The 71,017-nt window shown below is 47.8% G+C and overlaps 3 protein-coding genes across 3 annotated transcripts; 2 read left to right on the top strand and 1 right to left on the bottom strand.

Annotated features, from left to right (window-relative positions):
* Positions 1 to 9,972: 9,972 nt before the first annotated feature.
* On the top strand, positions 9,973 to 30,994 carry MVD (mevalonate diphosphate decarboxylase). The gene is made up of 10 exons (XM_038753925.1): positions 9,973 to 10,044; positions 14,496 to 14,566; positions 15,991 to 16,105; positions 17,455 to 17,601; positions 19,649 to 19,848; positions 21,188 to 21,262; positions 22,228 to 22,446; positions 26,058 to 26,173; positions 26,798 to 26,906; positions 30,318 to 30,994. Exons 1-10 carry the CDS (start codon positions 9,975 to 9,977, stop codon positions 30,396 to 30,398), a joined length of 1,203 nt encoding a protein of 400 aa, XP_038609853.1. The 5' UTR covers positions 9,973 to 9,974; the 3' UTR covers positions 30,399 to 30,994.
* A 5,365-nt stretch (positions 30,995 to 36,359) lies between these two features.
* LOC119934637 (cytochrome b-245 light chain) lies at positions 36,360 to 50,672 on the top strand. The gene is made up of 6 exons (XM_038754191.1): positions 36,360 to 36,459; positions 44,267 to 44,336; positions 46,406 to 46,480; positions 46,879 to 46,962; positions 47,615 to 47,696; positions 50,119 to 50,672. The coding sequence occupies exons 1-6, from the start codon at positions 36,402 to 36,404 to the stop codon at positions 50,320 to 50,322; spliced, it is 573 nt and encodes a 190-aa protein (XP_038610119.1). The 5' UTR covers positions 36,360 to 36,401; the 3' UTR covers positions 50,323 to 50,672.
* Positions 50,673 to 58,403: 7,731 nt separating this feature from the next.
* On the bottom strand, positions 58,404 to 62,878 carry IL17C (interleukin 17C). The gene is made up of 2 exons (XM_038754321.1): positions 62,598 to 62,878; positions 58,404 to 58,668 (listed from the first exon to the last, which is right to left on the bottom strand). The coding sequence occupies exons 1-2, from the start codon at positions 62,876 to 62,878 to the stop codon at positions 58,404 to 58,406; spliced, it is 546 nt and encodes a 181-aa protein (XP_038610249.1).
* Positions 62,879 to 71,017: the final 8,139 nt, after the last annotated feature.

Below are 71,017 nucleotides of genomic sequence, written 5' to 3'. Positions count from 1 at the left end.
CCCAGATACGGGGGGAGGCTAAGGATTGGAAACTTCGTTGAGAATATTGGGGCTGCTTACGGGGAATTCAGAGGTAAAAAGGAAAGAAAAGCTGAACTGGTCACTAAGCTGATCGTAGAGCTGAGGAAAACCCACAGACAGTGAATGGTTGCTGTCCTTCCTACAGACAGTCTTGACGCTCTGGAATAAACACTTCTCTGAGAGCTGCTAGGGACAGAGTCCATAGAAGAAGGGAAATGGCACGAAGAATTGTAAAAACTGGCAACCGATTCCAATAGACGGCAAAGCCTAAATTCTAAATAATAATAATAATGATGATGGTATTTGTTAAGCACTTACTATGTGCAAAGCACTGTTCTAAGCTCTGGGGGGGGATACAAGGTGATCAGGTTGTCCCACGTGGGGCTCACAGTTTTCATCCCCATTTTTACAGATGAGGTAACTGAGGCACAGAGAAGCGAAGTGACTTGCCCAAAGTCACACAGCTGACAGTTGGCAGAGCCGGGATTTGAACCCATCACCTCTGACTCCAAAGCCCCGGCTCTTTCCACTGAGCCACGCTGCTTCTGAAGAAGTCTGAGGAGCAGCATAGCCTTTTGGGAAGAGCACAGGGTGGGGAGTTAGAGTCCTAATTCTAATTTTAATTCAGAATCAGAACTCTGCTCTGTGACCTTGGGCAAGCCACTTAACTTCTCTGAGCCTCAGTTCCCTCGTCTATAAAATGGGGATTAAGACTGTTAACCCCGTGTGAGACAGGGGCTGCTTTCTACCTGATTAGCTTGTATCTACCTCACCACTTAAAACAGTGCATGGCACATAGTAAGTGCTTAACAAATGCTGTAAAAAAAGAAAAAAATCTCACTACTGAGTATAGATCCTGGAGTTCCTTATGGAGCTAAATTGAAACAAAAGAAAATATTAAGGGGTGGTTGGAAGGGAAATGGGTGTTAACAGTGTCTTTGCCATTGGTATATGTTGCCGACTTGTACTTCCCAAGCGCTTCGTACAGTGCTCTGCACATAGTAAGTGCTCAATAAATACGATTGATTGATTGATTGGTATCTTGGGATAGTGAGAAACCGTTGGGAGTTGCTGGCCAAGCAGCAGAGAGAGCCCAGAGCTCAGAGACCAAGTTTGTGGGACTGTGTCTTCAAGTCTTCTAGACTGTGAGCCACTGTTGGGTAGGGACCGTCTCTGTATGTTGCCAACTTGGACTTCCCAAGCGCTTAGTACAGTGCTCTGCACACAGTAAGCGCTCAATAAATATGGTTGAATTGAATTGGGACGGGGACTAAACAGGTTTTGTGGGGAAGAAGGTCCTTGGCTCCATCTGCTGGAAAATTCCGTACAAACTGTCCTGTCTCGAAGCAGGAAATCTGGAGAAATGAGTGGAGTGGGAATAATAATGATGGCATTTGTTAAGCGCTTACTATGTGCCAAGCACTGTTCTAAGCGCTGGAGGGGATACAAGGTAATCAGGTTGTCCTGCATGGTGCTCACAGTCTTCATCCCCATTTTCCAGATGAGGTAACAGAGGCACAGAGAATAATAATAATAATAATAATAATAATAATAATAATAACGGCGTTTGTTAAGCGCTTACTACGTGCCAAGCACTGTTCTAAGCGCTGGAGGGGATACAAGGTAATCAGGTTGTCCCGCATGGTGCTCACAGTCTTCATCCCCATTTTCCAGTTGAGGTAACTGAGGCACAGAGAATAATAATAATAATAATGGCATTTGTTAAGCGCTAGCAGCGTGGCTCAGTGGAGAGAGCGTGGGCTTTGGTGTCAGAGGTCATGGGTTCAAATCCCCGCTCCACCAGTTGTCAGCTGTGTGACTTTGGGCAAGTCACTTAACTTCTCTGGGCCTCAGTTCCCTCATCTGTAACCTCCCCAGCGCTTAGAAAAGTGCTTTGCACATAGTAAGAGCTTAATAAATGCCATTATTATTATTATGTGCCAAGCACTGTTCTAAGCACTGGAGGGGATACAAGGTAATCAGGTTGTCCTGCATGGTGCTCACAGTCTTCATCCCCATTTTCCAGATGAGGGAACTGAGGCACAGATAAGTTAAGTGACTTGCCCAAAGTCACACAGCTGATTAATCAATCAATCAATCGTATTTATTGAGCGCTTACTGTGTACAGAGCACTGTACTAAGCACTTGGGAAGTACAAGTTGGCAACATATAGAGACGGTCCCTACCCAACAGTGGGCTCACAGTCTAGAAGGGGGAGACAGAGAACAAAACCAAACATATTAACAAAATAAAATAAATAGAATAGATATATACAAGTAAAATAAATAAATAAATAAACAAATTAGTGGCAGAGCCAGGGTTAGAACCTATAACATCTGACTCCCAAGCCCGGGCTCTTTCCATTGAGCCATGGGGTCTGCCATCTGCCTACTGACACCTCAGAAATAATAATAAAATTGTGGTATTCATTAAGCACTTACTATGCGCCAAGCACTGTACTATGTCCTGGAGTGGGTATAAGATAGCTAGGTCCAAAATGGGGCTCAGAATCAAGGTAGGAGGGAGACTATTTATTAAAAAAGACTCTAACCATCTCTATTCAACACCTTCCATGATTCAGAAACACATGGTTTTCTAGAGGGAAGATATGGGCTAGCAAGGGCATGGAAGTCAGTGGTGGTGGGTTTGAATCTTGGTTCTACCACTTGCGCCGTAGACCTTGGACAGGTCATTTAAGTTCTCTGTGCCTCAGTTTCCTCATCTGTAAAATAGGGATTCAACCTCTGTTCGCCCTCCTATTTAGACTTTGGGCTCTGTGAGACAGAAACTGTGTTTGACCTGATGATCTTGTATCTTTACAAATACCACAGTTATTAGTACCAATTATCCCAGGTAACCTTCAGTTCTGGGGATCTAGGGCTTAGCAGAGCCTATGATTCCCCTTGGCCTGTGGCTGCCAAGTTTTAGGTCCAGTTTCCAATCCGAATTTATCACTTCCAGCCTTGCTCTCTTATGTCTTTTGAGGTTGGGGGTAGCACTTTGGTGGACCTGGGAAAACTGACATTCCAGGTCAGAGAAGCAGCATGGCTCAGTGGAAAGAGCTCGAGCTTTGGAGTCAGAGGTCACGGGTTCAAATCCCAGCTTCACCAATCGCCAGCTGTGTGACTTTGGGCAAGTCACTTAACTTCTCTCTGCCTCCGTTACCTCATCTGGAAAATGGGGATTAAGACTGTGAGCCCCCCGAGGGACAACCTGATCACCTGGTAACCTCCCTAGCGCTTAGAACAGTGCTTTGCACATAGTAAGCACTTAATAAATGCTATCATTATTATTATGTGAAGGGGCTAGGACCTGGGAAGGGGGAGGCTGAGGACCAGAAACCTTGCAATGACAGGGAGTTTTGCTTCTTCAGTCTCCCCCGTCCTGGTCACAAAATGTTGACAGGATCAGGGCCGCTCAACACTGGTGCCTCTAGATGTTCATTCATTCTATCGTATTTATTGAGCGCTTACTGTGTGCAGAGCCCTGTGTAGGTATGGGACTGTTTTGGACTGTGTCCGACCTGATTACTTGATATCTACCCCAGAGCTTAGTACAGTACTTGTCACGTAGTAAGTGCTTGACAAATACCACAGTTATTACTCAGAGCTTGACTTCATTAGGTAGAGAGGATGGCGGAGGGGTGGAAAGGAGACAGGAACTGAGCCCACTGTTGGGTAGGGACCGTCTCTATATGTTGCCAACTTGTACTTCCCAAGCGCTTAGTACAGTGCTCTGCACACAGTAAGCGCTCAATAAATACGATTGATTGATTGATATGCATGCTATCTTTGGAGTTACTTCCTATCAGAGAGGGTTTTAGGCTCTAATATACCCACGAATGTTTCTTTCCACATTTCATAATAATAATAATAATAATAATGATGGTATTTGTGAAGTGCTTTCTATGTGCCAAGCACTGGAGGGGATAAAAGGTAATCATGTTGTCCCCCGTGGGGCTCACAGTCTTAATCCCCATTTTATAGATGAGGGAACCGAGGCACGGAGAAATGAAGGGTCTTGCCCAAAGTCACACAGCTGACAAGTGGCGGAGTCGGGATTAGAACCCACGACTTCTGACTCCCAAGCCCGGACTCTTTCCACTGAGCCACGCTGTTTCTCTTAAAATTATGGTATTTGTTAAGCGCTCACTAAGCACTGTTCTAAGCGCTGGGGTAGGTACACTGTAATCAGGTTGTCCCATGTGGGGCTTACAGTCTTAATCCCCATTTTGCAGATGAGGTAACTGAGGCACAGAGAAGTCAAGTGACTGTCCCAAGGTCACACAGCAAACAAGTGGTGGGGCTGGGATTAGAACCCATGACCTTCTGAGTCCCAGGCCCGTGCTCTATCCACTATGCCAAGCTGCTTATGCTGCTTATGTTGCCAACTTGTAATAATAATAATAATAATAATGGCATTTATTAAGCGCTTACTATGTGCAAAGCACCGTTCTAAGCGCTGGGGAGGTTACACGGTGATCAAGTTGTCCCACTGGGGGCTCACAGTCTTCATCCCCATTTTACAGATGAGGGAACTGAGGCCCAGAGAAGCTGCGTGACTTGCCCAAAGTCACACAGCTGACAATTGGCGGAGCCGGAATTTGAACCCATGACCTCTGACTCCAAAGCCCTGGCTCTTTTCCACTGAGCCACGCTCAGTACGCTTCCCCGTACTTCCCAAGCGCTTAGTACAGTGCTCTGCACACAGCAAGCGCTCAATAAATACGATTGAATGAATGAATGGATGCTCCATGGTGGCCACTATTTCATCCTGACATATTTATACTTACTTCATCAATCGTATTTATTGAGCGCTTACTGTGTGCAGAGCACTGTACTAAGCGCTTACTTCCAGGTATATCTTTGCTCTTCCTCCTGCTCTCACTATTTGCAAATTATTTTTTGTCTGCCTGGCTCCCCTGTTGGATTATAAACTCCTTGAGGGCGGGGAATGTGTGCCTTGCTTCTGTCATCCTCTCCCAAGTGATCAGTATGGTGTTTAGCACTTAGGAGGCATCCAATAGACGTCACTGGTTGATTGCTGGAGTTGAGCCATCATGCTGTCTGAAGCCCGGCAGCCCAAGACGCTCCCAATTTTGGGAAATGGGCAGGTGAGAGGGTTGAAAGCAGGAATGGGAAAGACAGCCTGATGCAGGGCAGAACTGCCCATTTTCATGCAGTCCCCTAACTGTCCCAATTTTTTTTTTCAATGGCATTTGTTAAGCGCTTACTATGAGCAAAGCACTGTTCTAAGCGCTGGGGGGATACGAGGTGATCAGGTTGTCCCACGGGGGGGGCTCACAGTCTTCATCCCCATTTTACAGATGAGGTAACTGAGGCTCAGAGAAGTGAAGTGACTTGCCCAAGGTCACACAGCTGACATGTGGCAGAGCCGGGATTCGAACCCATGACCTCTGACTCCAAAGCCCGTGCCTTTTCCACTGAGCTACGCTGCTTCTCCACAAAAAAATAAGCGCTTACTATGTGCAAAGCACTGTTCTATGTGCTGGGGAGGTTACAAGGTGATCAGGTTGTCCCACAGGGGGCTCACAGTCTTAATCCTCATTTTACAGATGAGGTAACTGAGGCACAGAGAAGTGAAGTGACTTGCCCAAAGTCACACAGCTGGCAGTTGGAGGCGCCAGGATTTGAACCCATGACCTCTGACTCCAAAGCCCGTGCTCTTTCCACTGAGCCACACTGCTTCTCCATTTTGCTCATTGAGATGAGCAAAACACAAACTACTCTAAGCAGAAAAGACTGTAAGCTCGCTGAGGGCAGAGAATGTGTCTGTTATATTGCTGTGGTGTAATAATAATAATAAAAATGCTATTTATTAGGCACTTACTATGTGCAAAGCACTGTTCTAAGCACTGGGGAGGTTACAAGGTGATCAGATTGTCCCACGGGGGGCTCACAGTCTTAATCCCCATTTTACAGATGAGGGAACTGAGGCCTAGAGAAGTTAAATGACATGCCCAAAGTCACACAACTGACAATTGGCAGAGCTGGGATTTGAACTCATGACCTCTGACTCCAAAGCCCGTGCTCTTTCCATTGATCCATGCTGCTTCTCTGTAATAATAATAATGATGGCATTTATTAAGCACTTACTATGTGCAAAACACTGTTCTAAGCACTGGGTAGGTTACAAGGTGATCAGATTGTCCCACGGGGGGCTCACAGTCTTCATCCCCATTTTACAGATGAGGGAACTGAGGTGCAGAGAAGTGAAGTGACTTGCCCAAAGTCACACAGCTGACAATTGGCGGAGCCGGGATTTGAACCCATGACCTCTGACTCCAAAGCCTGGGCTCTTTCCACTGAGCCATGCTGCTTCTCTACTCTGATTCATACTCTGATCTTGGGGTAGATATAAATTAATCAGGTTGGACCCAATCCCTGTCCCTCATGGGGCTCAACAGTTGAAGAGGGAGGGAGAGGAGGTGTTGAATTTCCATGAGGTAACTGACTGTAATAATAATAATAATAATAATAATAATAATAATGATGGCATTTGTTAAGCGCTTACTATGTGCAGAGCACTGTTCTAAGCGCTGGGGGTGGATACGAGGTGATCAAGTTGTCCCACATGGGGCTCACAGTCTTAATCCCCATTTTACAGATGAGGTAACTGAGGGTCAGATAAGTTAAGTGACTTGCAGACATGCGGCGGAGCCGGGATTCGAACCCATGACCTCTGACTCCAAAGCCCGGGCTCTTCTCCACTGAGCCACGCTGCTCCTCTCTGTACTGTACTAAGCACTGGGTCAGATTCAATCAATCAATCAATCAATCAATCGTATTTATTGAGCGCTTACTATGTGCGGAGCACTGTACTAAGCGCTTGGGAAGTACAAATTGGCAACACATAGAGACAGTCCCTACCCAACAGCGGGCTCACAGTCTAGAAGGGGGAGACAGAGAACAGAACCAAACATACCAACAAAATAAAATAAATAGGATAGAAATGTACAAGTAAAATAAATAAATAAATAGAGTAATAAATATGTACAAAAATATATCCATATATACAGGTGCTGTGGGGAAGGGAAGGAGGTAAGATGGGATGGAGAGGGGGGCGAGGGGGAGAGGAAGGAAGGGGCTCAGTCTGGGAAGGCCTCCTGGAGGAGGTGAGCTCTCAGGATATTATTCAAGATAATCAGCTCCCACATGGGGCTCACAGTCTTGGAGGCTGCTGCAGTGGATGAGGTGGGATATAGTAAGGGCTTAAATCGGCATAATAGCAGTTTGAATTGATAAGAATGGGTGGATTTTAGCAATGTTGTGAAGGTAGAACCGACAGTGACGGGTGACGACGTGGTGATGTGTGGGTTGAAGGAGAGAGATGAGTCGAAGATAATGCCAAGGTTCCTGGCTTGTGAAACAAGGAGAATGGTAGCAGCGTGGCTCAGTGGGAAGAGCCCGGCCTTTGGAGTCAGACGTCATGGATTCGCATCCCGGCTCCACCACAAGTCTGCTGTGTGACCTTGGGCAATTCACTTAACTTCTCTGAGCCTCAGTTCCCTCATCTGTAAAAATGGGGATTAAGACTGTGAGCCCCATGTGGGACAACTTGATCACATTGTATCCCCCCCAGCGCTTAGAACAGTGCTTTGCACATAGTAAGCACTTAACAAATGCCATTATTATTATTATTATTGTTGTCTCCAGCGATGGGAAAGTCTGGGGAAGGACAGGGTTGGGTTGGAAAAATGGGGAGTTCTGTTTTGAAACCCCATCTCCTCCAGGAGGCTTTCCCAGATTATTTTCTGTTCTTCCCAGGTCATATCCTTACAACTCTCCCTCGGTCCTTCTGTGCTCACGATCACCATGGATTAGAACCCATGACCTTCTGATTCCCAGGCCCACGCTCTATCCCCTACACTTCCATTCATTCAATCATTCAATCGTATTTATTGAGCGCTTACTGTGTGCAGAGCACTGTACTAAGAGCTTGGAAAGCACAAGTTGGCAACATTTAGAGATGGTCCCTACCCAACAGTGGGCTCATAGTCTAGAAGGGAATGTTGGTATTTGTTAAGCGCTTACTCTGTGCAAAGCACTGTTCTAAGCGCTGGGGAGGATACAAAGTGATCAGGTTGTCCCAGGAGGGGCTCACAGTCTCCATGCCCATTTTACAGATGAGGGAACTGAGGCCCAGAGAAGTTCACTGGCTTGCCCAAGGTCACATCTGTATGTGCTCTGCACGCAGTAAGCGCTCAATAAATACGATTGAATGAATGAATGAATTACTCTATTTATTTTATTTGTACATATTCATTGTATTTATTTTATTCTGTTAATATGTTTTGTTTTGTTGTCTGTCTCCCCCTTCTAGCCTGTGAGCCCGCTGTTGGGTAGGGACCCTCTCTAGATGTTGCCAACTTGTACTTCCCAAGCGCTTAGTACAGTGCTCTGCAAACAGCGCTCAATAAATACGATCGAATGAATCAATACAGCGCTCTGCACACAGTAAGCGCTCAATAAATACGATTGAATGAATGCAGTGCTCTGCACACAGTAAGCGCTCAATAAATATGATTGAATGAATGAATTACTCTAATTTATTTGTACATATTTATTCTATTTATTTTATTTTGTTAATGTGTTTTGTTTCGTTGTCTGTCTCCCCCTTCTAGACTGTGAGCCCGCTGTTGGGTAGGGACCGTCTCTAGATGTTGCCAACTTGTACTTCCCAAGCGCTTAGTCCAGCGTTCTGCACGCAGTAAGCGCTCAATAAATACGATTGAATGAATGAATGAATTACTCTATTTATTTTATTTGTACATATTTATTCTATTTATTTTATTTTGTTAATATGTTTTGTTTTGTTGTATGTCTCCCCCTTCTAGCCTGTGAGCCCGCTGTTGGGTAGGGACCGTCTCTATATGCTGCCAACTTGGACTTCCCAAGCGCTTAGTCCAGCGCTCTGCACGCAGTAAGTGCTCAATAAATACGATTGAATGAATGAATGAATTACTCTATTTATTTATTTATTTTATTTGTACATATTTATTCTATTTATTTTATTGTGTTAATATGTTTTGTTTCGTTGTCTGTCTCCCCCTTCTAGACTGTGAGCCTGCTGTTGGGTAGGGACCGTCTCTAGATGTTGCCGACTTGTACTTCCCAAGCGCTTAGTACAGCGCTGTGCGCACAGTCAGCGCTCAATAAATGATTGAATGAATCAATACAGTGCTCTGCACACAGTAAGGGCTCAATAAATACAATTGAATGAATGCAGTGCTCTGCACACAGTAAGGGCTCAATAAATACGATTGAATGAATGAATGAATTACTCTATTTATGTATTTGTACATATTTATTCTATTCATTTTATTTTGTTAATATGCTTTGTTTTGTCGTCTGTCTCCCCCTTCTAGCCTGGGAGCCCGCTGTTGGGTAGGGACCGTCTCTGTATGTTGCCAACTTGGACTTCCCAAACGCTTAGTACAGTGCTCTGCACACAGTCAGCGCTCAATAAATACGATTGAATGAATGAATGAATGAATGACTCTATTTATTTGTACATATTTATTCTATTTATTTTATTTTGTTAATGTTCTGTTTTGTTGTCTGTCTCCCCCTTCTAGGCTGTGAGCCCGCCGTTGGGTAGGGACCGTCTCTAGATGTTGCCAACTTGGACTTTCCAAGCGCTTAGTCCAGCGCTCAGCACACAGTAGGCGCTCAATAAAAACGATTGAATGAATGAATGAATGAATAGTAGTAGTAGTAGCGGCAGGCCTCGGGCCGCCCCGCCCATCGTCCGACTCGCCTCCCATTGGCCGATCGCGTCGCGAGGATCGGGGGGCCGCCGCCGATTGGTGGAGGCGCGGGCGTCCGGCGCGGCGGGGGCCAATCGCCTTCGAGCGCGTGACGGCGGAGTGGGCGGGGCGCCGGAGGACGGGACTTTATGAATGGGGCGGTGGCTGCGCATGCGCGCTCGCCATGGCCTCCGTCTTGCAGCCGGTCCTGCTCACCTGCGCGGCCCCCGTTAACATCGCCCTCATCAAATACTGTGAGTGTGGAGGACGCCCCCGGGGGACTTACGGGCTTACAACAGTCCTTAGAATAATAATAATAATAATAATGGCACTTATTAAGACATTTATTTATATTTTATTTTTATTATGATTTAGTATTTGTTATTTATTTAGTATTTATTATTATTATTATTGATGATCACCTAGTAACCATTAACAAATGCCATTATTAGTATTATTATTATCATCAATGCCATCGTCAGCTTAGCAGTTCAGCGCTTACTTAGGACAGTGCTTCGCACCTGGTAACCATTAACAAATGCCATTATTAGTATTATTATTATTATCATCAATGCCATCATCAGCTTAGCAGTTCAGCGCTTAGAACAGTGCTTGGCACCTGGTAACCATTAACAAATGCCATTATTAGTATTATTATTATTATAAATGCTATCATCAGCTTAGTCCAGCGCTTAGAACAGTGCTTGGCACCTAGTAAGTGGTTAACAAATGCCATTATTATTATTATTACAAATGCTATCATCAGCTTAACAGTTCAGCGCTTAGAATAGTGCTTGGCACCTAGTAACCATTAACACATGCCATTTTTATTATTATTATTATAAATGCCAGTCTAGCGCTTAGAACAGTGCTTGGCACCTAGTAAGCGCTTAATAAATGCCATTATTATTATTATTATTATAAATGCCATCATCAGCTTAACGGTCCAGCGCTTACAACAGTGCTTGGCACCTAGTAAGCACTTAACAAATGCCATTATTATTATTATTAATGCTACATTTATAATACATTTATGAATATATAAACTCAATCATTTATATAAATGGCATTTGTTAAGCACTTACAACAGTGCTTGGCACCTAGTAACCATTAACACATGCCATTATTATTATTATAAATGCCATCATCAGCTTAGCAGTCCAGCGTTTACAACAGTGCTTGGCACCTAGTAAGTGCTTAACAAATGCCATTATTATTATTATTATTATTATTATTATTATAAATGCCATCATCAGCTTAACAGTCTAGTGCTTAGAACAGTGCTTGGCACCGAGTAAGCACTTAACAAATGCCATTATTATCCAGCGCTTAGAACAGTGCTTGGCACCTAGTAAGTGCTTAACAAATGCTATTATTATTATTATTATTATTATAAATGCCTTCATCAGCTTAACAGTCCAGTGCTTAGAACAGTGCTGGGCACATAGTAAGCGCTTAACAAATACCATTATTATCTAGTGCTTAGAACAGTGCTTGGCACCTAGTAAGCATTTAATAAATGCCATTATTATTATTATTATTATTATAAATGCCATTATCAGCTTAACAGTCCAGCGCTTACAACGGTGCTTGGCACATAGTAAGTGCTTAACAAATGCCATTATTATTATCCAGCGCTTAGAACAGTGCTTGGCACCTAGTAAGCGCGTAACAAATGCCATTATTAGTATTATTATAAATGCCATCATCAGCTTAACAGTCCAGTGCTTAGAACAGTGCTTGGCACATAGTAAGCACTTAAAAAATACCATTATTATTATCTAGTGCTTAGAACAGTGCTTGGCACCTAGTAAGCGCTTAACAAATGCCATTATTATTATTATTATAAATGCCATCATCAGCTTAACAGTCCAGTGCTTAGAACAGTGCTTGGCACATAGTAAGCGCTTAAATGCCATTATTGTTATCTAGCACTTAGAATAGGTGCTTGGCACCTATTAAGTGTTTAATAAATGCCATTATTATTATTATCATTATTATTATAAATGCCATCATCAGCTTAACAGTCCAGTACTTATAACAGTGCTTGGCACATAGCGCTTAACAAATGCCGTTATTATTATCTAGCGCCTAGAACAGTGCTTTGCACATAGTAAGCGCTTAATAAATGCCATTATATTATTATCATTATTATTATTATTATTAATGCCATCATCAGCTTAACAGTCCAGCGCTTAGAACAGTGCTTGGCACCGAGTAAGCACTTAACAAATGCCATTATTATCCAGCGCTTAGAACAGTGCTTTGCACATAGTAAGCACTTAACAAATGCCATTATTATTATTATATGAGGTCATCAGGTTGTCCCACTTGGGGCTCCCAGTCTTCATCCCCGTTTTACAGATGAGGCAACTGAGGCCCAGAGAAGCGAAGTGACTTTTCATTCATTCAGTCATCTTTATTGAGCACTTACTGTGTGCAGAGCACTGGACTGAGCGCTTGGGAAGTACAAATCGGCAACAGATAGAGACGGCCCCTACCCCACGACGGGCTCACAGGCTAGAAGGGGGAGGCAGACAGCAAAACAAAACAAGTAGACAGGTGTCAGTACCATCAGAATAAATAGAATTATAACTATATCCACATCATTAATAAAATAAATAAAATATAATAAATAATAAATAAATACATAAAAATAAATTTTAAAAAATAAAATAAAATAGAGTAATAAATATGTACAAATATATACAAGTGCTGTGGGGAGGGTAAGGGGGTAGGGCAGAGGGAGGGACTTCACTTGTGCATGTATCTAATTCTGTTTATTTTGATGGTACTGACACCTGTCTACATGTTTTGTCTTGTTTTGTTATGTTGTCTGTCTCCCCTTTCTAGACTGAGAGCCCACTGTTGGGTAGGGACTGTCTCTATATGTTGCCAATTTGTACTTCCCAAGCGCTTAGTACAGTGCTCTGCACACAGTAAGCGCTCAATAAATACGATTGATGATGATGACTGTCTCTGTTGCCAAATGGATTTCCAAGCACTTAGTACGGAGAAGCAGCGGGGCTCAGTGGAAAGAGCCCGGGCTGCGGAGTCAGAGGTCATGGGTTCATTCATTCATTCATTGTCGTATTTATTGAGCGCTTACTGTGTGCAGAGCACTGTACTAAGCGCTTGGGAAGTCCAAGTTGGCAACATCTAGAGACGGTCCCTACCCAACAGCGGGCTCGCAGGCTAGAAGGGGGAGACAGACAACAAAACCAAACGTATTAACAGAATAAAATAAATAGAATAAATCTGTACAAATAAAATAGAGTAATAAATCCGTATAAACATATATACATATATACAGGTGCTGTGGGGAGGGGAAGGAGGGAGAGAGGAAGTAGGGGGCTCAGTCTCATTCAGCAGGTTTCCCAGTGGCCATCCTTCGGGGGGATGAGGGGCGAAGCAGAGTGGCTGGTGAAAAGCAGCGTGGGCCAGTGGATAGAGCACGGGCGTGGGGGTCAGGAGGAACTGGGTTCTAATTCCGGCTCTGCCACTTGTCCGCTGGTGATCTTGGGCAAGTCGCAACACTTTCATTCATTCGTTCTTTCAAACGTGTCCTTTGAGCCCTTACTGTTTGCAAAGCACTGTACTGAGCACTTGGGAGAGAACAATATAACAACAGACAGACATACTCCCTTCCCATAACAAGATCATAGTCTGCTCGGTGCCTCAGTTCCCTCATCTGTTTATTGAGCGCTTACTGTGTGCAGAGCACTGGACTAGGCGCTTGGGAAGTACAAGATGGCAACATCTTGAGACGGTCCCTACCCAACAGCGGGCTCACAGGCTAGAAGGGGGAGACAGAGAACAAAACCAAACATATTAACAAAATAAAATAAATAGAATAAATGTGTACAAATAAAATAGAGTAATATATACGTATAAACGTATATACATATATACAGGTGCTGTGGGGAGGGGAAGGAGGTAAGGAGGGATTCTCAACTGTGCCAATTAGGTCAGATTAAAGAGGAGAAAGCAGAGTGGCCTATTTGATAGACCACAGGCCTGGCAGTCAGAAGGACCTGGTTTCTAATTCCGACTCCACCACCCTTCCGCTGTGTGACCTTGGGCAAGGCGCTCAAATTCTCCGGGCCTCAGTTACCTCATCTGTAAAATGGGGATTGCGACTGGGAGCCCCATGTGGGACATGGACTGTGTCCAGCCGGATTCTCTTGTATCTATCCCAGCATTTAGTACAGTGTCTGGCACAGAGAGGACATGTAACAAATGCCATAAAATAAGAAAGGTTGGAAACAAGAAACCCAACAAAAAGAAGGTTGCGATAGTCCCAAGTGTGAGATGAGCAGTGAGATTGTTGGGGCGGTGGGAATGGGGTAGATAGTGAAGATGCTAATGAGGCAGGACCAGGTGAGAAGCATAAAAACTAGGAAGTTGTAAAAAATGATTCCACAAAGTTTTAAAGGGGTCCAGGAAATTGCAAGCCTTCCAAAGGTGCATTCTCTAGACTGTAAACTCATTGTGGGCAGGGGCTAGTTCTACCAACTCTTTTATATTGTACCCTCCCAAGCTCTGCACCCCAAGAAATGTTCAGTATATACCATTGGTTGACTTTTCAATCCACCCTGAAATGTTTTTTTTGGAGATTTGGCTCCTGTTATTGTCACCAGCTTGGTTTCACGCCGCTAGGCGTGAAAGTACTGCTTAACCATTAAAGACTGAACCTCTTTTCCAGGGGGAAAACGGGATGAGGAGCTGATTTTGCCCATAAATTCCTCACTCAGTGTCACTTTGCACCAGGACCAGGTTGGTACAAGCCAGCGGGAATTACTTCATCGTGTGAACTTCTGAATTCAGAACTGGGAAATCAATCCCAAGTGGAAGCGTTTTTGGTACTTGCAAATAGAAGTGAAAGATTGTTCATCATGTGAGAAGCAGCGGGCCTGAGGGGTAGAGCACGGGCCTTGGAGTAAGAAGGAACTGGGTTCTGATCCTGGCTCCAGCACTTGCCTGTTGTGTGACCTTGGGCAAGTCATTTAACGTCCTTATGCCTCAGTTTCTTCATCTGTAAAATGAGGCTTAAGGCAGTGAGTCCTATGTGGGTCATGGAGTGTGTCCAATCTGAATAGCTTGTGTCGAGTTTCTTCATCTGTAAAATGAGGATTAAGGCAGTGAGTCCTATGTGGGTCATGAATTGTGTCCAATCTGAATAGCTTGTGTCTATTCCAGTGCTTAGTACAGTGCCTGGCACCTAGTAAGCGCTTAACACATAGCATTTTTATTTTAAAGGCCAAGTAAATGTTTGGGCTGAGCTGTGTCTTTTTATTGTTACACCTAGAACTCTCAAAAGGAGAACCCCTCTCCAAGGGCTTTTTTGGAGACCGCAGCTTCTTTTACTGTGTTTTTTTTTAATACTTGAGTGCCTATGGGGCCTGCATTTCTGTTTAGGAAATAGGCACAGGATCACTTGAAGCATTTGTGAAACAACCCATGATGAAGGGCTGGGACTTTTGGGTATCCTTCCGGGGATCACTATCACTCTGCAGGTCTGGATCAGTTATTTTTTCCTCCTTTGCCTCTTGAGGACTTATGTGTGACTGTTGTGTGACCTTGGGAAAGTCACTTAACTTCCTTATGCCTCAGTTTCTTCATCTGTAAAATGAGGATTAAGACGGTGAGTCATATGTGGATCATGGAGTGTGTCCAATCTGAATAGCTTGTGTCTATTCCAGTGCTTAGTACAGTGCCTGGCACTTAGTAAGCGCTTAACACATAGCATTTTTATTTTAAAGGCCAAGTAAATGTTTGGGCTGAGCTGTGTCTTTTTATTGTTATACCTAGAACTCTCAAAAGGAGAACCCCTCTCCAAGGGCTTTTTTGGAAACCGCAGCTTCTTTTACTGTGGGTTTTTTTTTTTAATATTTGAGTGCCTATGGGGCCTGCATTTCTGCTTAGGAAACAGGCACAGGATCACTTGAAGCATTTGTGAAACAACCCAAGATGAAGGGCTGGGACTTTTGGGTATCCTTCCGGGGATCACTATCACTCCGCAGTTCTGGATCAGTTTTTTTTTTCCTCCTTTGCCTCTTGAGGACTTATGAGGATACGAGGTAATTGATACTAAATGAGTTAGCACTGTGAAGAGTGACGTACTTGCTTATTTAAGAAAATCAACAACCGTTCTGGGATGCTCCCTGGGGTGCAAGGTAATTCTGAATTTTCTTTTCCAGTTAAAAACGACCACAACAGCGGCCATCAGCCGTGACTTCAAAGAGGACCGAATCTGGTTGAACGGCAAGGAAGAGGATGTGGGGAACCCACGCCTGCAGACCTGCCTGCGAGAAAGTGAGTGCCCAGGGCTCAGAAACGGGCATCTCTGGGCACAAGACCCAGGCTTAACTTCCCCTCACGCTCTCCCTCTGAGTGAAGTTGGGAATGAACCCTGCTCTGCCTTTTTAGAGGGTGCTACCCATCGCAGTGAAATCATTATGGTGGGAGGAAGAAAGGTGAAACTCCCTCCCCGGGACCCATTTCTCAGATTGGCTCGTTTAACTCCCGAATGTGGGTTGGTTTATGGATGGTTTGGGATTTGCGAAGCGACTCTCTTTCCAAGGAGAAAAGAGAGTCACGGTTTGTCACAGTTGGGGCAGTCTGGTTAACTTCTACGAGCCCCCCTTTTCCCAGACTGAGCCCCCTTTTTCCTCTCCTCTCCCCATGCCCCCCCGCCCTACCTCCTTCCCCTCCCCACAGCACCTGTATATATGTTTGTACAGATTTATTACTCTATTTATTTTACTTGTACATATTTACTATTCTATTTATTTTGTTAATGATGTGCACCTCTAGACTGTGAGCCCGTTTTTGGGTAGGGACCGTCTCTATATGTTGCCAACTTGTACTTCCCAAGCATTTAGTACGGTGCTCTGCACACAGTAAGTGCTCAATAAATACGATTTAATGAATGAATGAATATTTATTTTGTTAATGTTGTTCATCCTCTAGGCTGTGAGTGCATTGTTGGGTAGGGACCGTCTCTATATGTTGCCAACCTGTACTTCCCAAGTGCTTAGTACGGTGCTCTGCACACAGTAAGCACTCAATAAATACGATTGAATCAATGAATGAATGAATCCAGCTTTATTTCTATTTGTTCTGACGACTTGATACCTGTCCACGTGTTTTGTTTTGTTGTCTGTCTCCCCCTTCTAGACTGAGAGCCTGTTGTTGGGTAGGGACCGTCTCTATATGTTGCCAACCTGTACTTCCCAAGCGCTTAGTACGGTGCTTTGCACACAGTAAGCGCTCAATAAATACGATTGAATGAATGAATCAAGCTTTATTTCTATTTGTTCTGGTGCTTGACACCTGTCCACACGTTTTGTTTTGTTGCCTGTCTCCCCCTTCTAGACTGTGAGCCCGTTGTTGGGTAGGGACCGTCTCTATATGTCACCAACTTGTACTTCCCAAGCGCTTAGTACGGTGCTCTGTGCACAGTAAGTGCTCAGTAAATACGATTGAATGAATGAATGAGTACGGGATTGACCATCTTGGAATTGGTCAGAGCTTGGCTCTCTGGTTGGCAAAGACACCAGTAAGAGCTGGAAATAAATGCCGAGGACGAGATGGTGGGGTTTTCTGCTGAAAACATCTGGACGTGGCTTAATGCTGACTCCGTTTCCCCTACCCCCGTGCAGTTCGCCGTCTGGCCCGGAAGCGGAGGAGTGGAAGAGATGGAGATTCGTCTTCCCTCAGCCTCTCCTACAAGGTGCACATCGCCTCAGTGAACGACTTCCCCACAGCGGCTGGCTTGGCGTCCTCGGCGGCTGGGTACGCCTGCCTAGGTATGTCGGAGGAGAGCCGGGGCGGGTGGCCTGTGGGCGTCTGAATCGGTTTCCTTGGCTTGAGGTGGGGACCATCCGCTCGGTGAGCGCTTATTGTGTGCAGAGCACTCTAATGATAGTGATGGTATTTGTTAAGCGCTTACTACGTGCCAAGCACTATTGTAAGAGCGCTTGGGAGAGTAAAGTCGATAGACACATTCCAAGCTTACAGTCTAGCTCCAACATCATTGCTTGGGACTGATATTCCACGATTGGCCAAGACCGCACCTGCTTTTCGGAAACCGATGCCTGTTCTTGGGTGCCCTGCGTAGAGAAAAAAGGCATTTTCACCCTCTCTGTTATCTAGGCTGATTTTCCAGACTTTCCCCTCTGACTTTTCTGTGTCCTGCTCTAAAGGGTTTGTTTGTTTCTCTTTGGGGAACGGTGGGGAAGCAGCGTGCCTTATTGGATAGAGCACGGGCCTGGGAGACAGGAAGACCTGGGTTCTGGTCCCAGCTCCGCCACTCGTCTGCTGTATGACCTTGGGCAAGTCACTTCACTTCTCTGTGCCTCAGTTCCCTCTTCGGTAAAGTGGGGATTATGAGTGTGAGCCCCATATGGGATAGGGATTGTGTTCAACCTGAATAATTTGTATCTACCCCGGCGCTTAGAACAATGCTTGACCCATAGTAAGCGTTCAACAGGTACCATAATTATTATTATTGTTAGAAAAGATCAATTTTGCACCTTGAAAAGGGAGGTGGGCAAATCACTTCACTTCTCTGTGCCTCAGTTCCCTCATCTGTAAAATGGGGATTATGAGTGTGAGCCTCATATGGGATAGGCATTGTGTCCAACCTGAATAATTTGTATTTTCATTCATTCAATCGTATTTACCTACAATTCTATCTACCAATTCTATCTTTTGTATCTACCTCAGGGCTTAGAACAATGCTTGGCACATAGCGTTCAACAGGTACCATAATTATTATTATTGTTAGAAAAGATCAATTTTGCACCTTGGAAAAGGAGGTGGTCAAGTCACTTCACTTCTCTGTGCCTCAGTTCCCTCATCGGTAAAATGGGGGTTATGAGTGTGAGCCCCATATGAGGTAGGGATTGTGTCCAACCTGAATAATTTGTATCTACCCCAGTGCTTAGAACAATGCTTGACACATAGTAAGCGTTCAACAGTTACCATAATTATTATTATTGTTAGAAAAGATCAATTTGCACCTTGAAAAGGGAGGTAGGCAAGTCACTTCACTTCTCTGTGCCTCAGTTCCCTCATCTGCAAGATGGGGATTATGAGTGTGAGCCCCATATGGGATAGGGATTGTGTCCAACCTGAATAATTTGTATTTTCATTCATTCAGTCGTATTTATCTACCTACAATTCTATCTACCAATTCTATCGTATTGTATCTACCCCAGCACTTAGAACAATGCTTGACACATAATAAGCGTTCAACGGGTACCATAATTTTTATTATTGTTAGAAAAGATCAATTTTGCATCTTGAAAAGGGAGGTGGGCAAGTCACTTCACTTCTCTGTGCCTCAGTTCCCTCATCTGTAAAACGGGAATTATGAGTGTGAGCCCCATATGGGATAGGGATTGTGTCCAACCTGAATAACTTGTATCTACCCCAGCGCTTAGAACAATGCTTGACACATAGTGAGCGTTCAGCAAGTAGAATAATTATTATTATTGTTAGAAAAAATCAATTTGGCACCTTGAAAAGGGAGGTGGGCAAGTCACTTCACTTCTCTGTGCCTCAGTTCCCTCATCTGTAAAATGGGGATTACGAGTGTGAGCCCCATATGGGGTAGGGATTGTGTCCAACCTGAATAACTTGTATCTACCCCAGCGCTTAGAACAATGCTTGACACATAGTGAGCTTTCAGCAAGTAGAATAATTATTATTATTGTTAGAAAAGATCAGTTTTGCACTTTGAAAGGGGAGGAGGGGAATGAATGGGCCCCCTTCTCTCGTCACTTGTTGCCACACCGATGCCCTTGTTCGTTTGGCCCCGTTCCTTCCCACCACGGCCACCTCTCCCGAAAGTGTACACCCTGGCCCGGCTGTACGGGGTGGAGGGCGAGCTGTCGGAAGTGGCACGTCAGGGCTCGGGCAGCGCCTGCCGGAGCATGTACGGCGGCTTCGTCGAGTGGCTCATGGGGGAGAGGCCGGACGGGAAAGACAGCATCGCCCAGCAGCTTGTCCCGGAGACGCATTGGCCCGAGTTGAGAGTCCTCATTCTCGTGGTGAGTGGGGAAGCTGGCTGACAGGTGAGGTGTGGGTGGAGGCGAGCAGGAGGCCGCACAACAGGCCAGCTCTGCCTCCCGACCGATGGTTTCATTCATTCATTCATTCGATCGTATTTATTGAGCCCTTACTGTGTGCACAGCACTGTAATAAACGCTTGGGAGAGACGCATTCCCTGCCCCCAGTGAGCCCACGGTCTAGAGGGAGAGGCAGACATTAACACAAATAGACAAATTACAGATATGTACATAAGTGCTGAGGGGTGGGAAGGGGGAAGAACAAAGGGAGCAAGTTAGGGCGATGCAGAAGGGCGTGGGAGAAAAGGAAAGGAGGACTTAATCAGGGATGGCCTCCTGGAGGAGATGTGCCTTCGATAAGGCTTTGAAGACGGGGAGAGTAATTGTCTGTCACAAAACCCTCTTTCCGTCATTGTATCAATCAATCAATCAATCGTATTGAGCGCTTACTGTGTGCAGAGCACTGTACTAAGCGCTTGGGAAGTACAAGTTGGCAACCTATAGAGACAGTCCCTACCCAACAGTGGGCTTACAGTCTAAAAGGGGGAGACAGAGAACAAAACCAAACATACTAACAAAATAAAATAAATAGAATCGATATGTACAAGATAAATAGAGTAATAAATATCTACAAACATTATATATATTATATATATATATATATATATACAATGTATACATACTTTGTATCTTGTAAGCGTAGGCTCTTGGGAGAAGGAGGCTGAAGTTAGTCCTTATTCCTGGAATGAAAGGGGACGGAAGGGGAGGCCCATGTCTGCTCATGGGAAATTGGTTCGTACTGCAATCAATCAGTCAGTTGTATTTATTGAGCACTTTCTGTGTGCAGAGCACTGAACTAAGCGCTAGGGAGAGTACAGTACAACAGAGTTGGTAGTCACGTTCCCTGCCCACAACGAGCTTACAGTCTAGAGGGGGAGACAGACATGAATATAAAGAAATTATGGATAGGTACACAAGTGCCGTTGGACTGAGGTGGGGGTGAATGAAGGGAACAAATCAGGGTGATTCTGCAGGAAATGGGAGAAGCGGGAATGAGGGCCACCATTTGAACAATCAGAGAACAGTCAGATGAGGAGGGATCCCTGGACCATCTAAGCCAGGATCTCTACTGTCTTCATAGAAACCAAGGCAGAGGTTCCTCAACTTTGCTGGACTTGGGGGTGGGGTCCCAGAAAACACCGGGACCACGCTGGCAGTGCTGACACCCCCTCCTCCCTCTCTTGGGGTTCACCTTTCGTAGAAGCCACTGCTCCCCAGGGTGTCTTAGTGCCGTGAGTCTACCTTTTCTCACCTCTGGCAGGTCAGCGCTGAGAAGAAGTCCGTGGGCAGCACGGCAGGAATGCAGACCAGTGTGGAAACTAGCCCTCTGCTGAAAGTAACTATGGGTGTGGGAGTTGGGTGAGGTTAGGAGTGGGAGGGAGGGAAGGGGGCAGAAGGCAGCCAAGCACCAGAGATCAATCCTAGTGGGACAAAGTGCACTCCATCTGGGCCAGGGATAAGCAGTCTCAAGTGGCCTTCCGGAGGGGCCCAACACCCTCTGTAGCCAGCTGACATTCCCTCTCATCCAAAGGATGCCATGTTTTGTTCCTGTTTCTTCATTCAATCACTCAGTCATGTTTATTGAGCGCTTACTGTGTGCAGAGCACTGGCCCTTCGGAGGGGCCCAACACCCTCTGTAGCCAGCTGACGTTCCCTCTCATCCAAAGGATGCCATGTTTTGTTCCTGTTTCTTCATACAATCACCCAGTCGTGTTCATTGAGCGCTTACTGTGTTCAGAGCACTGGCCCTTCAGAGGGGCCTGACACCCTCTGTAGCCAGCTGACATTCCCTCTCATCCAAAGGATGCCCTGTTTTGTTCCTGTTTCTTCATTCAATCACCCAATCGTGTTTATTGAGCGCTTACTGTGTGCAGAGCACTGGCCCTTTGGAGGGGCCCAACACCCTCTGTAGCCAGCTGACGTTCCTTCTCATCCAAAGGATGCCGTGTTTTGTTCCTGTTTCTCATTCAATCACTCAATCGTGTTTATTGAGCGTTTACTGTGTGCCGAGCACTGGCCCTTCGGAGGGGCCCGACACCCTCTGTAGCCAGCCGACGTTCCCTCTCATCCAAAGGATGCCATGCTTTGTTCCTGTTTCTTCATTCAATCACTCAATCGTGTTTATTGAGCGCTTACTGTGTGCAGAGCACTGTACTGAACGCTTGGGAAGAGTACAATGCAGCAGAGTTGGAAAACAGGTTCCCTGCCTACAAGGAGCGTGTAATCTAGAGGAGGAGGTTCTTCGCCTCTCTCCCGTCCCTGTCCCCTTCCCTCAGCTGGCTGGCTCTTGTCATCTTGCAGTTCCGGGCTGAATCGGTGGTGCCGGGCCGGATGGAGGAGATGCGGCGCTACATCCGAGAGAAGGACTTCCAGGGCTTCGGCCAACTGACCATGAAGGACAGCAACCAGTTCCACGCCACCTGCCTGGACACTTTCCCTCCCATCTGTTACCTCAACGATACCTCCCGGCACATTATCAACCTGGTCCACCGCTTCAACGCTCATTTTGGGAAGACCAGGGTAAGGTGGGAAGCGGGGACGCTTCCAGCTCTCCCTGAGAGTGGAGTCCCGGGATTCATTCATTCATTCAGTCAGTCGTATTTATTGAGTGCTTACTGTGTGCAGAGCACTGTACTAAGCACTTGGGAAGTACAAGTTGGCAACATATAGAGACAGTCAATCAATCAATCAATCAATCGTATTTATTGAGCGCTTACTATGTGCAGAGCACTGTACTAAGCGCTTGGGAAGTACAAATTGGCATCACATAGAGACAGTCCCTACCCAACAGTGGGCTCACAGTCTAAAAGGGGGAGACAGAGAACAGAACCAAACATACCAACAAAATAAAATAAGTAGGATAGAAATGTACAAGTAAAATTAATAAATGAATAAATAAATAGAGTAATAAATATGTACAACCATATATACATATATACAGGTGCTGTGGGGAAGGGAAGGAGGTAAGGAGGGTAGGAGTCCCTACCCAACAGTGGGCTCACAGTCTAGAAGGGGGAGACAGAGAACAAAACCAAACATATTAACAAAATAAAATAAATAGAATAGATATGTACAAGTAAAATAGAGTAATAAATATGTACAAACATATATACATATATTCATTCATTCAGTCGTATTTATCGAGCGCTTACTGTGTGCGTTCATCCAGTCGTATTTATTGAGCGCTTACTGTGTGCACACCACTGTACTAAGCGCTTGGGAACTGCAAGTTGGCACATTGGTCCTTACCCAATGGCGGGCTCACAGTCTAGAAGGGGGAGACAGACAACAAAACGAATAATAATAATAATAATGGCATTTGTTAAGCGCTTCCTGGCCGTCTTGTCCCTGGAGTCCATGCGAGTGGTCAGTCAGAGCTTTCACAGTGGCTGTAAAGGGGTGTGAACTGGGTAATAATAATAATAATGATGGCATTTATTAAGCGCTTACTATGTGCCAAGCACTGTTCTAAGCGCTGGGGGGATACAAGGTGATCAGGTTGTCCCACATGGGGCTCACAGTCTTCATCCCCATTTTACAGATGAGGGAACTGAGGCCCAGGGAAGTTAAGTGACTTGCCCAAAGTCACACAGCTGACAAGTGGCGGAGCCGGGATTTGAACACGTGACCTCTGACTCCAAAGCCCGGGCTCTTTCCCACTGAGCCACGCTGCTTCTCTATGCTTATCATCAGTAATGATGATGGCATTTGTTGATGAGGATGGCATTTGTTAAGCGCTTACTATGTGCAAAGCACTGTACTAAGCGCTGGGGTTGATGCAAGGTAATCAGGTTGTCCCATGTGGGGCTCACAGTCTTAAACCCCATTTTACAGGTGAGGGAACTGAGGCACAGAGATGTTAAGTGACTTGCCCAAAATCACACAGCTGATAACAACCCAGACTGAAGGGCTGGGACTTTTGGATATCCTTCCAGGGATCGTTACCACTCTGCTGTTCTGAACCCACGACCTCTGACTCCCAAGCCCGGTCTCTTTCCACTAAGCCACGCTAGTACTTACTATTTGTAAAGCCCTATTCAAAGCACTGGGGTAGATACAAGGTAATCCGAGTATCCCAAGTAGGGCTCACAGGCTTCATCCCCATTTTACAGATGAGGGAACTGAGGCCAAGAGAAGTTAAGTGACTTGTCCAAAGTCACACAGCTGACAAGCGGCAGATGTGGGAGCGTGGCTCAGTGGAAAGAGCACGGGCGTTGGACTCAGAGGTCATGGGTTCGAATTCTAGCTCCGCCACTTGTCACCTGTGGGACCTTGGGCAAGCCACTTAACTTCTCTGTGCCTCAGTTCCCTCATCTGTAAAATGGGATTAAGACTGTGAGCCCCACGTGGGACAACCTGATCACCTTGTATCCCCCCAGCGCTTAGAACAGTGCTTTGCACATATTAAGCGCTTAATAAATGCCATTATTATTATTATTATTAGAACTCAGGACCTCCGACTCCCAAGCCCGGGCTCTTTCCACAATAGAACAGGAAAGGCACCACCCTCTCCCCCTCTTCCCGTCCCTTCTTTTTATCTCTGGGATTTCTTTGTTTCAGCCTTGTTCCTCACTCTGTCATCCTACAATTCTCCATCCTACAATGGAGAATTCCGTGCTCCATTTGAGCCAATGGGGGTCTTCCGGGAATGCGTGGGGATGTGGCAAAGTGCCGTTCCTGATTTCTGGCCAATCAGTAAAGGGAAGTCTAGGGTCTTTTAGGGATCAGGGCACAGGGAGCAAGGTCTTTTAGGGATCAGGGCACAGGGAGCAAGCTGCCACTTCTAAGTGGATTGGATTACAAAATGGCAGCTCTGCTGTTGGCCCAGGGAAAAGAGCACAGTCTTGGGGATGGGGGAGACCTGGGTTCTAGTCTCAGATCAATCAATCAATCAATCGTATTTATTGAGTGCTTACTGTGTGCAGAGCACTGTACTAAGTGCTTGGGAAGTACAAGTTGGCAACATATAGGGACAGTCCCTACCCAACAGTGGGCTCACAGTCTAAAAGGGGGAGACAGAGAACAAAACCAAACATATTAACAAAATAAAATAAATAGAATAGGTCTGCCTGCTAGGCCTGTGTCGTCTATAGAGAAGGTCTCTGATGGAAGAACCACAACCGAGATGTTCCACGAGGTGGGCAGGCCTAGCAGGAAGTGACAGCTCAGACCACGGTGGCTACCGTGGAGAAGCAGCGTGGCTCAATGGAAAGAGCCTGGGCTTTGGAGTCAGAGGTCATGGGTTCAAATCCTGACTCCGCCAATTATCAGCTTTGTGACTTTGGGCAAGTCACTTAACTTCTCTGGGCCTCAGTTCCCTCATCTGTAAAATGGAGATGAAGACTGTGAGCCCCCTGTGGGACAACCTGATCACTTTGTAACCTCCCTAGTGCTTAGAACAGTGCTTTGCACATAGTAAGCGCTTAATAAATGCCATTATTATTATTATTATTACCCCAGCAGCTTGCCAGTGGGACAGATCTCTAGGTCCCAGAATTAGCACCAAGAGCTCTGGTCGAGGTGGTAAATGGGGCCTGGAGGTAAAAACCGCATCCCTGCCCACCTACTTACTACCCACCCACCTACTGCCCACCTACAGGAGAAGCAGCGTGGCACAGTGGAAAGAGCCCAGGCTTTGGAGTCCGAGGTCATGGGTTCAAATCCCGGCTCCGCCAACTGTCAGCTGCGTGACTTTGGGCAAGTCACTTCTCGGTGTCTCAGTTCCCTCATCTGTAAAATGGGGATTAAAACCGTGAGCCCCATGTGGGACAACCTGATCACCTTGTATACCCCCAGCGCTTAGAACAGTGCTTTGCACATAGTAAGCGCTTAACAAATACCGTCATTATTATTATTATCTGTAAAATGGGGATTAAAACTGTGAGACCCCATGGGACAACCTGATCACCTTGTAACCTCCCCAGCGCTTAGAACAGTGCTTTGCACATAGGAAGTGCTTAACAAATACTATTATTATCATTTTATTATTATTATTATTATTACTTTTGCCCTTGGTGTCCCCAGCGGGAGGGCAGCGAAGAGAGAGCTCGACCGGTGGCACGGAAGCCACTGGCCCCAAGATGGCTCTTTCTCGGGACTGAGGTTCCTGACGGGCGACTCCTTCCTTGCAGGCGGCGTACACATTTGACGCGGGCCCCAATGCCGTGATCTTCACGCTGGACAACACCGTGGATGACTTCGTGGCCGTGGTGAAGCATAGCTTTCCTCCCGCCTCCAATGGAGATCAGTGAGTCGAGGCCGAGCCCCGGCCTTCTCTCCCGTGCCCGAGTGGACGCTGGCTTTCCGTTGCTACAGCGGGGGTGGGCGAGGGGGCAAGGGTCGTCTAGAGGGTCAGGGTTGGAAGAGGATGGGCTTCAAGGAGTTCATAGGTCCAAAATCAATCAATCAGTATTTACTGAGCGCTTTCTGCGTGCAGAAATCCGTTCCCTGGGTCTTTTTAGCTCTGTTGGGGAACTCTCAGGTCAGGTGTAGTTAGAAAACAGGGATGAAGGTATGGGCCCCACTCCGACAGCTCTGCTTCTCTTTGCTCTGTTGTCTGTGGCAACTGGAGTGGGGACGGAGAAAAACGGGAGCTTCCGCCTTGAGAGACTTTCCTGGTTCGGCCTTCCACCCTTGGGGATCGGCAGGCTGTTTTTTAAAGTCCATCGTATTTATTGAGCGCTTACTGTGTGCAGAGCACTGTACTAAGCGCTTGGGAGAATGTAGTACAATAAACAGGCACATTCCCTCCCCACGATGGGCTTATAGTCTGTTAAAAGATCTCTCTCCTCCTTGACCCCAGTTCCTCTTTGCAGCCTCGAAGTGGCTGCCACCGGGACCAAGACGTGATTCCGATCCCTTTTCCCCCCAGGTTTCTGCAGGGCCTGCAGGTGGGATCTGCCCCGCTCTCAGAAGAACTGAAATCAGCTGTGGGCCCTGAGCTGACCCCGGGGGGGATCCGCTACATTCTGGTTACCCAGGTAAGGCCTAGAAACCACTTCCCGGACACCCCATTGACCCGGAGAAGTTGAGTCAGAAAGGTCTTCCTAAAGTTCGGAAGGCGTACACCTTTTCCCAGGCCCTTCTGAAGACTTTTCCCTACATTCCCTTTCGGACAGCCGTCTCTCTTTATCATGCTTATCATGAGAAGCAGCGTGGCTCAGTGGAAAGAGCTCGGGCCTTGGAGTCAAAGGTCATGGGCTCAAATCCCAGCTCCACCAAATGTCAGCTGTGTGACTTTGGGCAAGCCACTTCACTTCTCTGCGCCTGTTACCTCATCTGTAAAATGGGGATTAAGACTGTGAGCCCCCCGCGGGACAACCTGATCACCTTGTAACCTCCCCAGCGCTTAGAACAGTGCTTTGCACGTAGTAAGTGCTTAATAAATGCCATTATTATTATTATTATTCATTCATTCATTTAAACGTATTTATTGAGCGCTTACTGTGTGCTCCTCAGGGCCCGAGCTAGGCTCTGTTCTGCTGGCTTCTTTCCCTAGACTTATCTAGCACGCCGGCCTTGGGTCCGCTGTCATCCACTGAGGGGTTGGCAGTGCTAGAGGTGGCTGGAAGCAGAGGCACTTGGGATCCAGTTCCACTTGGACACTCTAATAATAATAATAATAATAATGGCATTTATTAAGTGCTTGCTATGTGCAAAGCACTGTTCTAAGCACTGGGGGAGATACAAGGTGATCAAGTTGTCCCACCGGGGGCTCACAGTCAATCCCCATTTTACAGATGAGGGGACTGAGGCCCAGAGAAGTGAAGTGACTTGTCCAAAGTCACCCAGCTGACAATTGGCGGAGCCGGGATTTGAACCCGTGACCACTGACTCCAAAGCCCGGGCTCTTTCCACTGAGCCACGCTGCTTATGGCCATTCCTCTTTCCCTTCCTCACCAACAGAAGGGCTCGGGCTCATGACCACGCAGCGAACAGCCCCGGGCCCGTTGCGTGAAGTCCGTGACCGGAAGGCTGAAAATCCCGTTCAGCTCACAACATTCACCGAGGCACCCGCGTATCTCCTAGGGACACTGAGCAGCCTGGCCTAGTAGGAGTCAGAGGACCCGGGTTCTAATCCCAGCTCTGCCAGTTGCTTGCTGTGTGACCTCGGGCAAGTCACTGAACTTCTCCGCCCTTCAGTTTCCTCAGCTGTAAAATGGGATTCAGTACCTGTTCTCCCTCGTACTTAGACTGTGAGCCCCATGTGGGATGGGGAGTGTGTCCAACCTGATTAACTTGTATCTACCCCAGCGCTTAGAACAGTACTTGACATATAATAAGCGCTTAGCAAATGCCGTCTTAAAAAAAAAGGCTGGCCCAGCTGCAGGCGGGGGGAAAGAGTGCTGTGTGTTGGCCAGGTGATGGAAGGTCTCAGGCAGGTGAGCAGGTGCGATAAGTGAAGGAGGAAACCCTTCCCAGACAACTTGGGAAGCAGCGTGGCTCAGTGGAAAGAGCCCGGGCTTTGGAGTCAGAGGTCATGGGTTCAAATCCCGGCTCTGCCACTTGTCGGCTGTGTGACTTCGGGCAAGTCACTTCACTTCTCTGCGCCTCAGTTCCCTCATCTGGAAAATGGGGATGAAGACTGTGAGCCCCCCGTGGGACAACCTGATCACCTTGTAACCTCCCCAGCACTTAGAACAGTGCTTTGCACATAGTAAGCGCTTAATAAATGCCGTTATTATTATTATTATAACTTGAAACAAATGACGAGCTCCTGCCTGAAAGAGGGGGGTGAACTTTAAAGTACACCCCTCCCTTGAGAAGCAGCCTGGCTCAGTGGAAAGAGCGCGGGCTTTGGAGTCAGAGGTCATGGGTTCAAATCCCGGCTCCTCCAATTGTCAGCACTGTGACTTCGGGCAAGTCACTTCACTTCTCTGGGCCTCACTTACCTCATCTGTAAAATGGGGATGAAGACTGTGAGCCCCCCGTGGGACAACCGGATCACTTTGTAACCTGAACAGTGCTTTGCACATAGTAAGTGCTTAATAAATGCCATCATCATTATTATTATTATCGTTCCTAGAGAACATCTCCATCTTGAGAAGCAGTGTGGCCTAGTTTTTTGTTTGTTTAATCTTCAGTCATATTTCATTCAGCTGTATTTATTGAGTGCTCACTGTGTGCAGAGCACTGTACTGAGCTCTTATAGTAATGGTATTTCTTAAGCGCTCATTATGTGCCAAGTACTGTTCTAAGCACTGGGGTAGATACAAGGTAATCAGGTTGTCCCACGCGAGGCTCACAGCCTTAATCCCCGTTTTACAGTTGAGGTAACTAAGGCACAGAAAAATTAAGCAGCGTCATGGGTTCAAATCCCGGCTCCGCCAATTGTCAGCTGTGCGACTTTGGGCAAGTCACTTACTTCTCTGGGCCCCAGTTCCCTCATCTGTAAAATGGGGATGAAGACTGTGAGATACCTTGTATCTACCCCAGCACTTAGAACAGTGCCTTGCACATAGTAAGCGCTTAACAAATACCAACATTATTATTATTATTGAGTTGCCCAAAATCACACAGCTAAGTGACAGAACCGGGATTAGAACCTGGGCTCTTTCCATTAAGGCATGCCGCCTCTCGCTTGCTATGTGCTAGGCACTGTACTAAGCACTGGGGTAGCTACAAGCTAATCAGTTGGACACAGTCCCCGTCCCACATGGAGATGACGGTTTTAGTCCGCATTTTACAGATGAGGTGACAGGCCCAGAGAAGTGAAATGACTTGCCCACTGTAACACAGCGGGCAGGTGGCGGAGGCAGGATTAGAAGCCAGGTCTTTCTGACTCCCAACAGGCCCATGCTCTATCAATCAATTAATCGTATTTAGTGAGCGCTTACTGTGTGCAGAGCACTGTGTACCCAGTAAGCCATGTTGCTTCTGGTGGAAAAAGCACCGTCCCGAGAGGCAGAACACCTGGGTTCAAATCCTGGCTCTGCCACCTCACTGGGCCAAGTCCCTTAACTTTTCTGTGCCTTGGTTTCCTCTGTCAAATGAGAATTCAGTAGCTATTCTCCCTCCTACTGAGGCTGCGGGATAGCGGCCGTGTCTGACCCGATTATCACCTTGTAGGAACTCCAGTGGTTGGCACGTAGTAAGCGCTGAACGAATGCCACAGCTGTTATTATTAATGTTGTCGTGCCGTCTTCTATACTGAGGAGAGTGGCAGGGATTGGAGGGAAGGGCGAGTGTCTGGGGAATTCCATCAGCCAGCCTGAATCAATCGTGTTTATTGAGCGCTTACTGTGTGCAGAGCACTGTACTAAGCGCTTGGCAACATATAGAAGGGGCTCACCCAACAGTGGGCTCACACTCTAGGAGGGGGAGACAGAGAACAAAACCAAACATACTAACAAAATAAAATAAATTGGATTTAATGTCCTTTTCGATTAAAGGCCGGGCCAGGACCTCAGCTGCTGGAAGATCCCCACGTGCACCTTCTGGATGCTGAAGGACTGCCCCGCCTAAGTGCCTGATTCAGTTCATCTGAGTCTGTCAGCCTCAGGGAGAGACACCAGGAGAGACGGTGTCTCCAGCTTAGCTGGGAAAATCTTGCCGTGCCAACTGGAATTCTGCGAGAGAAGCGAGGTGTTGCTGTAAGAGATTCCTGCGCCTGGAACACCCGTCTCCGGCAGTGAGGGAGGGGGCAGGGGTCTTCAGTGCTCTTCTGGTTCCCTGAGGGTCTCGTGGGTCCTCCGGGGGGATGCCGACGTGGGGAACGGTGAGGTTTGTGATGTGGAGTCCTCTCCATTAGGAGCTGACCCTGGATACCTCTCTCCGAGGTCAGTCACACCAGGGGCGACCAAGTGGCAACCATCAGATCGAGTCTGGACCCAGTGGCTTGGCAGTCTTAGTTCTCACGTCTCAGAGCTTGATTAAAACAGGAAAAGGACAACCCGCCAAGGAGAAACCCACCTGGTTCACGGAGGAAACTTTCAGAAACCTTGCGTACCCTTCTGTGAAGTCAATTAGGAAAGGGGATAAAGAATCAAACTTTCTGCAACCCGTTCTTTCCCGGATTTTCTTGTGGTTTTTGCGTGAACGTAATTTTCTACAACAACCAGGAAAAATATTGTGTCTTTCGGATTTTCTTTGCCTTTGAGAGCGTACCGTTGACCGTGTTCTTTGTGCCTGTTACCTCATCTGTAAAATGGGGATGAGCGTGTGAGCCCCATGCGGGACAGGGATTGTGTCCAACCTGATGAACTCGCATCTGCCCCAGTGTTGGGTAGGGACCGTCTGTATATGTTGCCAACTTGTACTTCCCAAGCGCTTAGTACAGTGCTCTGCACACAGTCAGTGCTCAATAAATATGATTGAATGAATGGTTAGGACAGTGCTTGGCAAATAGTAAGTGCTGAACAAGTATCATAATTATTATTATTCTGGATTACAGTTGTGGTAATTCTCTTTGCCCATGTAATGCTGGCCGGGCCTTCCTTCTACAAATCCCAGGGCATCCTTTGTGATGTTCATGTTGAGGCTCAGTGGAGAAAGGTCTAAGGGTCCTTGATTTCTAGGTCTCTGCTCAGTATAGCAGACCAAGCTGACACCCTGGACGCAAGAAGACGAGAATCTGTTGAAAGAACTTTCTTCAGAGAGCTCTTCAGAGTGGTAGCCACTGTTTTTCTCCTTTCTGGGAGTAAACTTTTGTATCCCTTCAGTCGTGATCTATCGGAAACAGCATGGTCTAGTGGGGAGAGCCCAGGTCTGGGAATCAGAGGGCCTAGGTTCTAATCCCGGCTCCGCCACTTGTCTGCTCTGTGACGTTCGGCAAATCACTTCACTTCTCTGGGCCTCCATTTCCCCAGTTGTAAAATGGGGATTCAGTACCTGTCCTCAGTTTCCTCCATTGTGAAATGGGGATTCAGTACCTGTTCTCCCTCCTACTTAAACTGTGAATTCCATGAGGGATAGAAACTGTGTCCGACCTGATTAGCTTGCCATCTCCCCCCGGCACTTAGAACAGTGCTTTACACCTTGTCAGTGCTTAATACCATAATAATAGTAATCTATTCCTTGTTGCTCTGGTGAAGAAAGTACCCGCGAAACATAATCCTGAAAAATCTTTTCTCCCTCCCTGATTTATCACCTTTGAAAAATGAGTGTCCATCTAAATTTGGGTTCCCCCAGAATTGCCTCGGTATCAGAATCGGCAGTATTTAGCGAGGGGCTATTCGCGGCTGGTTACCAGTAAGCGCTTAACAAATGCCATCATTATTATCATTATTATTACCCCAGTGCTTACAACACTGCTTGGCACATAGCTCTTAACAAATACCATTATTATTACTATTATTCTCTGTGCCTCAGTTCCCTCATCTGTAAAATGGGGAGTAAGACTGTGAGCCCCGCATGGGACAACCTGATCACCTTGTACCTACCTCAGCGCTTAGAATAGTGCTTGGCGCATAGTAAGCGCTTAACAAATACTATTATTATTCTTCATCTCTGTGCCTCAGCTCCCTCATCTGTAAAATGGCGATGAAGACTGTGAGCCCCATGTGGGACAACCTGATCAATTTGTATTCATTCATTCAATCGTATTTATTGAACACTTACTGTGTGCAGAGCACTGGGCTAAGTGCTTGGGAAGTAAAAATCGGCAACACCTTGTATCTACCTCAGCGCTTAGAACAGTGCTTGGCACACAGTAAGCGCTTAACAAATACCATTATTATCATTATTATTGTTCTCTGTGCCTCAGTGACCTCATCTGTCAAATGGGGATGAAGACTGTGAGCCCCACGTGGGACAACCTGATGTCCTTGTATCTCCCCCAGTGCTTAGTACAGTGCTTGGCACATAATAAGCACTTAACAAATACCATTATTATCGTTATTATTGTTTTTCTCTGTGCCTCAGTGACCTCATCTGTCAAATGGGGATGAAGACTGTGAGCCCCACGTGGGACAACCTGATGTCCTTGTATCTCCCCCAGTGCTTAGTACAGTGCTTGGCACATAATAAGCACTTAACAAATACCATTATTATCGTTATTATTGTTTTTCTCTGTGCCTCAGTGACCTCATCTGTCAAATGGGGATGAAGACTGTGAGCCCCACGTGGGACAACCTGATCACCTTGCATCTTCCCCAGTGCTTAGAACAGGGCTTAGGCACCTAGTAAGCGCTTAACAAATACCATCATTATCATTCTAAGCGCTTGGGAAGGAAAAATCGGCAACACCTTGTATCTCCCCCAGCGCTTAGAACAGGGCTTGGCACATAATAAGCGCTTAACAAATACCATCATATCATTTTAATAGTAATAATTATAGTGATGGCATTTATTAAGCGCTTACTATGTGCAAAGCCCTGTTTTAAGCGCTGGGCACTTGGGAAGTAAAAATTGGCAACACTTTGTATCTCCCCCAGCGCTTAAAACAGGGCTTGGCACCTAGTAAGCGCTCAACAAATACCATCATTGTCATTCTAAGCGCTTGGGAAGTAAAAATTGGCAACACCTTGGAGCTCCCTCAGTGCTTAGAACAGGGCTTGGCACCTAGTAAGCGCTCAACAAATACCATCATTATCATTCTAAGCGCTTGGGAAGTAAAAATTGGCAACACTTTGTATCTCCCCCAGTGCTTAGAACAGGGCTTGGCACCTAGTAAGTGCTTAACAAATACCATCATTATCATTCTAAGCGCTTGGGAAGTAAAAATTGGCAACACCTTGTCTCTCCCCCAGCGCTTAGAACAGTGCTTGACACACAGTAAGCGCTTAACAAATACCATTATTATTATTATTCTCTGGGCCTCAGTGACCTCATCTGTCAAATGGCGTTGAAGACTGTGAGCCCCACGTGGGACAACCTGATGTCCTTGTATCTTCCCCAGTGCTTAATACAGTGCTTGGCACATAGTAGGTGCTTAACAAATGCCATTATTATTATCATTATTATTGTTTTTCTCCGTGCCTCAGTGACCTCATCTGTCAAATGGGGATGAAGACTGTGAGCCCCACGTGGGACAGTCTGTTCACCTTGCATCTTCCCCAGTGCTTTGAACAGGGCTTGGCACCTAGTAAGCGCTTAGCAAATACCATCATTATCATTCTAAGCGTAAAAATCGGCAACACCTTGTATCTCCCCCAGCGCTTCGAACAGGGCTTGGCACATAGTAAGCGCTTAACAAATACCATCATTATCATTTTAATAGTAATAATAATAATGACGGTATTTATTAAGCGCTTACTATGTGCAAAGCACTGTTCTAAGCACTGGGCGCTTGGGAAGTAAAAATCGGCCACAACTTGTATCTCCCCCAGTGCTTAGAACAGTGCTTGGCACCTAGCGCTTAACAAATACCATCATTATCATTCTAAGCGCTAGGGAAGTAAAAATTGGCAACACCTTGTAGTTCCCCCAGCGCTTAGAACAGGGCTTGGCATATAGTAAGCGCTCAACAAATACCATCATTATCATTCTAAGCGCTTGGGAAGTAAAAATTGGCAACACCTTGTAGTTCCCTCAGCGCTTAGAACAGGGCTTGGCATATAGTAAGCGCTCAACAAATACCATCATTATCATTCTAAGCGCTTGGGAAGTCAAAATTGGCAACACCTTGTATTTCCCCCAGCGCTTAGAACAGGGCTTGGCACCTCCTCCTGCTTGCCAAATCCAACGGCTCCTACTCTGTCCTAATCCTCCTCGACCTCTCAGCTGCCTTTGACACTGTGGCCCACCCCCTTCTCCTCAACACGCTATCTGACCTTGGCTTCACAGACTCCGTCCTCTCCTGGTTCTCCTCTTATCTCTCCGGTCGTTCTTTCTCAGTCTCTTTTGCAGGCTCCTCCTCCCCCTCCCAGCCTCTTACTGTGGGGGTTCCCCAAAAGGTTCAGTGCTTGGTCCCCTTCTGTTCTCGATCTACACGCACTCCCTTGGTGACCTCATTCGCTCCCACGGCTTCAATTATCATCTCTACGCTGATGACACCCGGATCTCCATCTCTGCCCCTACTCTCTCCCCGTCTCTCCAGGCTCGCATCTCCTCCTGCCTTTAGGACATCTCCATCTGGATGTTTGCCCGCCACCTAAAGCTCAACATGTCGAAGACTGAACTCCTTGTCTTCCCTCCCAAACCTTGTCCTCTCCCTGACTTTCCCATCTCTGTTGACGGCACTACCATCCTTCCCGTCTCACAAGCTGGCAACCTTGGTGTCCTCCTCGACTCCGCTCTCTCGTTCACCCCTCACATCCAAGCCGTCACCAAAACCTGCCGGTCTCAGCTCCGCAACATTGCCAAGATCCGCCCTTTCCTCTCCATCCAAACTGCTCCCCTGCTCGTTCAACCTCTCATCCTATCCCGTCTGGACTACTGCACCAGCCTTCTCTCTGATCTCCCATCCTCGTGTCTCTCCCCACTTCAATCCGTACTTCATGCTGCTGCCCGGATTATCTTTGTCCAGAAACGATCTGGGAATATTACTCCCCTCCTCAAAAACCTCCAATGGCTGCCGATCAATCTGCGCATCAGGCAGAAACTCCTCACCCTGGGCTTCCAGGCTGTCCATCCATCCCCTCGCCCCCTCCTACCTCACCTCCCTTCTCTCCTTCTTCAGCCCAGCCCGCACCCTCCGCTCCTCTGCCGCTCACCTCCTCCCCGTGCCTCGTTCTCGCCTGTCCCGCCGTCGACCCCCGGCCCACGTCCTCCCCCGGGCCTGGAATGCCCCCAATCCCTCTGCCCCTCCGCCAAGCTCGCTCTCTTCCTCCCTTCAAGGCCCTGCTGAGAGCTCACCTCCTCCAGGAGGCCTTCCCAGACTGAGCCCCTTCTTTCCTCTCCCCCTCGTCCCCCTCTCCATCCCCCTATCTTACCCCCTTCCCTTCCCCACAGCACCTGTATATATGTATATATGGTTGTACATATTTATTACTCTATTTATTTATTTATTTTACTTGTACATTTCTATCCTATTTATTTTATTTTGTTGGTATGTTTGGTTTTATTCTCTGTCTCCCCCTTTTAGACTGTGAGCCCACTGTTGGGTAGGGACTGTCTCTATATGTTGCCAATTTGTACTTCCCAAGCGCTTAGTACAGTGCTCTGCACATAGTAAGCGCTCAATAAATACGATTGATGATGATGATGATGATAGTAGGCGCTTAGCAAATACCATCATTATCATTCTAAGCGCTTGGGAGGTCAAAATTGGCAACACCTTGTATTTCCCCCAGCGCTTAGAACAGGGCTTGGCGCCTAGTAAGCGCTTAACAAATACCACTGTTATTATTATGGTAATGATGATGTTCATGATTTGGGCACGGGAAAAGCGCTCCCCTAATAGTAGTGGTGTGGTGGAGCACGGCGGGCGGCTGGGGCGGGGAAAGGGGAGGGGAGAGAGGGAGGGCTGCCCGGAGGAGAGGGGCAGGGCGGGGGTGTGGCCTGGCCGGCCGGCAGGCGGCCAAACAATCGTCAGTCCGTCCACCGGGCCCGTCCTGCGCTGCGCTCCGCTCCTTGGCCGGGGCCTGCCCGCCGCCATGGGCCAGATCGAGTGGGCCATGTGGGCCAACGAGCAGGCCCTGGCATCGGGCCTCAGTGAGTGAGGAGGGGGCACCGGCAGAGGGAGGAATGGAGAGGGGGCACCCAGGAGGAGGGGGCACTCAGGAGGAGGGGGCATCGGTGGGGGTTGGCGTGGGGAGGGGCACCCATTAGGAGGGGGCATCCAGGAGGAGGGGGCACCGGTTGGGGCCGGAGAGGGGAGGGGGAAACCCAGATGACGGGGCACCGGCAGAGGGTGGCTTTTAGACTGTGAGCCCACTGTTGGGTAGGGACCGTCTCTATATGTTGCCACCTTGTACTTCCCAAGCGCTTAGTCCAGTGCTCTGCACACAGTAAGCGCTCCATAAATACGATTGATTGATTGATTGAATGGAGAGGGAGGGAGGGGGCACCGGTTGGGGGTGAAGTGGGGAGAGGGCACCCAGAAAGAGGGGGCACCAGTGTGGGGGGAGGAGGGGAGAGGGCACCCAGGAGGAGGGGGCATCGGTGGGGGTTGGAGTGGGGAGGGGCACCCAGGAGGAGGGGGCAGAGGAGTGAGGAGGAGACTTTCCAGGCTGAACTCCCCCTCTTCCCCTTACAGTGGGGTCCAGTAGCCCCCCCCACGCCCCCCCTTCGATGCCCTGCGGCCACCGCCCTCCGGCTCGGACTTTACCCAGAATTACGGAGAAATGTCTCAGAAAGGGGCTGCAGGCACCGTGGGAGGAAGTAGAAGTCAAAAGAGGAAGGAGAGGTTTCCCTCCGGATGGCCTCCCTGGCCTCGCCTTCTCCTCATCTGGCCTGTTTCCGGGGAGGTCACTCGGGGGGTGGCCACTATGGGGGCTGGGGTGGGGGGGGAATTCCCCCCTTCCTTTAGCCCTGCAGGCCCCTGCCCGGGGCCCCTCTGTCCTGCCCCAAACCCCGGCAAAGGGACTCCGAGGCCCAGGTTCCCCTGATGGGATGGGGGAGAGGGGCCGTCACACTGATGCGGCCTCCAGGCCTAAGCACCATTTGGCTTCTTAGCTTCCTCCCAGGAAAGAGGATGGTGTGTATGCTGCTGGGTACTTAATACAGTATCTTGCCCAAAATCAGCACCTAGTAAATGGCACTGATGGATCACAGTGGTGTGTCATGCAACGCACGCACAGCTTGGCTGCCCAGGGAGTCGAGGGATGGGAGAGACACCCGTGCTCCATGTGGCTTCTTAGCTTCCTCCCAGGAAAGAGGACGGTGTGTATGCTGCTGGGAACTTAATACAGTCTCTTGCGCAAAATCAGCACCTAGTAAATGGCACCAATGGATCGCTGTGGTGTGTCACGCAACACACGCACAGCTTGGCTGCCCAGGGAGTCGAGGGATGGGAGAGACAGCCCGTGCACCATTTGGCTTCTTAGCTTCGAGACAACCCGTGCTCCATTTGTGGCTTCTTAGCTTCCTCCCAGGAAAGAGAACGGTGTGTATGCTGCTGGGTACTTAATACAGTATCTTGCGCAAAATCAGCACCTAGTAAATGGCACCGATGGATCTCTGTGGTGTGTCACGCAACGCACGCACAGCTTGGCTGCCCAGGGAGTCGAGGGATGGGAGAGACACCCGTGCTCCATTTGGCTTCTTAGCTTCCTCCCAGGAAAGAGGACGGTGTGTATGCTACTGGGTACTTAATACAGTATCTTGCACAAAATCAGCACCTAGTAAATGGCATCGATGGATTGCTGTGGTGTGTCACTCAACGTACACACAGCTTGGCTGCCCAGGGAGTCGAGGGATGGGAGAGACACCCGTGCTCCATTTGGCTTCTTAGCTTCCTCCCAGGAAAGAGGATGGTGTATATGCTGCTGGGTACTTAATACAGAGTCTTGCCCAAAATCAGCACCTAGTAAATGGCACCGATGGATCGCTGTTGTGTGTCAACGCATGCGCAACTTGGCTGCCCAGGGAGTCGAGGGATGGGAGAGACACCCGTGCTCCATTTGGCTTAGCTTCCTCCCAGGAAAGAGGATGGTGTGTATGCTGCTGGGTACTTAATACAGTATCTTGCGCAAAATCAGCACCTAGTAAATGGCACCGATGGATCTCTGTGGTGTGTCACGCAACGCATGCACAGCTTGGCTGCCAGGGAGTCGAGGGATGGGAGAGACAGCCCGTGCACCCTCCTTCCTCCCTTTCTCCCCCTGCCCACCTCTTCCTCTTTTCCCCTTCCGCCTCTCCCCCTCTCCTCTAGACTGTAAACTCATTGTGGGCAGGGAATGTCTGTTACATTATTGTGGAGAAGCGGCGTGGCTCAGTGGAAAGAGCCCGGGCTTTGGAGTCAGAGATCATGGGTTCAAATCCCAACTCCACCAACTGTCAGCTGTGTGACTTTGGGCAAGTCACTTAGCTTCTCTGTGCCTCAGGTGCATCTGGAAAATGGGGATTAAAACTGTGAGCCCCACGTGGGACAACCTGATCATCTTGTATCCCCCCCCCCCCCCCAGCGCTTAGAAAAGTGCTTGGCACATAGTAAGCGCTTAACAAATCCTATCATTATTATTATTATTAAAATAGGGGGGTCGACCCAGGGGGTCAGTGGAAGCAGCGTGGCTTAGTGTGAAGAGACGGGCTTGGGAGTCAGAGGTCATGGGTTCTAATCCCGGCTCCGCCACTTGTCTACTGTGTGACTTTGGGCAAGTCACTTCCCTGGGCCTCAGTTACCTCATCTGTAAAATGGGGGTTAAGACTGTGAACCCCATGTGGGACAACCTGATAATCTTGTATCTACCCCAGTGCTTAGAACAGTGCTTGGCACATAGTAAGCACTTAACAAATGCCATCATTATTATTATTATTATTATTATCAATCGTATTTATTGAGCGCTTACTGTGTGCAGAGCACTGTACTAAGCACTTGTTAATATTATTATTATTATTGTTAATTATAATATATTACTATTATTATGCTCCTTATGCCCAGGAAACGTGGCCCGCCCAAAAGTCAGAATAGGGCTATGGCTGGGCTGCTGCATCGCCCTCCCAAACCCACAGCACTTATACATATCTGTAATTTTATTTACATTGATGTCTGTCTCCCCCATTCTAGACTGTAAGCTCATTGTGGGCTGGGAATGTCGCTGTTTATTGCTGTCCTTTCCCAAGCGCTTAGTACAGTGCTCTGCACACAGTGAGCGCTCAATCAATACGATTGAATGAATGAATGAATGAATGCCCTCCCCATAAGCTGAGGCAGCCCCTGAGGTTTAACTTCACGTTAATTATGCACGTAAGCAACAAAACTTCAGAAGGCCATGGAAATATCTTAACCATTGACCTCCGCTACAATCGTATTTATTGAGCGCTTACTGTGTGCAGAGCACTGTACTAAGCCCTTGGGAAGTACAAGTTGGCAACATATACAGTCCCTACATCTTAGGTAGCCACAGGAGTGAAATCTGGGTTCTTACTCCTCCTACCCACGATCAATTTGACTCACCCTGGGTGACAGGGTGAAGGGCTGTTGGCTTATCAATCGGTGGTATTCTCAAGGCTTAGTACAATGCTCTGCATACTCTCTAAGGCCTCAAAAGATACCACACCCCTCTGAGCGAGTAGAGCAAAGTGATTGGGAGACTCCATCCCTGCCCTCAAGTAGCTTACGGTCTAGCCGGCGAGAATTTCAGTCTAGGGATGCTGTGCATCTAAGTTGTTTTTTATATCAGCACTTAGAACAGTAGCGCTTAACAAATGCCATCGTTATTATTATTATTATTACAATGCTCTGCGTACACTCTAAGGCCTCAAAAGATACCGCACCCCTCTGAGCGAGTAGAGGGAAGTGATTGGGAGACTCCATCCCTGCCCTCAAGAAGCTTACGGTCTAGCCGGCGAGAATTTCAGTCTAGGGATGCTGTGCATCTAAGTTGTTTTTTATATCAGCGCTTAGAACAGTAGCGCTTAACAAATGCCATCGTTATTATTATTATTATTACAATGCTCTGCGTACACTCTAAGGCCTCAAAAGATACCGCACCCCTCTGAGTGAGTAGAGGGAAGTGATTGGGAGACTCCATCCCTGCCCTCAAGAAGCTTACGGTCTAGCCGGCGAGAATTTCAGTCTAGGGATGCTGTGCATCTAAGTTGTTTTTTATATCAGCGCTTAGAACAGTAGCGCTTAACAAATGCCATCGTTATTATCATTATTATTACAATGCTCTGTGTACAATCCTAAGGCCTCAAAAGATACCGCACCCCTCTGAGCGAGTAGAGCGAAGTGATTGGGAGACTCCATCCCTGCCCTCAAGAAGCTTACGGTCTAGCCGGCGAGAACTTCGGTCTGGGAATGCTGTGCATCTAAGTTGTTTTTTATATCAGCCCTTAGAACAGTGCTTTTCACATAGTAAGGGCTTAACAAATGCCATCGTTATTCTTATTATTTTTATAATGTAAATTCTCACCACCAGGCTTTCTGACTCATTTCCTCGGAGAAAACTTGTGCGGTGATTTCTTTTAGTGGGGAGGTGAAGAGAAGTTAGGGTGACTTTTTTCCTCCCTTATTCTTCTTGTTCAATCTCTGGACTTTTCGTTTATCTCTCGCTCTCATTTTCACTTTTACGCATGGGCTCTCTCTCATATCCTCTTTCTCTCATCTGTGACGCTGGCAAACTGGCAGGGGTTTGCTGATCTTGAACACCGGGGAAGGGATCCTGGGTGTTGGACCTCTCAGCTGGGTTTCCCCCTGGGGGTCTGCGGATTCACTCTGGAGAGGGTCTCAGTTCAGGAACAGTTTAGGGGGATGCCGTGGGCCTGACTGTCCCCTCTGCCTGCTCAGGATCCCGATGGATTTGGAAGGTCTGAGAAAAGGAAGGAAAGGTGGGGGTGGATTTGTCTTCTGTTGCAAGCTGCCACCCCTCTTGCGTGCATGCACACAGACACAGAGTGTCTTAGAGGAAAGTTCTGGTTTCAACCCACTCAATGTGGTTGGAGTCAAACTTGTGACACAGGCGGGAAGTTGCACATCTGGTGTCCCAAGAGCCATATCTGGGGCCCTCCTGGGGGCCGAGGGAGTTATTAGCCCATTCCTGTCGGCTCTGGCTGTGAACCATTCATTCAGTTGTACGTATTGAGCGCTTACCGTGAGCAGAGCACTGTACAAAGCGCTTGGGAAGTACGAGTCGGCAACATATAGAGACGGTCCTCTCCCAATAACGGTCTCACAGTCTAGAAGGTGGGCTCACAGTCCGCTCCCAGTGCTGGGACCAGTCCTGGAAATTGAACAGAGAGAACTAGAAAGGACTCAGTGGGCCCAAGAGAACCCCACCACCTCCCAGCCCTTTTAAAAAAAATGGTATTTGTTAAGCGCTTACTATGTGCCAGGCATTGTACTAAGCGCTGGGATAGATACTAGCTGATCAGGTTGGGTATGGTCGGTGTCTGTCCACACGGGGCTCACAGTCTTAATCCTCATTTTACGGATGAGGTAACTGAGGCCCAAAGAAGCAAACTGACTTGCCCGAGGTCACACAGCAGACAAGTGGCGGAGCTGGGATTAAAACCCAAGTCCTTCTGACTCCCGGTCCCAGGCTCTAATAATAATAATAATGGCATTTATCAAGCACTTACTATGTGCAAAGCACTGTTCTAAGCACTGGGGAGGTTACAAGGTGATCAGGTTGTCCCACGGGGGGCTCACAGTCTTCATCCCCACTTTACAGATGAGGTCACTGTGGCCCAGAGAAGTGAAGTGACTTGCCCAAAGTCACGCAGCTGACAATTGGTGGAGTCGGGGTTTGAACCCATGACCTTTGACTCCAAAGCCTGTGCTCTTTCCACTGAGCCATGCTGCTTCTCTAAGCACTGGGCCATACTGCTTCCGAGTGGCTCCTCTCCTCAGGGTGGGATAACAAGGCCCCAAGCTTTTCCCAGTGTAGGGAGAACAGGATATCCTTCTGGTCTTCCTTATCTCATTGAGGGAGGGAGGAGCCCCCTCCTTTCTCTCCCCCTCCTCCCCCTCCCCATCCCCCTCGCCTTACCTCCTTCCCCTCCCCACAGCACCTGTGGGGATTTATTACTCATGTTTATTCTATTTATTTTATTTTGTTAATATGTTTGGTTTTGTTCTCTGTCTCCCCCTTCTAGACTGTAAGCCCACTGTTGGGTAGGGACCATCTCTAGATGTTGCCAACTTGTGCTTCCCAAGCGCTTAGTACAGTGCTCTGCACATAGTAAGCACTCAATAAATATGATTGAATGAATGAATGAATGAATGAATGAATGAATGACCCAGGGCTACATGCAGCATCTTCAGCCTGAATTACATGATGGTTTTTCAGGGCCCAGGCCCGGACTACTTGGTGGTACAGCAGGGGGAAGGGAAAGGGGAAGTCTTAGATTCTCCAGAATGGAGGAGGGAGGGACAGGATCTCCAAATGCAGCCAGTCTGGAGACTTCCCACCAACTTGTACTTCCCAAGCACTTAGTACAGTGCTCTGCACACAGTAAGCGCTCAATAAATAGGATTGAATGAATGGAGACACCCAGGAGGTGGCTAAGAAGGAGTGAAACAGCTGATTCCTGAAGGACCACCCTGGCTTCTGGACCTGGGATCTGGTGGCAGGCCTTAGAGCAGTGTTTGACACCTAGTAATGCCCTCCCTCCTCATATCAATTACTCTCCTCCACTTCAAAGCCTTCTTGAAGGCATAGCTCCTTGAAGAGCCCTCTTTTCTTTTTCTCCAACTCCCTTCTATGCCACCCTGACTTGTAATGCCATCCCTCCTCATATCAATTACTCTCCTCCACTTCAAAGCCGTATTGAGGGCGTAGCTCCTCGAAGAGCCTTTTTAAGAGCCCTCTTTTCTTTTTCTCCAACTCCCTTCTATGCCACCCTGACTTGCCCCTTTTATTCTCCCTGCCATCCCAGCCCCACAGCACTTATGTACTTATCTGTAATTTATTTATTTATATTAATGTCTGTCTCCACCTTTAGATTGTAAGCTCGCTTAGGGCAGGGAGTGGGTCTATTCTATTGTTATAGTGTACTCTCCCAAGAGCTTAGGACGGTGCTCTGCACACAGTAAGTGCTCAATAAATACGATTGATTGATACAGTAAACACTTAATAAATGCTATTATTTTATTATTATTAGTAGTAGTAGTGGTATTGATAAAAATAATGATAAAAATATTGTTTGTATCCCCACCTAGACTGGAAGCCCCGTATGGGCAGGGATTCATTTATTCATTCATTCGTATTTATTGAGCGCTTACTGTGTGCAGAGCACTGTATTAAGCGCTTGGGAAGTACAAGCTGGCAACAACTTGTACTTTGTTTTTCATTCATCCAATTGTATTTATAATAATAATAATAATAATGATGGCATTTATTAAGCCCTTACTATGTGCAAAGCACTGTTCTAAGCGCTGGGGAGGTTGCACGGTGATCAGGTTGTCCCCCGGGGGGCTCACAGTCTTAATCCCCATTTTACAGATGAGGTAACTGAGGCACAGAGAAGTTAAGTGACTTGCCCAAAGTCACACAGCTGGAAATTTCATTCATTCATTCAATCGTAATATTGAGCGCTTACTGTGTGCAGAGCACTGTATTAAGCGCTTGGGAAGTACAAGTTGACAACACATAGAGACGGTTCCTACCCAACAACGGGCTCACAGTCTAGAAGGGGGAGACAGACAACCAAGCAAAACATGGAGACACGGGTCAAAATTGTCAGAACAAATAGAATTATAACCCTAACAAATAGAAATGGAATTATAGCTATCATGTTTGTGTCGTATTGTGGGATCGTGTTTGCCTTCTCTATATTGTACTGGACTCTCCCAAGTGCTAACCAGTAAGCGTTCAGTAAATATCATTGATTGATTGATTTTTGTTTTTTGCAGTTCTCCTGACCGGTGGCATCGTAGCCACAGCTGGCCAGTTTACCCTGTGGTACTTTGGGGCTTACTCCATGTATCCTTTCCTCTAATAACTGTGCAGACAAGCCTTTTGGGGTCTCAACAATAATAATAATGATGGCATTTGTTAAGCGCTTACTATGTGCAAAGCACTGTTCTGAGAACTGAGGGGGGGATACAAGGTGATCAGGTTGTCCCACGTGGGGCTCACAGTCATCATCCCCATTTTACAGATGAGGTCACCGAGGCTCAGAGAAGTTATGTGACTTGCCCAAGGTCACACAGCAGACATGTGGCGGAGCCGGGATTTGAACCCATGACCTCTGACTCCAAAGCCCGGGCTCTTTCCACTGAGCCATGCTACTTCTTTCACAGTGCTTTTTGTTTACTCTTCTCAAGTGTTCCCTGCCTGGGGAATTCACTGGGGACGGGGAAAAGTGGGATAGGGAGTGGGAAGAGAGGGCTTGGGAGGAAAGGCCCAGGCTTAGAAGCAGCGTGGCTCAGTGGAAAGAGCACGGGCTTTGGAGTCAGAGGTCATGGGTTCAAATCCCGGCTCCGCCACTTGTCAGCTGTGTGACTTTGGGCAAGTCACTTCACTTCTCTGGGCCTCAGTTACCTCATCTGTAAACTGTGAGCCCCCCTTGGGACAATCTGTTCACCTTGTAACCTCCCCAGCGCTTAGAACAGTGCCTATAGTAAGCGCTTAATAAATGCTATTATTATTATTATCATTAAAGGGAGGCCAAGGCCCATGGGTCCACTGGCTTTAGGGCTTTGTTCTGGGTTTCCCTGGCCCAGGGGAAGTTGGGCAGTCACTGGAGAGGGAGGGAAATGGAACGAGTCCTGGCTGGGTTATGCAAGTCTTTAGCCAGGGCCCGGCTCCTGCTCAGCACTGAGGCTGCTGTTTCTATGCGGTCTGGGGAACTGACAGGCGCAAAAATGCATTATAGAAGTCGTTGAAAAGTTGATGGATATAGATTGGATCCCCTTGATGCTCCTGAAAAACTGACTGAGACAGATAAAGCCCAGACTTTGTTATGATTGCCCAGGCAGCAGCAGCGGCAGAACAGACTCTCGTTCAGCCAGGCCGAGGGGAGCCTATGAGCCATCGGCCGCTCTTCCTGCCTACTGGGGTGTGAGGGTGTGGAGGGGGAGGGATGAGGAGGGGAATCTGTGCCCATGCAAAAGCTGATTGGGCCTATGTGCCAACTGTCTTGGTGCCAAGAGGGCCATGTCCCCCATGGGCTTGCCCTCCGGAATTTTGTCAGCGAAACAGGCCAGTTCTGCCCCTTGGAGCTTGGGAAGAGACCAGAGATGAAGCCGAGATGTCAGTCCTCCTCTTGCCCTGGACCAGCAGGAAGAGGAAGAGAAGGATTCATTCATTCATTCATTCAATCGTATTTATTGAGCACTGACTGTGTGCAGAGCACTGTACTAAGCGCTTGGGAAGTACAAGTTGGCAACGTATAGAGATGGTTCCTACCCAACAGCGGGCTCACAGTCTAGAAGATGTGGTCTGACTCCTGCCTAGGTGGCCCTGGCTGTCTGGGGCTCCTCAGGGATCTAGGGGCAGCAGAAGGAGGGAGACCCAGCCCAGGTTTGATTCTAATCCCTCCTGCCTCCTCCTTGCACGCTCCACTTTTGGCTCCGTCCCGCTGCGATCGGCCAGTCCATCCAGCTGCGCTCAGACCGTCCATGCCGACTGGCAGTGCTTCTCCTCCCCGTCTGAGAGGAGAGTGAGAGTCTTCTAGACTGTGAGCCCACTGTTGGGTAGGGACCGTCTCTCTATGTTGCCAACTTGTACTTCCCAAGCGCCTAGTACAGTGCTCTGCACACAGTAAGCGCTCAATAAATACGATTGAATGAATGAATGAGAGAGGGGACGAAGGGAGGAAAGGAGAGAGAGAGAGGACGGGAGGAGGAGAGAGGGAGGCCAGCCCTTTCCCTAAGCCTTCCTGCCTCAATCAATCAATCAATCGTATTTATTGAGCGCTTACTATGTGCAGAGCACTGTACTAAGCGCTTGGGAAGTACAAATTGGCAACATATAGAGACAGTCCCTACCCAACAGTGCCTCGAGTTTGAGGGCAGAAGTGCCACTGCTTCCTTAACCTGCCTGTCCAGTGCCGCAGGGGTGTTAGTCTGCCTGCTGGAGTACCCAAGGAGCAAGCGGAAAAAAGGTTCCACGATGGAGCGATGGTGAGAGTCCTGGCATGGTGGGGATCCTGGCCCTCGTGCCCTCCTGCCATCTCCCCAACAGCCAAGGTTTCAGGCCGCTCACCCAGCAGGATGTCCAAGTGGTGTGAAGAGGGTGAAGGCGCCAAAGGAATGCCAGTGCTGAAGCCTCCGGGCTGCTGTTCCCCACCTGGCACCTTGTCTCTGGCCCAGGGCCCGGCTCCAGCTCTGGCCCTGGTTTGACTGGCTCCCCCTTTTCGAGGCCCCCGGAACCAAGGGGGACGTGAGGGAAGGCGGGAGGAATGGAGGAAGGGAAAGGGGTCTCTTTTGTCTCCGCTGGGATGGGTGTGCTGGGATGGGAGGACTGCGGGAGCCAGCGTGATCTGCCGTGACCCCGTGCCTTCTCTTTCCCCTCCAACCAGCGGGCAGAAGTACATGACGGCCGTGGTGAAGCTGTTCGGCCCCCTCACCCGGAACTACTACGTCCGCTCCATCCTGCACCTTGCGTGAGTGGCACCGGCCTCGGGGTCTGGGGAAGGGCTGCTTGTGATGGGAAACGACAGCCCGGTCCTTTGTCTCTGACAAGGGTGCCGGATTGGACACAAAACCAAAGTCCTGTGCTCCCAGCCTCCTCTCTTCCCCTCTCTCCCTCCCTCTGCCCCTCAACCTGCGGCGTCCCAGATTGGCCTCGGGTGAGCCTCCTTCTGGTTTCAGCTCCCCGGGTTGCCAGGTTCCCAGAAGGAGCGCCCAGCCCTGGGTTGGCAGGCATGTGAGCCATTCTGAAGCCCAAGTTAAGTGTGGCGCCCGACCCCCCCGTCTAACTGGACCACCGAGGTGATGGGAACACTACAAAACATGGCCATTTGGTGGGCTTGGCCAGAGGGTGGCCGAATCTTGCTCCCACGGGGCCCGTTCTCTCCTGTCCGGACCAGTTCAATGGTCAGCCTGGGGCTCAGTAGAGGAGCAGATGTGCTCTGTGGCCCAGCCCGCCAGCTGGATAATAAAGACCAGCCGAATCCTGAGCGCAGCGGCGGAGAGCCGCGGACTCAGATAGTCTCCCGCCCTGAGGTCTGGACTCCAGCCTCCCGTCCTCCTCTCCCGTCCCCCGAGCACCGTCTCAGCACACTTGCAGGTGACACTTTCCCCGTTTCCCCACAGCCTGGCCGTCCCTGCCGCTTTCTTGTTAGCCACCATCCTGGGCACTGCCTGTCTGGCCATTGCAAGCGCCATCTATTTAATGGTGAGTAAAGGCTTTCTTTTCTTTAGCCGTACCTTCCTCCTCAAGAACGTTATTGATTCATTCAGTCTGCTTTGGGCCCGTGTCCAAAGCCCAGCCAAAAAAACACTGCTTTTTATTTTGGTTTTTACCTGGCTCTGCCTAGTTTGGCCCTCTACAGATTATGTTTAGCCAAGCAGGTTTCTTCTGGCAATACCCTCCCCACACCTGCTTAAGTCCCTCACTTCAGTCAGTCGTATTTACTGAGCACTCACCGTGCGCAGAAGTGTTTTAGGAGAGTACGGTGAAACAGAGTTGGTAGACACTTTCCCTGCCCACAGTGGGCTTACTTTTGTCCTCTGTGTTTGGGCCTCAGTCCCCTCTTCTAGGAACAGACGCCGAGAGCAAGACACTGGACTAGGTGCTGAGCAAAGAGATGCTTCGCTGTAAATGGTTTTAGTGGCTTCAGTTAGCTCTCTTTCCCCACACTTCGCTCCTCTGCCGCTCCAACCGAAATGACATGCTGCTTCTTTTTTTTTTTAAATGGCATTTATTAAGCATTTACTATGTGTCAAGCATTGTTTTCAATTCTGGGATAGATGCAGTTAATCGGGCTGGATATAGTCCCTGTCCCACATGGGGCTCACAGTCTAAGTAGGAGGAAGAGCAAGTATTGAATCACCATTTTGCAGTTGACAAAACTGAGAGCCGGAGGAGCCAGGATTAGAACCCAGGTCCTCCAGCTCCCAGGCTCGTGTTGTTTCCACTAGGCCACACTGCTTTGCCCCCCTAATGCCAAAGTACTCTTTATGCCTCATCTGTCTCACCATTGACTTCTCTCACACTCTGTCTCCCCATTCACACCCAGCAGATCACAACTCTCCTCATTTTCAAGGCCATATTAAAATTACATCTCCAGGAAACCTATCCTGACTAATCTCTCGCCTCTGTACCCTATTTCCCTCCACTACTGCCCCTTCAGCATTTTCACACCTCCCTCAACTCTACTGTTCCCCCTCTATCTGTAACAGAAGCAGCGTGGCTCAGTGGAAAGAGCCCGGGCTTTGGAGTCAGAGATCATGGGTTCAAATTCCGGCTCCGCCAACTGTCAGCTGTGTGACTTTGGGCAAGTCACTTCACTTCTCTGTGCCTCATCTGTAAAATAGGGAGTAAGACTGTGAGCCCCCCGTGGGACAACCTGATCGCCTTGTAACCTCCCCAGTGCTTAGAACAGTGCTTTGCACATAGTAAGTGCTTAATAAATGCCATCATTATTATTATTTAGAGTCTGTCACTTTTCCCCTCCCTGCCCCACCCATATTGTAAGGTCTTTGAAGGTAGGGATCGTTTCTACCAACTCTATTATTGTACTCTCCCAAGTGCTTAGTACAGTTCTCTGAGCGCAGTAAGTGCTCAATAAATACCCCTGATTGATTGAGTGAACACAAATTCCCAGTCATCAGACGTATCTGAACAGGATCCAGGCGGGCTGAGATTTCACCAGCTGCGGAGCTGCCCCGCATCATCATCATCATCAATCGTATTTATTGAGCGCTTACTATGTGCAGAGCACTGTACTAAGCGCTTGGGAAGTACAAATTGGCAACATATAGAGACAGTCCCTACCCAACAGTGGGCTCACAGTCTAAAAGGGGGAGACAGGTCGGACCCCCTTAGCCTGGGGCCGGGCTCTAGACAGGGCAGCGGGTGAATGGAGCGGGACAGGACAGTCGCTTCAGTAATTGGCACCCCTGGCAGAGCCTCATAAATGAGGAAGGTTAATCATTCCCTTGGGTGGAGGGGCCTAGCCGGGGTTTGTGGCCGTCAACTTAAATGTTGTTAATTCTCCCAACGTTTTCTGAGGTCCGAGAGCCGGTACTCCTGGGTCCTCTTTCTAGGCCTGCCCAGGGCCACCGGAGTGAGCTGCAAAAGCCTCCCGACCTCAGGCTCGGGCCTGGCCCGCGGGGCCTAGAGCCTTCCGGCCCTCTCTGGTGCTCCAGAGCTCAGGTGTCCAGGACTGACTGTTGCGGGGTTAATGAGAAACCCGAGTGTCTAGACCGCTCACCCGGCGCGACCCGGCTTGGGTCCGGCCGGCGACTCCTTTTCCTGGTTATGGGCTTCCCCGCTGCCTGGCTTCTAACCTCGTAAGGGTTTACTGGAGAACTGAGCACCGCGAGGGCTTGGGGCAGCCTGCCCCAGATTCATTCATTCATTCAATCGTATTTATTGAGCACTTACTGTGTGCAGAGCACTGTACTAAGCGCTTGGGAAGTACAAGTTGGCAGGATTGGCCCCAGAAGGTGAGAAGGCTGTTGGGGAGCCTCAGGTAAGCCAGGGGGGTGGGCAGTGAGGGATGGCGGAGTCCCAGCAAGCCCCCTCAGAGCAGGGTGCGGGCCGGCCTGCCCTGCTGACACCACCTCAACGCCGGCCGGTCTGTCTTCCTCAGGCCGCCATCCACGGGGAGGAATGGAGACCCATTGAGCAGAAGCCCAAGGAGCGACCCCAAATCGGGGGCACCATCAAGCAGCCTCCCACCCAGCCTCCTCCCCGTCCCCCGGCTGAAGCGCGCAGGAAGCAGCCGGAGGAGGGTGGGGAGGCCTTGGGGGGCCCCCAGAGCAACCCCATCCCCGTCAGCGACGAGGTCGTGTGAGGGGACGCACTCTCCCTGCTCCCTCGCCGCGCCCCCACCCGAGAAGAAAGCCCTGCCCCCTTTGCCACCCCCAAGAGGCCCATAGCGGGGTACAGCCGGTGCCCCTCTCCCGGCCTGCCCCTCTCCCATCCGCCCAACGCCCGACCTGAAGAAAGCAAACTCGCCTTGAAAAGCCAGCCTCCATAGTCTTCCACCTCAGACGCGGGAGAGTGGAGGAACCCCGGAGCAATCCCCTTAGCCGTGGTGGTCCTGGACACTTAAGCAAGGCCTGGATCCCCACTCCCTCCTCCCTGGTCCCGTTCTACGGTTTTCAGTGCACCCTTTTATAATAAATGCGCTCTTACACGTGTTTCACCAGGCCCTCCTTGCGCAAAGGAACTCACTTCCCTTCTACAGCCTCTTCCCGGGAAGCAGTGTGGCCTAGGAGAAAGAGCCTGGGCCTGGGATTCAGAGGATCTAGGTTCTAATCCCCGCTCTGCCGCTTTCCTGGGCAAGTAAGCCACTTCACTTCTCTGTAATAATCATAACTGTGTTGTTTGTTAAGTATGTGTCAGGCACTGTTGTAATTACTGGGGTGGAGACAAGATAATCCCACTGCTGGGTAGGGACTGTCTCTATATGTTACCAACTTGTACTTCCCAAGCGCTTAGTACAGTGCTCTGCACACAGTAAGCGCTCAATAAATGTGATTGATGATGATGATAATGATGATAATCGGGTTGGACACAGTCCCCGTCTCTCATAATCAATCAATCAATTGTATTTATTGAGCACTGACTGTGTGCAGAGCACTGTACTAAATGCTTGGGAAGTACAAATTGGCAACATATAGAGATGGTCCCTACCCAACAGTGGGCTCCCAGTCTAAAAGGGGGAGACAGAGAACAAAACCAAACATACTAACAAAACAAAATAAATAGAATAGAATAGATATGTAATAGAATAGATAAGTACAATAAATAGAATAGATATGTACTATGTACTCTCATAGGGCTCGCAGTCTTAATTCCCATTTTTCAGGTGAGGGAACTGAGGCACAGAGAAGTGAAGTGACTTGCCCAGGAAAGTGGCAGAGCGGGGATTAGAACCCGGGTCCTTCTGTAGGCCCATGCTTGATCTACTAGGCTATGCTGCTTGCCTCATTTTCTTCAGCTGTAAAATGAAGATTTAATACCTGCTCTCCCTCCTACTTTGACTGCGAGTCCCATGTGGGACAAGGACTGTATCTGACCTGATTATCTTGTCTCTACTCCAGTGATTAATACAGTGCTTGGCACATAATAAGTACTAAACAAGTACCTTAATTATTATTGTAAACCTACCTCCTTCCCTCAAACCGTACACAGAACTGCTACTCTGTCCCCCAACCAGGCTTAGCCTGAGCCGGGTCATTTTTTCGCCAGGTCATTAGCTAACTAGAGCAGCTCTCGTGTCTACAGAGACCAGGGCAGGGAACACAACTGCTCTGGAGCAGTAGAGGAGGTCGTGGGAGCTACCGGCAGTCCCCTCAGCATCTCCGAGGGTCTGCAAATTGCTCCAGGGAACTCTCCGGGGCCTATCTTCCTGCATTTTTCCCAGGAGCTGGTGGGGAATGCTTCTAAAAATAATAACAACTGTGGTATTTGTTAAGTGCTTCCTGTGGGCCTTGGCACTGTACTAAGCGCTGGGGTAGATATAATCTGGTTGGACCCAGTCCCTGCCCCACGTGGGGTCACAGTCTAAGAAGGAGGGAGAACTTTTCATAGCTAAATCCCCATTTCACAGATGAAGAAAAACAACATTGCCTGGTGTTTGTCTAATAATAGTGATGATGGTGTTTAGGAAGCACGTACTCTGAGTCAAGCACTGTGCTAAGCATTTGAGCAGGGACAAGATAAAGAGATTGGACAAAGTTTCTGTACCTCAGAGTACTTGGAGAAGCAGCGTGGCTCAGTGGAAAGAGCCCCGGCTTTGGAGTCAGAGGTCATGAGTTCAAATCCCGGCTCCGCCAACTGTCAGCTGTGTGACTTTGGGCAAGTCACTTCACTTCTCTGTGCTTCAGTTACCTCATCTGTAAAATGGGGATTAAGACTGTGAGCCCCGAGCGGGGCAACCCAATCACCTTGTAATCTCCCCAGCGCTTAGAACAGTGCTTTGCACATAATAAATTTGTTAATAAGCACTTAATAAATGCAATTATTATTATGGACAAGAAGCAGCGTGGCTCAGTGGAAAGAGCTCGGGCTTTGGAGTCAGAGGTCGTGGGTTCGAATCCCAGCTCCTCCACGTGTCTGCTGTGTGACCTTGGGCAAGTCACTTAAGTTCTCTGCGCCTCAGTTACCTCATCTGTAAAATGGGGATTGACTGAGCACCACATGGGACAACCTGATCACCTTGCATCCCCCCCAGCGCTTAGAACAGTGCTTTGCACATAGTAAGCACCATCATCATCATCATTACTCACAATCTAAGAGGTAGCAAGAGCCAGTTTTACAGAGGATGAAGTGGAAGCCGAGAGAAGTCGGGTGACTTGCATAGGGGCCAGAGGTGGAATGGGATCTGGAACTCGGGAATCTCGGCTCCCTGCCCCACTTTCTTTCCACCGAGTTGTGCTACCCCTCTATCCTTCCATCCGGCAGATGGTTCACCGAGCACTGCAGATAAGTCTCCTTCAAAGCAACCGTTTCAACTGATGGAGACCAGGAAGTAGTGTGACCTAGTGGAAAGAGCCCGGGCCTGGGAATCAGAGGACCTGGGTTCTCGTCCTGGCTCTGCCACTCACCTGCTCTGTGACATTGGGCAAGTCACAACCTCTCTGGACCTCAGTTTCTTCAGCTGTAAAATGGGAACTACATTCCATTCAGACTGGAAGCCCCATTTGGTTCAGGGATTGTGTCCAAGCCTTGTACCTACCCCAGTGCTTGGCACAGAGCTAAGTGCTTAATGAGTACTATTACTATTGGTTATCATGCCAGTTACCTCATCTGATTAAGACTGTGAGCCCCCCGTGGGACAACCTGATCACCTTGTAACCTCTCCAGCGCTCAGAACAGTGCTTTGCACCTAGTAAGCGCTTAATAAATGCCATTATTATTATTATTATTAAGGGCAGGTCTATTCCACGTGAGCCAGTCTAGTGCTGCCCTCAAAGGGAGGACGTGAAGGTCAAGAAGAGTCTCTTCGCTTGCTGCATTCCTTGTGAAGCATGCCTTCCAACTTTCCCAAGCATGTACTTTCCCAAGCACGTAGTACAGTGCTCTGCACATGATAAGCGCTCAATAAATATCATTGATAATGATCACGATGAAGGTCCAACTCAATAATAATAATAATAATTATGGCATTTATTACTATGTGCAAAGCACTGTTCTAAGTGTTGGGGAGTTTACAAGGTGATCAGGTTGTCCCACAGGGGGCTCACAGCCTTAATCACTTAACTTCTCTGTGCCTCAGTTCCCTCATCTGTAAAATGGGGATTAAAACTGTGAGCCCCCCGTGGGACAACCTGATCACCAGCGCTTAGAACAGTGCTTTGCACATAGTAAGTGCTTAACAAATACCATTATTGTTATTATTATTATTAATCCCCATTTTACAGATGAGGTCACTGAGGCACAGAGAAGTTAAGGGACTTGCCCAAAGTCACACAGCTGACAAGTGGCGGAGCCGGGATTTGAACCCATGACCTCTGACTTCAAAGCCCTTGCTCTTTCCACTGAGCCACGCCGCTTCTACGCTCAATGCTTGGGGTCCGGGCTGGCCCGTCGCCAATCATCCGGCTACAAGAAATAAATACACCGGGCAGTTCCAGAAGAAAAGCGAATCTTTTATTTCATTTCTCTTAGGGAAATACATCTCCTACTGGGACTTTCTCACGGAGACGATATAAGATAAAGGGATAGCACTGGTCCACTAAATAGGATCTCAGGATCCAAGCAGCACAGCCAGAGCCATAAATATTCCGAGGGAGGGAAGGGGCCCGTCTCACCGCTCCCAAGACTTTTCTTGCCGTGGCTTTGCTGGAACACGTTATCCTTATCTGTTTAGGTTGTAGCCCAGAACCGAGCTGAAAGCTTCCATCAGCCCATGGAGGTTCATGCCTCCAATCACCAGCACTTCCTGAGCCTATTGGGAGCAAGGCACCAAACTAGGTGCTTAGGCATCTACAATAACAATTAAATAATAATAACAAGATAATTTAAATGATCTATCATAAAGCATTGACTTATCTGGTTCCCCCTCTAGACTGTAAGCTTATTGTGGGCAGGGAACACAGCTGCCAATTCTGTTGTATTGTACTCTGCCGAGTGCTTAGTACAGTACTCTGTACATAGTGAGCGCTCAATAAATACCACTGATTGAATAGTAATAATTGTGGTTTTTGTTCAATTTACTTTGTGCCAAGCACTCTATTAAGCACTGGGGTAGGTACAAGATAATCAGATCTAATATAGGGGTAGTTTAAATAGGAGGGAGATCAGCTATTGAATCCCCATTTGCCAATAAGGGAATTGAGTCACAGAGAGGAGAAGTGACTTAACCAAGGTCACATAGCGGATACGTGATGGACCAGAGATTAGAATCTGGGTCCTCTGATTAACAGTCCCGTGCTCTTTCCACTGCTTCTCAAAGATGGAGATGAAGCGTGGCTTGGTGGAAAGAGCCCGGGCTTGGGAGTCAGAGGTCGTGAGTTCTAATCCCGGCTCTGCCGCTTGTCAGCTGGGTGATTTTGGGCGAGTCATTGAACTTCTCTGTGCCTCAGTTACCTCATCTGTAAAATAGGGATGAAGACTGTGAGCCCCACGTGGGACAACCTGATAACCTTCTATCTATCCCAGTGCTCAGAACAGTGCTTGGCACATAGTAAGCGCTTAACAAATACCATCATTATTATTACTATTATCATTCTCTAGGAACAATAGGGGAGAGGTGGGCTTTAAGATCACCTCCATCGCTTTCAGGCAGGAGGCCAGAGCTTGCCTAATGTTTCAAGTTGGGAGAGTACAATAAAACAGAATTGGTAGATACATTTCCTGCCCACAGAAGCTTACCAGCTCGACAGGGAGACAGACATTAAAATACATTTCAGGTATGTACGTAAGTGCGATGGGTCATCACCAAACCGTGATGACCACATATGCAGTCAAAGGGAAATTGTATCTGTGAACCATTGCTCTAATCTAGAGCATTTTATGTCTAGATTCCAAAAGCTGGGGGTGACCCCTGACCCCAGCAGGACCCTATTCTGCTGCCCCCAGAGCCAAATGAATCCAAAATGGGGTCAAGTAGCCTCCGCTGAGCCCCCGAGGACTGCCTGCATATGGCTTCTCCTCGCCCAGTGAGCAGTCAGGAAAGAGAAGCCCTGAGAGAAGCGAGCCACCAGGCGACTAAAAAAAGCGGAGACATATTTTCATAAAACACATCAGAACATAATGAACTTTCGGCCCACACCTAGTCTGGAACGTCTACGTCATTTCTAAAAACAGACTTTAAAATCGTGGATTTCAACGCACCTCATTTGGAATTTACAAAAGTCCAAGAAAATCTGTGTCACAGACATAACAAACTCTCAATTTTCCAAGATGATTGGGTAGGCAGGGATGGAGGGATCCTGAGAGTGTGGAAGATTTAAATTCACAGATATTTTTAGAAGATCAGTTTTAACCTGTAGTTTTAGCTACCTTCCCCTTTAAAATTGTACCTGTTTCCCCAAAGTGGCAAAATTAAATCATTCATTTCCATTTCACCTCCTCCTGCTAACCCTCTAGACTGTAAACTCGGTGTGGGCAGGGAATATGTCTCCCAACTCTGTTGTACTGTACTCTCCCAAGCCCTTAATAGGCTTCTGCACACAGTAAGGGCTTAATAAATACCACTGATAACAATAATCCATACATCCCACCGGTAGAGATGTGCTAACAACTGGCAAAATGGCCAAAGTGTGAACACCAGGGCAAGGAGAAGAAACGAGGGCCCTCAATCTCCCACAGTCAGATTAAGTCTGTTGTACTGTACTCTCCCAAGCCCTTAATAGGCTTCTGCACACAGTAAGCGCTTAATAAATACCACTGATAACAATAATCCATATATCCCACTGGTGGAGATGTTCTAACAACCGGCAAAATGGCCAAAGTGTGAACACCAGGGCAAGGAGAAGAAACGAGGGCCCTCCATCACCCACAGTCAGATTAAGGCTTCTCCAGATAACTGAAAGTTGATTATAACTCCTTTGATGGATCAATCAATCAATCGTATTTATTGAGCGCTTACTATGTGCAGAGCACTGTATGAGAGACCTCTTTTCCCATTTCAACCCTTCACTCAGAGGATGGTTAACAGACTTGAGTTCTGGAAGCTGAAAACAACCCAGAGCCAAAAAGCCCCATCCTTCCCCCCTCCACTCATTCAATCGTATTTATTGAGCACTTACTGTGAGCAGTGGCATACAGTGTAATTGAAAATCCAAGTGCACTGGCCAGTATTTTGGGCAGTGACATTTTGGGAACAGTAGTTCCTCACCCAGAACCTGACCGACTTTTGGGAGGGGACTCCACAGGAGTCGGTTCTTCTTTAATAATAATAATAATAACAATTATTAACAATTGGTAATAACAATTATACAATTATATAATTAATTATAATTATATAACAATTATATATAACAATTATAACAACAATTATTATTACTGTATTTGTAAAGCATCTATTATTATTACTGTATTTATTAAGCATCTACTATGTGCCAGGCTCTGGGGTGGATACCAGCAAATGGGCCGGACACACTCCCTGTCCCATGTGGGGTTCACAGCCTCAATCCCCATTTTCCACATTAGGGAACTGAGGCTCAGAAAAGTGAAGTGACTTGCCCAAGGTCACACTGCAGACACTTGGAGGAGCCGGAATTAGAACCCATGACCTTCTGACTCCCGGGCCTGTGCTGTATCCACTATGTCGCTTCTCTTTCGGATAATCATCATCATAATAACAATAAAAATAATAACAATAATAGCAATAATTGCGGTATTTGCAAAGCCCTTTCTATGTGCCAATCACTGTACTAAGCACCGGGGTAGATACAAGATAATAAGGATTGTTGAACATGGAGATTTTGCGGAGTAAATCCCTCTCCTTCCTCCTCCGCCCCTTCCCAATCCGTCCCGATCCTTGGGAATGTCAGAATAAATGACAGGAGAAGTCAACGGATCAGGTATGCCCCATGTTGGATAAAGCTGTTCTGAAAACAACATTTACCTAGGCAACACCCACTGCTTAGGAGTTGGCAGAGGGGTCTGGAGTATCACAATATTATATGAATAAGGAATTGCTGTGTGACTTTGGGCAAGTCACTGTGCCTCAGTTACCCCATCTGTAAAATGAGGATGAAGTCTGGGAGCCCCACGTGGGACAACTTGATGACCTTGTATCTACCCCGGCACTTAGAACAGTGCTTTCCACATAGTAAATGCTTAATAAATGCCATCGTCATCATCAATAAATAACCATATATAATCTATAAATAAGACTCATAAATAAATTGCCGTCCGGAGAGTTGGAGGCCAGATGGACTCCCACAGGCAGCCCATCGTGGCCTCTCCCTTTGGCTTTCTTGGCCTGAGGGGCCTCAAGGGCACTCGTTGCCCCGCCACAGGATCTCACCCGTGGGTGGGAAGCGCCAAGCCAAGCTGGGTGCTGAGGACACCGATCCCCGGGGGCCGACTGCCTCGGCCAGGGATCCCGGAGGCTCCGGCAGGTGGGCCCGGGAAGTGGAGAAGGAGCCGAAGAGACTTCTCTCACAGGAGTCGACCAGCTGCCGTCTACGGGAACGGATGGGGTGCCCGGCCGACAGTGCGGAAAAATGGAAAAATAAAACAAACCCACCAGCTGGGTTCATCCTTGGGAATTGGGGATGGATGTTCTGCACCTGCCTGGCACGAGTGGAGATTTATCTTGGGGGAGTGGGAGAGCGGTCTGGGGTTTTGGGAAGGCCATCCGCAGAACGCGTTCGCCGGCGTCAGATTATTGGAAGAGGAGCAGCACCCGACACGGGAGTTTTTCTGAGGCGAAGGGTCAGCGAAAGCACACGGCAGCGTTCCCATGCGTCCTCACCCGCTGGACCTAGGCAGGACACAGGTGCACCCCACGGGGACCTGGATGTATTCCACGTTGAAGGTGAAGCCCACGGGGCTGGCGGCCGTCCTGAGGGCCCCGGGCACACAGGGCCGGCGACGTAGGACCATCATGGTCTGGTGCAGGGGCACGGAGTTGAGGGACGACGTCTCTTGGCCCGTTTTCACGTTGATGCAACCAGTGCACAGGCATTCGGCGAAGGCCAGCTTCTGCGGATATCTGTTGCTGTCCTCATCGATCCTGCGGGGCACAGGGAGAGCACAGAGTCATGGAAAGGTCACTCCACCCGACTGAGGGGCCTACTGATCACAGCGGTAATTGCGGTATTAATAATAATAATAATAATGGCATTTGTTAAGCGCTTATTATGTGCAAAGCACTGTTTGAAGTGCTGGGTATTCATAAAACAAACACTTAACTAAGCGCTGGGGCCGATATAATATTACTCTATTTATTTTACTTGTACGTATTTACTATTCTATTTTGTTAATGATGTGCATCTAGCTTTATTTCTATTTATTCTGACGACTTGACACCTGTCCACATGTTTTGTTTTGTTGTCTGTCTCCCCCTTCTTAGTATAGTGCTCTGCACACAGTAAACGCTCAATAAATACGATTGATTGATTGATTCTATTTATTCTGATGACTGACACCTGTCCACATGTTTTATTTTGATGTCTGTCTCCCTCTTCTAGACTGTGAGCTCCTTGTGGGGTAGGGACCGTCTCTACATGTTGCCAACTTGTACTTCCCAAGCACTCAGTACAGTGCCCTGCACAGAGTTAAGTGCTCAATAAATACGATTGAATGGACGAATGAATGGGAAGATCACTCCACCCTAGGGGGCCTACTGATCACAGCAGTAATAGTGGTATTCATAAAATGAACACTGTACTAAGCGCTGGGGCGATATAATATTACTCTATTTTACTTGTACACATTTACTATTCTATTTATTTTGTTAATGATGTGCATCTAGCTTTAATTCTATTTGTTCTGATGACCTGACACCTGTCCACATGTTTAGTTTTGTTATCTGTCTCCCCTTTCTAGACCGTGAGCCCATTGGGTAGGGACCGCCTCTAGATGTTGCCAACTTGGACTTCCCAAGCGCTTAGTCCAGTGCTCTGCCCACAGTAAGCGCTCAATAAATGCAATTTAATGAATGAATGATATAAGATAATCAAATTGGACACAGTCCCTGTCTCACCGTCTAAGTAGGAGGGAGAACGAGTACCGGATCCCCATTTTACAGACGAGGAAACAGACACAGAGAAAGAAAGCGATTTTATCCAAAGTCAGACTGCAAGTAAGTGGCGGAGCCGGGATTAGAACCCAGGCCCTCTGACCCCCAGGCTGGTGCCCTTTCCACAAGGCCAAGCTGTTTCTCATTAGGCCATGTAGCAGCGTAAGCATTAATTAAACAAACACCTGTATCTAAAGAGTACACCCACTTCTTCTACAATGTCGAGGTTGCATTCTTGCAGCACTGATCTCACTTTCCTTCCTTCCCTTTCCCCCTCCCTGGAGGGGTTGTAATGCTAGGATTTCAGCAGAGAAAGTTCCGAGCAACTTGGGTTTGTATTTTTTAAATTATTATTAATAATAGTGCTTAACTATTAGTAGTGCTTAATTAATAATAGCGCTTAACAGTTATCACCATTTTAATTTATTATTATTAAATTAAATTAATTATAAATTAAAATTGTTAAGCACTCTTTCTGAGCTCTGTGGATTTGAGGCTTGGGGACTAGGGGAGGATGAGAGAGCACATTAAAGTCAGTCTTTTTTTATTTAAATGGTATTTAATAATAATAATAATGATGGCATTTATTAAGCGCTATGTGCAAAGTATTGTTCTAAGTGCTGGGGGGCTACAAGGTGATCAGGTTGTCCCACGGGGGGCTCACAGTCAACCCCCATTTTACAGATGAGGTAACTGAGGCCCAGAGAAGTTGTGACTTGCCCAAGGTCACACAGCTGACAAGTGGCGGAGCAGGGATTTGAACCCACGACCACTGACTCCAAAGCCCGGGCTCTTTCCACTGAGCCACGCTGCTTCTCTTGTTTGTTAAGCGCTTACTATTAGGCACTGTACTAAGCGCTGGGGTAGAAGCAAGTTAATCAAGTTGGACACAGTCCACGTCCCACATAGGGCTCACAACCTTAATCCCCATTTGAGTGATGAGGTAACTAAGGCACAGAGAAGTGAAGTGACTTATCCAAGGTCACACAACAGAAAAGGGGATAGAGTTGGGATTCTCCAGCCCAGCCCGCACCCTCCGCTCCTCTGCCTCTCACCTCCTCACGGTGCCTCGTTCTCGCCTGTCCCGCCGTCAACCCCCAGCCCACGTCCTCCCCTTGGCCCGAAATGCCCTCCCTCTGCACATCCACCAAGCTAGCTCTCTTCCTTATTTATTTATTATTTATTTATTTATTATTATTATTATTATTTTGTTAATACGTTTGATTTTGTTCTCTGTCTCCCCCTTCTAGACTGTGAGCCCACTGTTGGGTAGGGACCGTCTCTATATGTTGCCAACTTGGACTTCCCAAGCGCTTAGTACAGTGCTCTGCACACAGTAAGCGCTCAATAAATGATTGAATGAATGAAAACTACAGAAGTGGTTTACCATTGCCATTTTCCACGCAGTACACACGAGCCTCTGCGGCCCAACACAGGTGAGTTTTGATTTGTAGCAGATTGCCTTCCACTCTCTAGTCACTGGCCAAGCTAGGAAGGGAATGGATAGGCCTCTGCTTGACTCTCCCTCCGTAGAGGAGGCTGGTTGAGTATTGGAAACTCTCCAGGTGCAACTCACTCACTCTCGCACTCAGGACAATATACCGAATGCTTATTCACAACGACTACAGCCTCTACCCCTAACATGGACTGTTAGCAGGTTATCAGCCTTGCTGGAAGAGTTCACAGTAAGTCAGAACTACTGACTGAGCCCCCTCCTTCTTCTCCTCCTCCTCATCCCCCCCTTACCTCCTTCCTCTCCCCACAGCACCTGTATATATGTATATATGTTTGTACAGATTTATTACTCTATTAATTTCACTTGTACATATTTATTCTATTTATTTTATTTTGTTAATATGTTTTGTTTTGTCTGTCTCCCCCTTCTAGACTGTGAGCCCGCTGTTGGGTAGGGACCGTCTCTATATGTTGCCAATTTGGACTTCCCAAGCGCTTAGTACAGTGCTCTGCACACTGTGAGCGCTCAATAAATACGATTGAATGAATGACAGGGAATGAGGCTGCTGATTCTATTGTATTGTACTCTCCCAAGTGCTTAGTAGAGGGTTCTGCATATATTCCCCTCCCCACAGCACCTGTATTTATGTTTGTACGTATTTATTACTCTATTTTTTTATTTGTACATATTTATTCTATTTATTTTATTTTGTTAATATGTTTTGTTTTGTTGTCTGTCTCCCCCTTCTAGACTGTGAGCCCGCTGTTGGGTAGGGACTGTCTCTATACGTTGCCAACTTGGACTTCCCAAGCGCTTAGTACAGTGCTCTGCACACGGTAAGCGCTCAATAAATACGATTGAATGAATGTATGACAGGGAATGAGGCTGCTGATTCTGTTGTAATCAATCGTATTTATTGAGTGCTTACCGTGTGCAGAGCACTGCACTAAGCGCTTGGGAAGTACAAGTTAGCAACATATAGAGACAGCCCCTACCCAACAGTGGGCTCACAGTCTAGAAGGGGGAGACAGAGAACAAAACCAAACATATTAACAAAATAAAATAAATAGAATAGATATGTACAAGTAAAATAAATAGAGTAATAAATATGTACAAACATATATACAGGTGCTGTGGGGAAGGGAAGGAGGTAAGATGGGGGATGGAGAGGGGGACGAGGGGGAGAGGAAGGAAGGGGCTCAGTCTGGGAAGGCCTCCTGGAGGAGGTGAGCTCTCAGTAGGGCCTTGAAGGGAGGAAGAGAGCTAGTTTGGCGGATGGGCGGAGGGAGGGCATTCCAGGCCCTCTTTCCCAAGTGCTTAGTAGAGGGTTCTGCATATATTAAGTGCTCAGTAAATACTATTGATTGATTGATTTCCTCGGTACATAGCAGGCGCTTAACAGATCCCATTATTATTATCGCTGGACTCTAATTACCGATTCCATCTCCAAGGCCCAAGTCCTTACCGATAAGTCCAGGGAGAGATGGACCGCTCATTGGGCTCAGCTTGGTGCAACGACTGTAGCTCCAGGGTTGGGCATCGGGCTTCCTGTTGTCGACGCTTCCTCTTGCTGGGCTTCAGCCTCTCCAGCTGGGCCACCAGCTGAACCGGGAGATAACGCTCCCACTTGATGCTCCTGCCCAGCAGGTGAGTGGGGATCTCTCCCTTGGGCAGCTCTTCGGGGGAGAAGCAGTGGTGGTGGTGGGATCCGAGAGCGAGGGGAACACTGTGGCTGCGACAGGTCATCACGGACAGCAGAACGACGCAGACCGAGGACTGGTGGGGACAACAAGGTGGGCCACTCACATCATTATTATTATTATTGTTATATTAGTTAATCACCTACTAGGGCTCCGGCACCGTCCTAGCCATACCAAAATAATCAAGCCCCACATGGGGCTCACAGGAGGGAGAAGAGGACCTGAATCCCCATTTTGCAGATGAGGGAACTGAGGCACAAAGAAGTGACTTGCCTGAGGTCACCCAGCAGGAAAGTGTGACCTTGGGCAAGTCACTGAGCCCCCTCCTCCCCCTCCCCATCCCCCCCGCTTTACCTGGGCAGTCAAGGTGGGCCACTCACATCATTATTATTATTATTATATTAGTTAATCACCTACTAGGGCTCCGGCACTGTCCTAGCCATACAAAAATAATCAAGCCCCACATGGGGCTCACAGGAGGGAGAAGAGGACCTGAATCCCCATTTTGCAGATGAGGGAACTGAGGCACAAAGAAGTGACTTGCCTGAGGTCACCCGGCAGGAAAGTGTGACCTTGGGCAAGTCACTGAGCCCCCTCCTCCCCCTCCCCATCCCCCCTGCTTTACCTGGGCAGTCAAGGTGGGCCACTCACATCATTATTATTATTATTATATTAGTTAATCACCTACTAGGGCTCCGGCACTGTCCTAGCCATACAAAAATAATCAAGCCCCACATGGGGCTCACAGGAGGGAGAAGAGGACCTGAATCCCCATTTTGCAGATGAGGGAACTGAGGCACAAAGAAGTGACTTGCCTGAGGTCACCCGGCAGGAAAGTGTGACCTTGGGCAAGTCACTGAGCCCCCTCCTCCCCCTCCCCATCCCCCCTGCTTTACCTGGGCAGTCAAGGTGGGCCACTCACATCATCATTATTATTATTATTATTATTATATTAGTTAATCACCTACTAGGGCTCCGGCACTGTCCTAGCCATACAAAAATAATCAAACCCCACGTGGGGCTCACAGGAGGGAGAAGAGGACCTGAATCCCCATTTTGCAGATGAGGGAATTGAGTCACAAAGTGACTTGCCTGAGGTCACCCAGCAGGAAAGTGTGACGTTGGGCAAGTCACTGAGCCCCCTCCTTCCTCTCCCCCTCCATCCCCACGCTTAGTACAGTGTTCTGCACACAGTAAGCGCTCAATAAATACGATTGATTGATTGATTTACCTACTTCCCCTCCCCACAATCAATCAATCGTATTTATTGAGCACTTACTGTGTGTAGAGCACTGTACTAAGCGCTTGGGAAGTCCAAGTTGGCAACATATAGAGACGGTCCCTACCCAACAGTGGGCTCACAGTCTAAAAGGGGGAGATAGAGAACAAAACATATTAACAAAATAAAATAAATAGAATAGATATGTACATGTAAAATAGAGTAATAAATACGTACAAACATATATACATATATACAGGTGCTGTGGGGAAGGGAAGGAGGTAAGGCAGTTATTCATTCATTCAATCAATCGTATTTATTGAGCGCTGACTGTGTGCAGAGCACTGTACTAAGCGCTTGGGAAGTCCAAGTTGGCAACATATAGAGATGGTCCCTACCCAACAGCGGGCTCACAGTCTAGAAGGGGGAGACAGAGAACAAAACAAAACATATTAACTAAATAAAATAAGTAGAATAAATATGTACAAGTAAAATGAATAAATAGAGTAATAAATCCATACAAACATATATACATATATACAGGTGCTGTGGGGAAGGGAAGGAGGTAAGGCAGGAGGGATGGAGAGGGGGAGGAGGGGGAGAGGAAGGAGGGGCCTCAGTCTGGGAATGAGAAGCAGCGTGGCTCAGTGGAAAAGAGCCCACTTTTCCACTCCCCACAGCACCTGTATATATGTTTCTACATATTTATTACTTTATTTATTTTACTTGTACATATTTATTCTATTTATTTTATTTGGTTTATGTGTTTTGTTGTCTGTCTCCCCCTTCTAGACTGTGAGCCCGCTGTTGGGTAGGGACCGTCTCTAGATGTTGCCAACTTGGACTTCCCAAGCGCTTAGTACAGTGCTCTGCACACAGTAAGCACTCAATAAATACAACTGAATGAATAAAAGTGGCAGAGCCAGGATTAGAACTCAGGTCCTCTGACTCCCAGGCCCAACCTCTTTCCACTAGACCACTCACATGATTATTATTGTCATAATAATAATAATAATGATGGCATTTATTAAGTGCTTACTATGTGCAAAGCACTGTTCTAAGCACTGGGGAGGTTACAAGGTGATCAAGTTGTCACAGTCTTAATCCCCATTTTACAGATGAGGGAACTGAGGCACAGAGAAGTTAGGTGACTTGCCCAAAGTCACACAGCCGACAATTGGCGGAGCCGGAATTTGAACCCAGAACCTCTGACTCCAAAGCCCGGGCTCTTTTCCACTGAGCCACGCTGCTTCTCATTATTATCACCATCACCATGATTTGGGTTAAGCACTTACTATGTGTCAAACACTGTTTTAAGTGCTGGGGTAAATACAAGGTAAGGAACACAGTTGCTGTCCCCCTTGAGGCTCAAGGACTAATTAGGAGGGAGAACAGATATTGAATCTCCATTTCACAGTTGAGGAAAGTGAACCAAAAGGGAAGTGAAGTGACTTGCCCAAGATCACACAACGATTGGCTGAGTCGTGATTCGAACCCAGGTCCTCTGAAGCGCTCAATAAATACGATTGAATGAATGAATGAATGCTCTTCCCAATGGCCATGCTGCTTCCCTAGTGTGGGTGGTGATCACCATTCCCCTCCCTCCTCTGGGTGACTACAGATTCAATCACTGAATAATAATAAATAAATAATAATAATAATAATAATAACAATAACAACAATAATAATATTTATTTAGAGCTTACTATGTGCAAAGCACTGAAAAGTCAGGGCACCATTTGGGAACGGATAGCATTATCAAAATCCTAAGTGCGGTATTTGTTAAATAGTTACCAATGTGCCCCGAGCACTGGCGTAAATACAGTATAATCAGGTCAGTCACGGGCTTCACGGGCTTCATCCCACTCAATTCCCATTTCCAAGTGAGGAAATTCATTCATTCATTCAATCGTATTTATTGAGCGCTTACTGTGTGCAGAGCACTGTACTAAGTGTTTGGGAAGTACAAGTTGGCAACATATAGAGATGGTCCCTACCCAACAGTGGGCTCACAGTCCAGAATTCCCATTTCCAAGTGAGGAAATTCATTCATTCATTCAATCGTATTTATTGAGCGCTTACTGTGTGCAGAGCACTGTACTAAGCGCTTGGGAAGTACAAGTTGGCAACATATAGAGACAGTCCCTACCCAACAGTGGGCTCACAGTCTAGAAGATGGAGGCCCAGGGTAGTTAAATGACTTGCCCAAGGTCACCCAGCAGGCAAAGGGATCCAGCATTAGAACCCAGATCCTCTGCCTCCCAGTCGTGGCTCAATGGAAAGAGCCCGGGCTTTGGAGTCAGAGGTCATGGGTTCAAATCCCGGCTCCACCAATTGTCAGCTGTGTGACTTTGGGCAAGCACTTAACTTCTCTGGGCCTCAGTACCTCATCTGTAAAATGGGGAGTAAGATTGTGAGCCCCACATGGGACAACCTGATCACCTTGTATCCTCCCCAGCGCTTAGAACGGTGCTTTGCACATAGTAAGCGCTTAATAAATGCCATTATTATTATTATTATCTTTCCATTAGGCCACCTTGCTTAGAGCTTCTCCATCACCTCACCAAGTAACATCACATCCCCATCCATTCTCCTCCCAAATTTTAGGGAAAACTGGGCAATCCAAAGTCCCAACAACCCTTTGGATTCCTCCAGATGCCTTCGCCTAAGAAGCAGCATGGCTCAATGGAAAGAGCCCTGGCTTTGGAGTCAGAGGTCATGGGTTCAAATCCCAGCTCCACCGATTGTCAGCTGTGTGACTCTGGGCAAGTCACTTCACTTCTCTGTGCCTCAGTAGCCTCATCGGTAAAATGGGGATTAAGACTGTGAGCCCCCCACCGTGGGACAACCTGATCACCTTGTGACCTCCCCAGTGCTTAGAACAGTGCTTTGCACATAGTAAACACTTAATAAATGCCATTATTATTATTATCTTTCCATTAGGCCACCCTGCTTAGAGCTTCTCCATCACCTCACCAAGTAACATCACATCCCCATCCAATTCTCCTCCCAAATTTTAGGGAAAACTGGGCCATCCAAAGTCCCAACAACGCTCTGGATTCCTCCAGATGCCTTCGCCGAAGAAGCAAAGAGGGCTTCACAGACACCATCTTAGTCCCCTTCAACACCCTCCCTCCCGGCATCATCATCATCATCAATCATATTTATTGAGCGCTTACTGTGTGCAGATCACTGTACTAAGCGCTTGGGAAGTCCAAGTTGGCAACATATAGAGACAGTCCCTACCCAACAGTGGGCTCACAGTCTAAAAGGGGGAGACAGAGAACAAAACCGAACATACTAACAAAATAAAATAAATAGAATAGATATGTACAAGTAAAATAAATAGAGTAATAAATATGTACAATATTTGTACATTTGTACAATATGCACAATAAATATGTATAATATGTCTCGGCATCATTCCGAAATAGAAAATCAATCAATCAATCGTATTTATTGAGCACTTACTGTGTGCAGAGCACTGTACTAAGCGCTTGGGAAGTACAAGTTGGCAACAAGGAGCAGAGATGACTCCATTTTTTAGGTGGGGAAACAAGCCCGACTGTGGAGCCAACCAGGGTCACATAGCCTCTGAGACTATTTCTTAGACGCTTTCGCCCCAGACTGGTGGCCTCCCAAAGAGGGAATCCTTCTCCATGAAGCCCGACTGAGGAGCCAACCAGGGTCACATAGCCTCAGAGACTATTTCTTAGACGCTTTCGCCCCAGACTGGTGGCCTCCCAAAGAGGGAATCCCTCTCCGTGTCCCAGGGTGCTGGTGCAGGACTGACTGACCAAGCCCATTCTGGTGTCCCAATCCCAATCCCACATTTATGGAGCACCTGTGGTCCAGACAAGGATCAGTTGCTTCCCATTTCCCCCCAGAGCCCCGTCCTTACCAAGATGACTGACTCCATTGGCGGCCTGTGGAGATGGAGGCTTCCCAGTTGAGAAGATTTGGGAAAAGACTCCACTCAGTCCCTTCTGACCTCCCAGTAGACACCTTGGAAGTCACCTGTTAGGGCTCCTTCCCTTTATACCTGTCCCATTTGGGCGGAACACCTGAGTGGAAACTCCAGGAAAAAAAATTCCCCTCTCTTCCTTCTAGCAGGGGGAAATCTTCATTGCTCAGTACTTCCTTCTGCAATCAGTGATCTGGCAGCCGGGTTCCTTTCCGGCGGGATCGGATTTCAGGCTTAACTTTTGCCCGGTAGGGCATGTCAAAAGGGAAAACTTTCCAAATTTCCCTGGAAAATGTTGCTCCTCCTTCCTCCCCACCCTCCCGCCCAGCCAAATCTCACCCGCGGTGCGGAGGAGGGGGAGAGGCGGTCAGGCAGACTGGGGGGTCATTTGGGATGAAAGGCAGGGTGACCAGAGAAGCAGTGTGGCTCAGTGGAAAGAGCCTGGACTTTGGAGTCGGAGGTCACGGGTTCAAATCCCAGCTCCGCCAACTGTGAGCTGTGTGACTTTGGGCAAGTCACTTCACTTCTCTGGGCCTCAGTTCCCTCATCTGTAAAATGGGGATTAAGACTGTGAGCCCCCTGTGGGACAACCTGATCACCTTGACCTCCCCAGCGCTTAGAACAGTGCTTTGCACATGTATTGAGCACTTACTGTGTGCAGAGCACTGTACTAAGCGCTTGGGAAGTCCAACTTGGCAACATACAGAGATGGTCCCTACCCGACAGCGGGCTCACAGGCTAGAAGGGGGAGACAGACAACAAAACAAAGCATATTAACAAAATAAAACAAATAGAATAGTAAATCTGTACAAGTAAAATAGAGTAATAAATATGTACATACATATATACAGCCACTTGTCTGCTGTGTGACTTTGGGCAAGTCACTTGACTTCTCTGTGCCTCAGTGACCTCATCTGTAAAATGGGGATGAAGACTGTGAGCCCCACGTGGGACAGCCTGATGACCTTGTAACTACCCCAGAGCTTAGAACAGTGCTCGGCACCTAGTAAGCGCTTAACAAACGCCATCATCATCATTAAATGGATAGTGTTAGATTCGGAGCCAGGAAGGTTTGATTTTATTTTTCCTGGGTGGTCCATGCATTGTGGCCTAGAATCCCTTCCAGTTCTAGGATTCTGATTCTCTTCCTACTCCTTGTTCCTGTTTCTCCAGTGGTTGAATGGAGACTTGGGATTCCCCTATTCCATCCCTGGGAGAATTGACGGCCTGCAAAAAGTGCTTGGAGTTCCTCAGTGAGAGGGGCTGCCAACACTAAGGGGGTCAATGGCTAGTGGTAATAATAGTAATGGCATTTATTAAGCGCTTACTATGTGCAAAGCACTGTTCTAAGCGCTGGGGAGGTTACAAGGTGATTAGGTTGTCCCACGGGGGGCTCACAGTTTTAATCCCCATTTTCCAGATGAGGTAACTGAAGCACAGAGAAGTTAAGTGACTTGCCCAGAGTCACCCAGCTGACAAGTGGCGGAGCGGGGATTTGAACCCATGACCTCGGACTCCAAAGCCCGTGTTCTTTCCACTGAGCCACGCTGCAAGCTCTTCCTAGGCAGAGGTGCCAACGTACTCGCTGGGCACAGGTGGCCCCGCTTATTCATTCAATCGTTCATTCAATCGTATTTATTGAGCGCTTACTGTGTGCAGAGCACTGGACTAAGCGCTTGGAAAATACAAATCGGCAACATATAGAGACGGTCCCTACCCAACAACGGGCTCACAGTCTAGAAGGGGGAGACAGACAACAAAACAAAACAAATAGACTGGTGTCAGTGTGGCTCAGTGGAAAGAGCCCGGGCTTTGGAGTCAGAAGTCATGGGTTCAAATCCCGGCTCCACCATTTGTCAGCTTTGTGACTTTGGTCAAGTCACTTCACTTCTCTGTGCCTCAGTTAACTCATCTGTAAAATGGGGATGAAGCCTGTGAGCCCCACGGGGGACAACCTGATCACCCCACGGGGGACAACCTGATCACCTTGTAACCTCCCCAGCGCTTAGAACAGTGCTTTGCACATAGTAAGTGCTTAATAAATACCATTATTATTATTATCAGAATAAATAGAATTATAGCTAGATATGTATCATTAATAAGAGTAGTAAATATGTACAAATAAAATAGAGTAACAGAGTAATAAATATGTACTTCCTCTCCCCCCCCCCACACCCCATCACCCCCACCTTACCTCCTTCCCCTCCCCACAGCACCTGTATATATGTATATATGTTTGTACGGATTTATTACTCTATTTGTACAGATTTATTCTATTTATTTTATTTTGTTAATATGTTTTGTTTTGTCGTCCATCTCCCCCTTCTAGACCATGAGCCCGCTGTTGGGTAGGGACCGTGTGCTGCCAACTTGGACTTCCCAAGCGCTTAGTCCAGTGCTCTGCACACAGTAAGCGCTCAATAAATACGATTGGATGAATGAATGAATGAATACGATTGAATGAATGAATGAATATACAAGTGCTGTGGGGAGGGGAAGGGGGTAGGGCAGAGGGAGGTAGGGGGGCGATGGGGAGGGGAGGAGGAAGAGAGGAAGGGGGGCACACCTTTTAAAACCAGACAACTGGTGGAAGAGGAAGGGTCCGAGCTTCTCTGGGCAGCATCCAAGAAGTCTCTAAATCAGTTAAAACTTCCTGTCATCAATCAATCAATCAATCAATCGAATTTATTGAGCGCTTACTGTGTGCAGAGCACTGTACTAAGCGCTTGGGAAGTCCAAGTTGGCAACATATAGAGACAGTCCCTACCCAACAGTGGGCTCACAGTCTAAAAGGGGGAGACAGAGAACAAAACCAAACATACTAACAAAATAAAATAAATAGAATAGATATGTACGAGTAAAATAAATAAATAGAGTAATAAATATGTACAAACATATATACAGGTGCTGTGGGGAAGGGAAGGAGGTAAGATGGGGGGGATGGAGAGGGGGACGAGAGGGATGAAGGGGCTGAGTGTGGGAAGGCCTTCTGGAGGAGGTGA

The sequence above is a fragment of the Tachyglossus aculeatus genome, chromosome 11, assembly GCF_015852505.1.
Source record: "Tachyglossus aculeatus isolate mTacAcu1 chromosome 11, mTacAcu1.pri, whole genome shotgun sequence".
NCBI classification, from domain to species: Eukaryota; Metazoa; Chordata; class Mammalia; order Monotremata; family Tachyglossidae; genus Tachyglossus; species Tachyglossus aculeatus.
The sequence above is the reverse complement of the archived record's forward strand: the minus strand, read 5'-3'. Positions and strand labels throughout refer to the sequence as shown.

Excerpts from the sequence above, each read along its gene's own strand:
- MVD (XM_038753925.1), top strand. The coding sequence starts at position 9,975 with ATGGCCTCCGTCTTGCAGCCGGTCCTGCTCACCTGCGCGGCCCCCGTT. Across the intron at positions 10,045-14,495 it reads CATCGCCCTCATCAAATACT|GGGGAAAACGGGATGAGGAG; the intron begins GTGAGTGTGGAG and ends CCTCTTTTCCAG. Across the intron at positions 26,174-26,797 it reads CCCGCCTCCAATGGAGATCA|GTTTCTGCAGGGCCTGCAGG; the intron begins GTGAGTCGAGGC and ends TTTTCCCCCCAG.
- LOC119934637 (XM_038754191.1), top strand. The coding sequence starts at position 36,402 with ATGGGCCAGATCGAGTGGGCCATGTGGGCCAACGAGCAGGCCCTGGCA. Across the intron at positions 46,963-47,614 it reads CGCTCCATCCTGCACCTTGC|CCTGGCCGTCCCTGCCGCTT; the intron begins GTGAGTGGCACC and ends GTTTCCCCACAG. Across the intron at positions 47,697-50,118 it reads CAAGCGCCATCTATTTAATG|GCCGCCATCCACGGGGAGGA; the intron begins GTGAGTAAAGGC and ends TGTCTTCCTCAG.
- IL17C (XM_038754321.1), bottom strand. The coding sequence starts at position 62,878 with ATGACCTGTCGCAGCCACAGTGTTCCCCTCGCTCTCGGATCCCACCAC. Across the intron at positions 58,669-62,597 it reads ATCTCTCCCTGGACTTATCG|GATCGATGAGGACAGCAACA; the intron begins GTAAGGACTTGG and ends TGTGCCCCGCAG.